Genomic DNA, 72,089 nt, shown 5'->3' with positions numbered 1-72,089 from the left:
CCATCTTACGGAGTTATATGGTGAAGGGACGCGCAACCGTCGCTTTAGCACTGTTTATGAACTTGTGAAGACCAAGATGGTCAAGGGAGCTCCAGTGCATCAACATGTACTGAAGATGATAGGATTCATTGAACAATTGGAGAACCTTGGTACTCCACTTGACCGGGAATTGGCCCAGGACTTCATATTGGCTTCTCTTTCTGATTCATTCGCGCAGTTCGTAATGAACTACAATATGAATAAGATGGATAGTACTCTCTCTGAGTTACTAAATATGTTAGTAACTACCGAGAAGACTATGAAGAAAGAGAACGTTGTAGGACTTCTGCAGTAGTTTACAACAAGCCATCCTCTTCCAAGGCCAAGCCGCAAGGCAAAGGCAAAGGGAAGGAGAAGAAGCCACCCACTCCTAAGCCGAAAGGAGGAGTGAGGAAAAAGAAGGCAAAGGAGCCCAAAGGGACTTGCCACCACTGTGGAAATGAGGGGCATTGGAGGAGGAATTGCAGGTTATACCTTGCAAGTCTTAAGGACAAGCCACAAGGTATGGTTTATGTTCTTATCTTCAATTCTAAATGTTAGATCTTCTAAATATTTATATTTGATATAAAGAGCTAATCACTTGTATAATTGTATATAGGTGGAGAAGCCAAGTAGAAGATGAACAAGCAAAGAAAAATGTGGTGAATGGTTCGGCCACTATGTTTTTTGCTTACTAATTAGGAAGTTTGTTAGGCATTAAAGATTGTCTTTAAACTTTCTTATTTTGTTAAGAACTTATTATGTGGCTTCATATGATGGAAGACCACTATTAGTGCCTAAATGTATAAAGGTATTTAAATTAGTCTCTAAATGTATAGAGCTAATATTTTTTCTATTAAAGATTATGAATGTTTGAAATATCATATTAATGTAATGTGAAGAATGCCTTTTTAAATATACTATTTCCTTAAAGTAGTGTTATGAATTGAAAATTGTCTTGTTGTATCCTAGATAAGATACAATAGTTATATCACTTATTGTAATGTGATAGCCAAACTTTAGATTTATCAATTATGGATAGATCTCACATGTAGGACATAAAAGGATACAATGAATCTTTAGATTTGGTTCCATTTGTCTACTTATGAGTTCTATATGAATTGACAAAAGTCTAGAGAATCCTTTCTTGATGAAAAGGAAGATCACATTATAATGATATAAGTAATAAGAAAAACGTTTCTTATATGGTTATCGCTTGAAACACAATGATCAAGATCACTCTTGATTCAATTAGTAATTTTGAACAACTAATTGGGCATTCTTTAAAAGGTTTTAAAATGTCAATTGTGTTAGTGATTAAACCAAGAAAGAAGTGTCTAAATCTATAAAATGTTTAAAGACTTTAGTCACTTAATAACAAGACATTAACTTAGTGAAGATTGAAACAAATAAGCTTGAAATGTTTTAAAGCTACTACACAATGTCTTCTTCCAATATATTCCACTTTCATACATTTTGAATATATGAAATGATTTCTCATTAAAGTCATGAGAAATAGTGGGAGGTGTGAAAATGGATATAAACTTGAATATGATTGGTTTATAGTTGTCTAAAGAATAATAGTATTCGACTATTATTAAGAGTTTGCAATTTTAATTGTTAAAAGGACTCAAGCTCTTCAAACGTTAAAATTCTATGTTGTGTGACATTCTAAAGAATAGTCTTTGAATGTTGGTTTCGTCAACCTAGCATAAAATGGTTATATGTTGGGAGTTGTCCATCATTCTCTTTTATGAGAACAAGCTAAATAACTAAGCATATGGACAAGTTAATGAAACAAAAGGGAAATAGTTTCAAAATGAGTCACAACATATGGTTTAACAACAAGACAATCCAAATTCAACATCTCATGTAACTATAACGCTCTATGTAGTTTTAATAAAGAATTATATCAACCACCTAGAAGGAATGGTTGAGTTTCTATATCCTTAGTAGGAGTCATGCTTCCACTAAAGACTTGGATAATTCTTATATGACTACATTAAAGGTCTTAGTATGACTAAAACTTGAAGTATGGTGTATGACACCATATAATTTAAATGAATAGACTTAATGCAACAAGTCACACATTTCAAATGGAATTACTTGAGAAGGAATTCTTTTGTGTGTGATTCATTTAAGTTAGTGGGAGCAATATGCATTCAAATCAAGAAAATATAATTGTTATTTTTGAATGAATGCTAAGTTACAACAAGGCCAGTGGGAGTGATGTCATAATTTGAGCAACAAGATGTGAATAAAGTCTATTCGATAGACTTGATAAAACATAGAGGTTACTCGAAAAATGACAAAACATGACATGGTCAATTTTGAAGTATAGACTTGAAATTGGACTTATTGATATAGCAAGGCTATCTCAATAATGTTATATGGGAATTAAATCTCAAATGTTGTAGATTTAAGAAAGCATTTTCCTATGTGATAGGAAATCACTTTCATAACCCTTGTAATGAATGTGTCATAAAATCACAAAAGGGACACATGTATAGACTTGTGAAGTAGATATCCGAAAGTGAAAAACCACAAGGGTTGTCACTATAAGATATTACTATATCTCAGGATCAGAACCAAAGCAATTGAAAGAGTATTATTGCCTTTAAGAAAGAAACATCAGAGTGGGACTCTGGAAGCGTGCATTCACTTAGGTTGTTAACCAAAGTGAAAATAAGCCATTTTAACAAATGGAACTTCATAATGGATGAAGTACTAATCATATGAATGAATTGTTAGTATTGTACTACAATGGTCTCAAGGTTGGAGCAAAGTTTGTATAAGGTATACAAACGAAATATATGTCGATATATAGTTTTAGAAACTGCTTCAAAAGGTGTTTTGAATGGAAGGGGTTCTTTTAGAACCAATGATTGAATCCAAACCATAAGGTCGTTAGTAGGATACTACGACGTAATGGGGCGATAGCTCAAGCCATGGAATCAAGGTCTCATCAAAGTATTCGAACACAAGAAAGAGACATCATCAAATGTTTTGGAAACATTTGATAAGTAAATCCCTTTTAAATGATAAAAGGGATTAATGCATAACCAAGTTAACCTACGAGCATAAACTCTCTCAACAAGATGTATAAGATACACTAGTGATTGACTTTAGTGCAAGTGGGAGATTGTTGGACATATGCCCTGAAAGTCAATCTTTGGAAGAAACCTTTCAGGACAAATGAATCGATGTATGGATGACTCTTATACATCAAATGGCAAAGACACGAATTAGGATTATCTTAATAAACGATATATGTCCTAAATAGTGTATCCATGGACAATGGATCGATTGAAGAAGTAATCTAATGATGTTAGACTACAGAGACCTTCTTCAAATAACCATTATGTCCAAAAGGTTCCTAGTCATTGGATTGTCGGAGGGAAACTGACAATGCTTAGACCGGTACATACTGTGTCCGCTTCAAATGGAAGGATGGAAAGTCTCATCCCATTCGTGTTGTGACACTAAGACAAATATGTAGGTGCTCATTAAGAGAATGAGTTCACTAAACACAATCGAACGAGAGTACTTGCATGGAGGTCTACTCACATGTCAAACAAGTAACTCTAATGGTTGGAATAATGTAAGTAGTCCTTTAACCTGAGGCATCGTCGTTGTCTTGTGGCTAAGTACTTAATCTTTGATTATGTCAAAGTCACCCCATTCGCGGATGTCCACGGCATAATTGGGGTTAAGCCACTTAGTCATGAAGGCAAGTGAATGCGCAACAAGGAATCTCTAATCCTCGGTAAGAGAGGAAGAATACTTTAAGATATGATTCGGGAATCTTCGGCCGAAGTATCGAGCGTAATAAAGGAAAGCGTTCCTATACGACTCAATAGAATCATATAAGAAGGAATAATCACATTAGGGGTTTGACATAATATATCCATACCCTAATAATGTGATTGAGAGTATTGTTTTAGAGAAGGATCGAATTACATTGTAATTCCAACTGAATAGGTTCTCCGAACAACTTCTACATTAGCTTGGGTAGATATGACATATGGTTAGATGTCACTCATAGCTTGTGAGTTCTTCTAGATGATTAAATGTAGTCATCAAAGAAGAAAGGTGAATTAAAATGAAGTTTTAATTCACTAAGTGATTGGATTAAATATAATCAATTGGATTGATGTCAATCACCTCACTGCCTTGCTAATTAGAACTTAAAATGATTGTACACCGATACACTCTTGTAGTGAGTAATTAATGGATGATGGAAATAATTAATCGGATTAATTAAGTGTTGTGATTAATTTAGAAAGTCTAAAGAAATCATAAAAGCGATAAAAGATCGTTTTGGGCTTAAAGAAACGTTCGGGTTTAATTGGGACCATTGGGCCTAAACCCATTGGGCTTTTATTCAAGCATTGGATGACTAGAAATAAATAAAAGACCAAAGCCCAAACCAACACAAAGGGGCCGGCCCTTGCAAGTGGAGAGGGAGAGATATTTAGTCAAATTGTTGACTAGGTTTCTTTTTGTCTATATAAGGAACTTTATAGAACTTTAATCCTTAGGGTTTTTGTGTGTTTTGAACAACAAAGAGGCAAAAGAATATATCTCTCTAAAACCACAAAGGCCGGCCACCTAGAGGGTGTTTTAACTAACAATATTTCACCATTTTGGTTATTCCTCCATCCATCTCACTACACTAGTGGGTGTGGATCTTTAGAGGTCTTCTCATTTGGAGACTAAAGGAGAACCTTGGAGCACTCTTACTAACAAAGTGGAGGAGGCAATGAGGGAGGCTAGGCTCAAGGACTTCAAGGAACAAAGGGCTTGGAGGTGGTCCATCCTTGGTCTCAAGTCTAGATCAAGAGGTATAAGACTAAACCTACACTTTGTTCTTTACTAAAATGTTTTGATGCATTATATATAAACCTATGAACCTTGAAGGGGATTTGCATGACTATAGCTTTGATATTATTTGATAAATTGCTTCCGTTGCTCATGTATATAAATTTTGATTTGTATATGCATGCTAGTCATTTAGAAATCCCATGTGTTAAACTCATAATTTTCCCTTCAAACGAGTCACTACGAGAGTATGCCGGTCGCTTCAGCCATGAGTATTCTCGCTGCGTTGAGGCAGATGACAAGACCACCTTCAAGGCCTTCACGGCAGGCGTATGTGATTGTTTTTTCAAGTACATAATCAATGCCAACACTTGGAAGACTTACTCTGAGGTGATGGCACATGCTTACAACCACGCCTCAGCCGAAGCAATGACATACCAAGGGAACCCCCATATGGTTAACCCCTATCAACAAATGGGAAGTAGAAGTCAAGTTCCACCAAGTGATGAGATATTGGCCATTCAGACATCCATTGCATCATCTCCTGCCTCATTTAGCTACTCGCTAAGTCACCAAACATATCTGTCTCTTGATAAGAGGAAGGATTTTTACTCTCAGCAAGCCCATTACAACAAGAGGGATAAAAGTTCATATCAAGACAACTAGGGGTGAACGTACCATCGACTATTATGACTATGGGGCCAAGCCTCACTCTTTCAAGGTGGAGGACTAGGTACTGAAGGAAATGCTATTATAAGAAGGCATACACATTACAAATGTTTTAACTCTCAACCGTTTGAGATCTTTTGTCACACAAGCCATTCGCCAAATATTTAAAAAAGGGGAATTCAGACAACTTCTTCTGAATCTTTTGCGCTCCTAGCATTGGAAAACTTGGTCTACACTAACTTACCTTTATACTCCAACTCAGAGCTTTAACATGTGTACTTTGACACAAAGTATGTGATACTAAGTGTTACAACCAACATGGTTCACATATCAAAAGCATGGATCCCTTCATGCATAGCAAAACATTCATAAGCATCACTCATATCAATCAACATAAACATTATACATTCCAACACATTCATACATAAACATCATACATTCCAACACATTCATACATAAACATCATACATAAGCCAACTGTGCTTCGAAAGGGTTCAACGTACTTTATGTCTTCGACATTTGCTATAATGTGCCTTGACACCTTACCCTTATTCTCACCAACCAGGTGATGAAAAGTGAAGAAGGATCTCATATTCATGCCACCAAGCAGGTGATGAAATGTACAACTCATACCCTCCTTCATGCCACCAACCAGGTGATGAAATGTACAACCCGTACTCTAATATCATTTGGCAACTTGCCACTCATGCCACCAATTAGGTGAAGAAGGAACTCATCTTCATGCCACCAACCAGGTGATGAAATGTAGAACCCGTACTCTCCTTCATGCCCACCAACCAGGTGACGAAATGTACAACTCGTACTCTAATACCATTTAGCAACTTGCCACTCATGCCACCAACCAGATGAAGAAGGAACTCATCTTCACGCCACCAACCAGGTGATCAAATGTACAACTCGTACTCTAATATCATTTGGCAACTTGCCATTCATGCCACCAACCAGGTGAAAAAAGAACTCATCCTCGTGCCACCAACCAGGTGATGAAATGTGATGAAATGTGATGAAGGAACTCACCTTCGTACCACCAACCAAGTGATGAAAGCAACTCACCATTCATTCCACCTACCAGAAGACAAGTGGTACAACTTGTACATGTGAACTCCTAACATTCACAAATAATCAAAAACCCTCAAGCTTGACAACTCAACTAGGGGAGCACTTATGCCCAACAAGAGTTAGAGTCACTAGCAAAGTCTTATTGCAAGCCAACAACAACTTCAATGCATGACATACGAAGATCAACCTATTCAACCCTCTTGCATCTGCTTCAGGCATTTCCCCTCTGTAACAATGTAAACACTACAACTCGTAGAAAGCTTCACACACTCTTGATTAAGACAGTTTGAAACAAAACCAATTTATGGTGCCAACAAGAGCTTCATCAATGGAGGGCAACAACAATTCTCAAAAGCTTCACACACTTTTGATCAAGACAGTGTGAAGCAAAACCAATTTATGGTGCCAACAAGAGCTTCATCAAAGGAGCTCAACCACAAATCTCAAAAGCTTCACACACTCTTGATCAAGATAGTGTGAAGCAAAACCAATTTATTGTGCCAACAAGAGCTTTATCAATAGAGGGAAACCACAATTCTCAAAAGCTTCACACATTCTTGATCAAGACAGTGTGAAGCAAAATCAATTTATGGTGCCAACAAGAGCTTCATCAAAGGAGTTCAACCACAATTCTCAAAAGCTTCACACACTCTTGATCAAGACAGGGTGAAGCAAAACCAATTTATGGTGCCAATAAGAGCTTCATTAATGGAGGGCAACCACAATTCTCAAAAGTTTCACACACTCTTGATCAAGACAGTGTGAAGCAAAACCAATTTATGGTGCCAACAAAAGCTTCATCAAAGGAGTTCAACCAAAATTCTCAAAAGCTTCACACACTCTTGATCAAGACAGTGTGAAGCAAAACCAATTTATGGTGCCAACAAAAGCTTCATCAATGGAGGGCAACTACAATTCTCAAACCTTCGCAGCAAATTCAATTTATATGGTTCATCCAAACCTTCGACTACTACAAGGTGTGGCTTGCATCACAATCTCTTGCTCAACAGTGTGGAAGCAAAATTTGTATATGTTGTCTCTCCCACATTTTCAAATTTCTAGTTTTCCAAAAAAAAAAAAAAAAAAAAAAGGGGAAATTCAACAAAGCTTCATCAATGGAGGATAACTACAAATTCTCAAAAGCTTCACACTATCTTGATCAAGATAGTGTGAAGCAAAATCAATTCGTGGTACCCAACAAAGTTTCACCACAAAAGCTTCACCAATAAAAGTTTCATCAATGAAGGACAACTACAAATTGTCAAAAGCTTCAAACTATCTTGATCAAGATAGTGTGAAGAAAATCAATTCATGGTACCCAACAAAAGCTTCAACTCCAAAGCTTCATCAATGGAGGACAACTACAAATTCTCAAAAGCTTCACACTATCTTGATCAAGATAGTGTGAAGCAAAATCAATTCATGGTACCCAACCAAAGCTTCAACTCCAAAGCTTCACCTACAAAAGCTTCACCCACAATAGCTTCACCTACAAAAGCTTCACCAACAAAAGCTTCACCAACAAAAGCTTCACCTACAAAAGCCTCACCCATAAAAGCTTCACCAACAAAAGCTTCACCCACAAAAGCTCCACCCACCACAAAAGCTTCACCTACAAAAGCTTCACCCATAAAAGCTTCACCAACAAAAGCTTTACCCACAAAATTTCCCCCACCACAAAAGCTTCACCCATAAAAGCTTCACCCACCACAAAAACTTCACCCACAAAAGTTTCACCTACAAAACTTCAACACAAAAGCTTCACCTACAAAAGCTTCACACTATCTTGATTAAGATAGTGTGAAGCAAAATCAATTCATGGTACCCAACAAAGCTTCAACCTCAAAGCTTCATCTATAAAGCTTTAAAATATATATTTTCAGAAATTCAAAAATTCAAAAATTCAAAAGTTCGAAAATTCAAAAATTCAAAAATTCAAAAAAAAAAAATTTCGAAAAAAATATTTAGAAAAAAAAAATCGGAAAAAAAAATTACCTAGGCCTCCTCTTCTTTGGGCATAACAACTTTCATAATAAATATATATGAAGAAGGAGTTTTGGGCTACCACTTAGAAAGGAAATGCCTCATTCGTCAACTCCCTCGACCAGAGACTTGGGGGACTCCTACCATATGCTACTGCACCTTGATACTCGGAAGTCTCACGATCACTCAGTGACTTGGATTTTTCAAGTCTCCAAACGAGAAGTTTTCCTCACTCAGGAAATTAAGGGAGCACTACCTTAACCTACATGCTTCACTCACAAAGCTTCAACAAAAGGAAAAATTCAAAAAACTTAGTGAAGAAGGTCTTGGTTAATAAAATACGTTGAAATGAAGCAAAGCTTGTTTATTGATATCTCCGATAAGTTAAAAATATGTACATATACATAAATCAAACTAAACAAACAAGATGGAGCCTTCACAAAGGTTGCTTAAGAGAAGTCTCAGCAGTCGGCAGAGCCCCAGAAAGAGGAGGCACCAGAGGGTGATTATTCGGAGCCTCAATACTAGGCAGAACCCCAGAAGGAGAAGCCACCGAAGGTTGATCATTTGGAGTTTCATTACGCGGTACAGCCCCAGAAGATGAAGACAATAAATGTCTTTGAAACAAACCCATAAACCTCTGATGATCAAGTAAAATCTGACCATCAGATTCCTGCAGCTGGTCGAGCTTCTTCTTCATGTTTGTAGAATAGTCATGTACGAGCCTGTGCAACTGTTTATTCTCATGCTTGAGCCTTCTGATCTCCTGTTTGAGACTTATCACTTTAGCCGCTAATGATTCAACTTGGCGGGTTTGAGCAAATAAGCGTTGGGCCATATTAGACATAGAACCTGCAAACTGAACACTGAGAGCCAGAGAATCTTTAACAGCCAACTCATCAGACTGTTTGGAAAGTAGTTTATTATCTTTAAGAGTGAGAAGGTTCCTGGCCACCACCGCAGCGGTCATATCATTCTTCATCATAGAGTCCCTAATGGTAAGAGGACCAGTAGGGAATAAAAAGGATGGGCACCATATGTTGTCTTGAGAAGGCATGGCTGCCTCTTCACCAAAGTTCAAGTCAAAACGACGGTCAGATGGGCCAGACATTTTCAGAAATGATGAAGAAGAAATGAGGTGCAATAAATCTCTGAAGTAAGGGGAAAATTCCTACAAGCAATAACTCTCTGAATGTACTTCTTGCACACAATTGGTGCCCTTATAAAAGAAAAGGCAACAGGGTCGTTGGTTTAAAAATCGAAAAGGCACCACTCTCCGGATTCCGAAGAGACACCACTTTCCACACGCAACATCAACTCCTTGGGTACCACAGATAACTTTCTCAAAGATCTCTGACAAAGTTTAGACACATAAATTTTGAAGGTCCAGCTACCCTACTATTACCCACAAGGGTAAAGGAACAACACCACTGCTTGATAACTAGAATGTGTGTCAACCTACGTGCTCTGTGACAAGGCAGTCTGGCAAAAATGCCCAACCTTTACTCACATTCGAGAAAACACTCCCAACAAGATTGGTTGTTCAAAAATCGAAGAGGCACCGCTATCCGAATCTCGAGAGCCAGACTCCCAACAGGATTACGTGCTCAAAAATCGAAGAGGCACCGCCCTCTGAATCTCGAGAGCCAGACTCCCAACAAGATTACTTTCTCAAAAATCGAAGAAACACTGCTCTCCGAATCTCGAGAGCCAGACTCCCAACAGGATTACGTGCTTAAAAATCAAAGAGGCACCGCCTTCCGAATCTTGAGAGCCAGACTCTCAACAGGATTACTTTCTCAAAAATTGAAGAGACACTACTATCTGAATCTCAAGAGTCAGACTCCCAACCGTATTACTTTCTCAAAAATCAAAGAGGCACCGTTCTCTGAATCTCAAGAGCCAGATCCCCGATAGAATTGTTTGTTCGAAAACTGAAGAGGCATCGTTCTTCGAATTTCGAGAGCCAGATTTCCTTGGATAAAGTTTGTCTGTAATCTTCACATGCAACATTAGCTTTCTAGATACCATAAACCACTTTTTCAAAGTGCTCTGACAAAGTTAAAACACGTGAAACTTGCAGCTCCCACTACATTGATATGACCAAGAAGGGTAAAGGAATAGCACTACTACTTGTTGTTAGGGAGACTTCTATATATGTCGATCTCCACCCTCCACAACCAGCCAAACCTGCAAATAAAAAAATGCTCAACTTTTCTTCACATTCGAGAGGGCACTCTTAGCAGAGTTTCTCGAAATACTCAGCTCATTTTTCTCCCGATAATACCTCTGCAAACAAGCCACACCATAGCAAGAGTATCTCATATCATCAGGGTTAAAAGCAAGAGTATACCATATCATGCTTTTTTCCTATCTTTTCCTTTGGCCTTGTTCTTACCTACAAGATAAGGAGAAAGAGAGCAATCAGTTAGCACTTGGAATCAAGCTTCCAGTCAGGAACTGACTGCCTGGAACCCCTTGCCTGATTACTTATCTGGCATTGCTCTCGAGTACTCATCTTCAACATCTTATGCTTCTAGAGAACATACCACATCTGCCTGAGGAACAAATAGGGCAAGTGAGAAGGATACAAGGAAGCATGTGGAGACAAGCATAACAAAACACGTGCCGATACATCCACTACTTTATCAACAGCAAAAGTATCTCATATCATCAGGTTTGAACGTACTCTAGATTTGATGGACTTGTTTTGACCCTCAAATTCTTGAGTCGGCCTTATACTCTGAAGGAAACCAGAAAACCCTCCAGCCTAGTTCAAGAATAAGCCTATAGATAGTTACTTCTTGAAAAGCAAAAGTATCTCATATCATCTATTCGCCATTTGCTTCTCCTTATCCTTTTGCTGTTTACGACACAAGGAGAAGGAGAACAATCAACCGGAAGTAGAAGTCGAACCTCCGATCCAGGTTGCTTGCATGGAAGTCTGATTTCTTACCTTGTCTGTTACTTCCTTTGGCAAATCTCCTAACTCGGCGACTTGGGGAACTCCTACTATAGGGTTTGTATTGCACTTGACCAAGCCCAAAACTACAAGTAAACTTCAAGTGAAATTGATACATTACTTTGTGCATCTTCATCGGTGCAAGATACCACCCCTAGATGGATGAAAAGTACTTCTAGAAAAGATGCCACATCTACATATGAGACAGATAAGGCAAGTGAAAATGATACCACACTTCGGTACTTAGAAGTTTTGTGATTACTCAATGGCTTGGATCTTGCAAGTCTCCAACCGAGGAACTTCCCTCACTCGGGAACTTAGGGGAGCACTATTTGTACCATACTTGACCAATCCTGAAACTACTGAGCACCAGTCAATGTTATACCGTCAAGGACCCAGAAGAGTTTCCCTCCAACCAAGAGGCCAATCACAGCACGACACGTGTCAACATTAGACGCCAATCATAGCGCGACACGTGTCAACATCAGAAGCTAATCACAACACGACACGTGTCAATGTCATAATGAAACTAGAAACTCTCTTCTATAAATAGAGATCATTCTCTCACAATATTTCCTAATGTCATTTGTACTAAATCATTCACTAGTACTCACTAAAGAAGAGCCTGAACCTATGTACTTGTGTAAACCCTTCACAATTAATAAGAACTCCTCTACTCCGTGGACGTAGCCAATCTGGGTGAACCACGTACATCTTGTATTTGCTTCTCTGTCCCTATCCATTTACATACTTATCCACACTAGTGATCGAAGCAATCTAGCGAAGGTCATAAACTTAACACTTTCTGTTGTACCAAAGTCCCCACTGATTTTGTGCATCAACAAAATTGAAAAAAAAAATACTTATTATTGCCATTAAAAGTATCTCATTGTAAACGACATTTTTATATTTATAAAGGAAAAAAATTAAAGCTTATAAGGAATGGATTATGAAATTTTAAAGTGCTAACAAAAGCAATTTTTAAATATAAAACATTATTACATATAAATAATTTTTTTTAGTACAACAACATATTTTACACTAAGGGGAGGGGAGTTCGATTAAGCCACACAAGGGCAACCTAATTTGGTATCAAATTCGTCATCCACGAGATTCGAATCTAAGACTTCTCACTTAAGTGAAGAGGAATACCACCGGACCATAGTACTAAATGGCTATTACATATAAATATTAGGTGATAAAAATTATGGGGGCCCGTTCAAATTTGACACCATGTGCGACTGCACATTTCACTCCCCCTCTATACGCAAATAACTCATTTGTACTTTGTATGCAACTAGTAGTTGTTTGTATGAACCAAGCCAAGACTAGAAACCTACAGTCTAAAGCTTAAAGAGCTAAAAGCTCAAATGGTTAACAACTTTTACTCCTTGCACTCGATGTCCTAAATTCAATTTTCTCTTCTTCAATATTTGATTGTATTGAAAGAAAAACTTTATAAATGATAGCTAAAAGCATAACGCATGATCAAAATTGAAAATAAATAGAAGTCAACTTTTCTCAACCCATCTTTTTTCTATAAAGATATAACATCTTATTTAGAAGTTCTTCTATTCAAAAACCAAACTAGGGACAATGAGAGAGAATGTGGGATCAATGAATGGGTAAGTGTGGGCCTAGAAACCAAGGGATAAGGTAGGTGTGACTTTTTGTGTCTTGTTGTGTAGTACAAGTGAATGGGGTGCCAGACCTTAGAATTTCTCCCTATCAAGAGCATGGAAAATGATTATATACAACAAAAGAGTAAATTGTAGCAATTGTGCCTTACCTAAAAATTCATTACCATTGGTCCCTCAACTTTAATCCAACTGGAGAAATTGTCTCTAACTTTAACCCAATTGGAGCAATGGTTCTTCAACCTTAATCTAATTGTAGCAATGATTCTTCTAACATAACTCATTTTGACAAAATTTTGACGAAATTGATGAAAATGACCATAGTTACACATTGATGAGTTGAGGGATCTCAATTGTAGCAATGATCATTCTAACATAACTTACTTACACAAAATTCTAACGAATTTGACGAAAAGGACCATAGCTACACATTTTGATGAGTTGAGGGACCAATGGTAATAGATTCTTAATTGAGAGATCATTACTCCAATTTGATTAAAGTTGAAGGACCATTATTACAGTAAACTGGGCCAAAAAGAAAGAATTGAAAAATTACCAAGAGAGAAGTAAAAAAAAACAAGTGTGCCGGCTTGTTTAAAGCACTTCTTTTAAAACCCGCACATCAGCCGCGCCTTAACGTTCTTCTCCCAGGTCAGGTGACTGACGACTGTGGCATTTCATCAAACACCTTACCTGCACTTCCGAACCCCACCCCATCCGCTATGAATATCCAAAGCATGTTATCTTCTTCCTCAAGGTACTTGCGATGCTACATAGAGCAGCAACATCAAACCTACGCGCTCTCACTTCCCTCCCCAACTCCGCTCCAATTCGGCGCTCGAATCACAACCCCCCGTGTTAGGAACCTGCTCAACCTGTACAGTATAACAATGAAGATATGGAGTGGAAGAGGTAGAAGACGAGCAAGAAGCTCGTGTGAATTTCAATTAATAATACTTAAAATATTTGTCTGAGGAGCAATGAGGCCATTGCTCCATTTAAGCAGCCTTTCCACTCAGAAATGCCAACTCAGCATTCCATTACATAACCAACTCACTAAAGGACAAACCCTTTTATTTAATAAACTGAAATTACAACAAAATGAATAAAATGCATATCCTAACATCACTCCCTCCTTAAAATCAACCTTGTCCACAAGGTTTCAGAGCTGAAATGTTGGGAATCTGGCATGAAAATCATCATAATCCTCCCAAGTAGTTGTGCTCTCTTCTTGTCCAACCCACTGTACTAGCAACTGAATACCTGCCTTGTCTTCCTTCTTGTAAATTCTCCTGGCAATTATTGCCAAAGGAGCATCTGATGGATGAGAATCCCGCATCTGAGCTTCATCTGTCAGTGTTGGTAGAGTTGTTATGGGTGAATCCACATTTCCCATGTGCCTCTTAAGGCAGCTGACATGAAAAACAGGATGGATTTTTGTTCCCTCAGGTAGTTTGAGTTTGTAAGCAACATGTCATACTCTCTCCAATACCTCATAAGGACCGTAGTATCGAGGGTGTAGCTTGTGATAAGCATGTAAAGCCAATGTTTGCAACTGATATAGCAGTAACTTGAGATAGACTAAGTCACCAACAAAAAACTCTCTCTCGATCATTTTCTTGTTTGCATGAACTGCCATTCGATTCTGAGACATTGCTAAGTTAGACCTGAGTATGGTAAGCAACTTATCCCTCTCAATCAACTATTGTTCCACCGAGTCCATTTTTACAGTACCTAACTCATAAAAAGTAACATGAGGAGGAGGGTACCCATATACCAATTCAAATGGAGTAAATTTTGAAGAAGTATGATAGGAAGTATTATAGTTCCACTCTGCCCATGGTAACCATTTGACCCAATTCTTAGGTTTGTTTCCCACAAAGCACCTCAGATATGCTTCAACACACCTATTGACCACCTCAGTTTGTCCATCACTCTGAGGGTGGTACCCCGAGCTAATGCAAAGTTGTGATTCTTGCAACTTAAAGAACTCCTTCCAAAAAGAGCTCAGGAACAACGGATCTCTGTCACTCACAATTGTAGATGGCATTCCATGCAGCTTGAATATGTTATCAACAAACAACTGAGCAACAATCACGGCAATATAGGGATGAGCTAAAGCTAAGAAGTGAGCATACTTAGTAAGCCTATCTACTACAACAAAAATGACAATTTTGCCTTTGCAAGATGGTAATCCCACAATGAAATCCATGCTTATATCAGTCCAAATTTTTTGAGGAATTGGCAAAAGTTGAAGTAAACCACGAGGAGATAGAGTTTCATACTTGTTTTGTTGGTAAGTATTACACTCTGAGATATATGTCTTTATGTTGCCCTTCATACCTGGCCAATAAAAACCCTTTTTTAGCCTATGATAGGTCTTCAATACACCTTGGTGCCCTGTTGCAGGTGTTGAATGATGCTCAGTTAAAAGCTTAAGCTTCCAAGTGGAATTGGGGCTGATTACTATCCTGGACTTATACTTGATTAAGCCATTATCAAGATGATAATGGGCTAACTTAGAACCACTGCTATTCCACTTCCCAAGGATGTAACCTCTGCCCTTTTCTGCTTGATCCAAGCATCTTCTTCATTGTATCTTCTTAATTCATCCAACCACCCAAAATAGGGGTAAGAGATAGCTTGACAACTCATGGATGAATGATTTACCCCATTAGAACACTGAGTGTCATGATCTGTGACTTGTCTTCTAGAGAGGGCATCAGCAACTACGTTATCAACACCCTTCTTAAAATGAATTTCATAATCGAATCCCATCAATTTAGAAACCCACTTCTGTTGGAATGTTGTATGAGCCCTTTGGTTTAGAAAATATTTCAAGCTGCAGTGATCAGTCTTGATTATAAAATGCCTACCCTGAAGATAGGACTGCCATTTCTTGACAGCATGTACAATTGCAATGAGTTCTCTCTCATAGGTGGAGAGCTTGATTCTTAGGTCCTAAAGCTCGACTAGTAAATGCAATTGGTTTCCCTTGTTGCTGTAGAACCGCACCAATGCCATTATCAGAGGCATCACATTCCAACTCAAATGGCAGTGTAAAATCAGGCAAAGCAAGGACCTATGGAGAGGTCATAGTATCCTTGAGCTTCTGGAAAGCTACTTCAGCTGCTGGGGTCCACAAAAATCCATCATTCTTAGTCATATGGTAAAGTGGTTGGCAGATTTTGCCAAAACCAGGCACAAATTTCCTGTAATAGCCTGTGAGACCAAGGAAACCTCTTAATTCTTTCACTGTAGTAGGCTTAGGCCAGTCCATGATAGCCTGAATCTTGGAGGGATCAGCCTTTACACCTTTGCTTGATATGACATGGCCCAAATATTCCACTTTACTTTGACCAAAAGAACATTTATGCTTTTTAACATAAAGTTGGTGCTGCTGCAACACTTCAAATGTCATTTTAAGATGTAACAAATGGTCTTCCCAATTCTTACTGTAGACCAATATGTCATCGAAGAACACAAGGATGAAATGCCGCAAGTAGGGTCTGAATATATCATTCATAAGGCTTTGAAATGTCGCAGGGGCATTAATGAGTCCAAAAGGCATCACTAAGAACTCATAGTGACCTTCATGGGTTCTAAAAGCAGTTTTTTCAATGTCTTGAGGATGCATCAAAAGTTGATGATAACCGGACTGTAAATCAAGCTTAGAGAAAAACCGAGCACCATGTAGTTCATCTAAGAGATCGTCAATCAGAGGAATAGGGTACTTATCCTTGATTGTTATGGCATTAAGCTCTCTGTAGTCCATACACATTCTCCAGGTTTCTTCTTTTTTCTTCACAAGAAGAACTGGACAAGAGAAAGGACTGTGGCTTGGTCGGATAAAACCTGCCTTAAGTAGTTCTTGAACTGCTTTCTCAATCTCAGTCTTTTGCAAGGGACCATAATGGTAGGGTCGTATATTAGGGGGCTTAGATCCAGGAATGAGTGGAATTTGATGATTGTGAACCCTACTAGGCGGTAGCTCAATAGGTAAGACAAAAATGGTGTCAAACTGCCCCAACACTTCTTGTAGTTGCTTAAGTTGCAAGGGGTTTAATTCACAAGCTTCAACCATTTTATCTTCAATGGAGTAAAGGAACAAGCCCAAATTAGAGTTGAAAATCTCTTTGTCAAGCTGTTGAAGAGTCCCCTCTTGAATCAGTGGAGCATGTGTGTCACTATGAATGAGTTTATACTGAGAACCATTCTTGGCAAATTCCATAGTTAGTAGCTGGAAATCCCAGAGAACCGGGCTAACTGAGGAAAGCCATTGGACCCCTAATACTATGTCACACCCTCCTAAAGGCAAGGAGTATAGATCCACACCACATTCATAACCCCCAATTGATAAGGCAGCATCAGTGTAGCAACCTGAACTACTAACCTTACCCCCATCCGCAATTATCACTTCAAATGGTTTAGTGGGTTGAGTGTGCCAAGCAAATTTCTTAAGGAGTCTAGAATCCACAAAGTTATGCGTGCTTCCAGAATCTAAGAGAACTGTGACTTGTTGACCATTCACTAAACCGATTACTTTCATTGTTTTCACAGTGGTCCTAGCAAGTGTGCCATAAAATGCACATTCACTAAGTTCCATTTGTAAAAATTCAGGTAGAGGTTCTTCTAACAGTAGGGTGGTGATCTCCTCTTCAGGGTAAGCTAAATCATGCATGAGGAGTTGCTTATTAGCACAATTATGTCCCGTGCGCCACTTTTCGTCACAAAACCAGCACTCACCCTTCTCATTTTTACGCTAAATATCCGCATGAGTTAACCTCTTCACAGTGAAATTAGAAGGTTTAACATTAGGAGTGATGTGTGGTGTAGTAGGGGTGTGTGACACACGAGGCTGTGAAAAAAGGCTTAGTATAGCCACTCTTCAAATCACACAATTTAGCATCAAGTTGTAAGGCAATTGAAATGGCATCATGCTAATCAGAAGGGCGCAGTAGCTTAACATCATATTTAAGTTCACGTTTCAATCCACCCAATAAACAACTCTTTAACAATATAAGCCCTAAATCATGGGTTCTATTTGCCAAACGCCTAAATTCAGTGATGTAATCTTTGAGAGTACCTGATTGTTTCAATTTGAAGAGCGTTTCAGCACTATCTTCAAACTCAGAGGCCCCAAATTCTTTGCAAAATGCGTGTGTGAAATCCCCCCACCGAGGAGTGGTGCGCAAGCAATCGTGCCATCGAAACCACTGGAGTGCCTCTCCTTCCAAGTGAAACGAGACTGTTAAGACCTTCTGAAGCTTAGGAATGGAATAGTAGGTGAAAAACTGTTCCGATTTATAAATCCAAGCAAATAGGTTTTCACCCGGAGTAAATCAGGGAAAATCGATACGAGGTTGCCAATTATGGCGAGGCCAATGAGGATCAAGGTCGCCAGGATCGTGAGGATCAGCGATGAGTGGTTGGGGAGGAGGATCGGTATCAGAAGTGGAACCTCCGCTCCCACGAGCACAAACTTGCTCCCGACAAAATTGTTCGAAGAACATCGCCATTTTTTAATAGATGGAGTCAGAGAGTGCAGCAACAAAAGATTCCAAAGCAGCAACTCGAGCGTCCATGTGAGATAATCGAGTGTTTGGATTGTAGTGGGGCATACAAAGAGGGATCCAGGATTAAAATTGGGTGATACCAATGTTAGGAACCTGCTCAACCTGTACAGTGTAGCAATGAAGATATGGAGTGGAAGAGGTAGAAGACGAGCAAGAAGCTCGTGTGAATTTCAATTAATAATACTCAAAATATTCGTCTGAGGAGGAATGAGGCCATTGCTCCATTTAAGTAGCCTTTCCACTCAGAAATGCCAACTTAGCATTCCATTACATAACCAACTTGCTAAAGGACAAACCATTTTATTTAATAAACTAAAATTACAACAAAAGGAATAAAATGCATTTCCTAACACCCTGCCCTTCTCCACCTCAGTCAATCCACCATTGTTTTCCACCACAACCAGATTCATCAGCAGCTCTCAAACCTCTTCTTCCCCACAGTAAGAAGCTACCCTGAATCAAATTCTTTCCTCCATACAAAGCGCTGCCACATTACTCGAATCCTTATACGAAAACTGCATTTTCCTCATCCCCAAATCGTTCAACCGCGTGCTGGTTGCGGCCACAGCGGAAAGCAGCACCATTTCCTTCCTATCCCAGCTTTTTCAGCTCGCAATCGCATCTTCTCAACCTTTAAATTCTGCTTATTTTCTCACTGTCGCCAAAGCTTTAGCAAAGTCGGATGATTGCGCGGAGCTGCTCAGATTAACCAAGCAGGTAATGGAGATCACCTCTCCCAGCATGACAGTTATAAACAGGATTATCTTTGCTTTCGACGAATGTGGAGAGACTGAGAAGGCGCTTCTGATCTTTTCCCAGATGAAAACTCTTGATTTCGTGACTAATTTGTACACCCACAACACTGTTTTAGAGATTTTAGGATGTGCCGGTCTGGTTGATGAAATGCTGGGTCAGTTCGGGTCTATGAAAGAGGCCGGCATTGCCCCTGATGTGGTTTCTTACAATACGGTGTTGAACAATTTGGGGAAGCTTGGGAAATTCGATGTGTGCTTGTTTTACTACAAGGAAATTGGTGAAAATGGAGTGAAGGCAGATTTGCTTACTTATACTGCAGTGATTGAGAGCCTGGGAAGATCAGGAAATGTTGAGGAGGCATTGAGATTCTTTGATGAGATGAAGGCGAGGCAGATTCGTCCTTTCCTGTATGTTTATCGGTCGCTGATCACAAACCTGAAGAAGATGGGGAAGGTGGACTTGGCATTGAGTTTAACAGATGAGATGAATTTGTGTGATTCGGAGCTTGCTGGTCCAATGGATTTCAAACGTAATAAATGATTGTAAGTAGTTAGAAGGTGGACTTGGCATTGAGTTCATCTTGTTATTTCCACTGATGTAGTTGTATAGTGATTTAAATGTGTTATTCACTTTGTTTGCTTATTTTTGAAATGATTTGTATCAAACATGATTCGAATTCAACAGTTTTCTTCGAGCAAAGTTGTTTTTATTTGCAGACTGATGATCCTCATGTTACTAGTCTTATGGACTTCAAATAATATACACTTGTAAGTAGTTAGAAGCTGAAGTTATCTTTTGGTTTTCGGTTTCAAGATCTCTTGCTTTTGCCAATTCTTATATAGTTGTATACCAATTGGAATGATTTTGTATCAAGATTCAGATTTCGACACTTTTATTCGAGTGAAATCGTTGATATTAGCAGACACATGTTGCTAGGAAGCAAAAAAATAGCTTCATCTATTATTATTGCATAGCAAAGAAACCAGAGACTTACAAACCCAATTAACCAATACAAAATGCATACTTACTCCATAACAAGAGTAATGGCTAACTGAAAATCAGGTGAACTTTAGTACAAAAATTAACAAATTCAGTCGAGGTGAAGTTCCTCGACAATTCCACTTATTCTTCCTCAGCATTTTCTTCTGCAAAACTCAATTCCTGGAAAACCTCTCCAATGGTGCTAAAGTAGGATTTTATCCCATCCAATTCCACTTATTCTTCCTCAGCATCTTCTTCTGCAAAACTCAATTCCTGGCAAACCTCTCCATGGGTGCTAAAGTAGGATTTCATCCCAACCAATTCTGCAACCCTTTTGGCTGGCCCTGAACCCCTCGGAGTATCAATCCCACATCGGACAGTCTTAATTTTTGGAAGCACATCTCCTATCTCAGCAATAACTGAAGGTGACTTGTTATGCTCTGCTGCACCTTGGTACACCACTATCTTACTTGGAATCTCCCAGCTCTTCTTCACCCGACACTCCGATCCTTGACTCCTGGATGTCTCAAGGGCAATGCCATAAGGCTTTCCAACCAAGGAGACCCGTCTCTTGTCACCTCTCTTACTGTCATCCTTATCCTCCTCAGGCCAAGACCGCTTCCAACCATCACTCACTGCTGAATTCCCAATCTGATTGTACCTACTAGGCACAACCCTCCCAGGCTTGAATGGTGTTTTCTTAGCAGGCACAGACTTCTCGGCTCCGTCTTTAAAAAGCTTTTTGGGTCCAATCGATGCAAGAACCTTGTCTTGCTTCTTCACAGGCCTTTTGGACCCTCCAACAGTAGTTGCAGCCTGTTTCGGAGCTTGAACCCTGGACACAGTTTTCCTCGATTTTAGACTCAATTCAAACTCTTGCCCCTCTCTTTCGTAGCCCTTAATTCATCAATGTTCTGAAGCTTCCAAAAGCCCGATTTCCGGCGACTATGCATTACCTGAACAGGGGTGATCTCGAACTTACTCGGCGTCTGAAATCCGGCTCCAACTACAATCTCAGACGGCCCCAAACTCATTCCTCTCCGATTAACCTTCGACCTCACACTCATCATAGACTCAATCTTTTTCAACCCATCCAGATTCTTCACACTTTGTTTCTGCTCCATGAACTTCGCCGCCACAACCCTTCCACGCTTCTCTACCTCCTTCTCGTTTCCTCAGCCTTTTCAAGTTTAAGTGCTCCGAGCCTCGAATTCAATCGACCAATCTCCTTCTCAATCTCTTTAATCTCCGCATCGACCTTCCTCTCATCTCGAACTCTCTCTTATCTTTCTTCAACTTCCTCGAGAGCCTTCTTCTTCGCAACCGCCGAGAAGGGATCAAGATTAGTATTTGTGTCCATCGACTTGAAGGGCACCGAAGATTTGACGCAGACAGGGGTTTTCAGAATCGCGGGGCTCATATTTTCTTTGCTGCAACCCGATTTAAATGACTCGGAAGAGCAATTCAGCGAAATGGGTTTGAGTATATCGGACCAGGAAGCCTTCACGACGAAGGAGCCGCCTTCGGAGTCTTCGTGGTCGAAGGCGGCGTTGTTCCACACCTGAAAGTCTGGTGTGTTAACGGTGTCTTGGTATTCAACTACACTCATTTTCACTCACTGGGTTCGAAGTTCGAACGATTTGAGGGGAAGATGGAAAGATTAGATGATGGGGTTTTGTACTGGAACTACTGATTTGTGATTCTTGGATGAAAGTGTGAGAGAGAGAGAGAGTGGCGATCTTGATTTTTTTTTTTTTTTTTTTTTTTGTATTTTGAGATTTTTGACCGTTGGATGCTAAAAGGCTCATATAGACGCTCCGATTTGAGTTAAAGTTTTTTATTTTAATGAGATTTGAAGTATTTTTCCTCTTGTTTTTTTGGACATATTTTTTTTAGGAAAACTAATGAAAAGGACTTGAAAACTTTGAGTTTTAATGATAAGGACAAAATAAAGGTTAAAGTGAATAGTACCAGGATTGACTTTTTAGTGTAAAAATGTGGTTTTTCGTTAAAGTGAACAGTACCGGGTGCTTTTCGTTAAAGTTCCCATTTTTTTTTACCTTTTACGTTTATATTTTTTTGCGTCAGAGGTTTTATTACGTAGGGCAGTGCCCAATTTCTCAGAAAATATATATATATTTTTTTTTCAAATACTAAATTGGGTTATTTTGGGGAACTTAATTTCTGAAAATTTAAAATTTGAAAATTGAAGAGAATATATAATTCATGGCATCACATGGTCAAATCCTCATTTTTCAACATTATACGGTACTGTTTGGGCCTAAAAATATTGGTTTGGGCCGAGTTTAGATTTGTTCTCGGCCCAGAGGCCGTACTTAGGAGTCGTTGGGAGGCATCCGGCTTATGGGCCACATAACGAAGGTCGGCCGTATGCTATTAGGAATCCATGGGTGATTGAATCCTAACACGAGAATGAGTTTTGGCAGGATAAGAATGTAGAAGTTTGGGATCGAATGCGGCTTGTTAAGGGAGTTGAGTTCAAAGTCCTAGTAGGAGTAGGACTGGTCGAGATAAGGTTAGATCGGGGGAAGGAGTTCTAGTCTGAGTATGGTTGTGATTCGAGCGGAAGCAGGTTGGCTACTATAAATAGAGGGAAGAGGACATCATTAAAGCCTCTCAAATTCAACATACAAACTGCCCTGCGCAAACCCTCGCTTTCGCGAAACCTCTCAACAACCTTGAGATTTTTTGTTTTCCTTTTTCGCCAACACATCTTCAGTTTGGATAAACAGCATTGTGAAGACAACCGGCGAACATCTTCAGTTTATATAAACAACACTGTTATAGTAGAATCAGCCGACCGTGCAGCACCTTCAGTTTGGATAAACAGCATTTCGTCGAGGCCGACTGGTTATCTATCCAAGTCTCGGTTGAGAAGGATTTTCAAATCCTTATTGGCAGAGGTCATCTCATCAGCCTTCTCATCAAAGTGAGGTGTTACAGTTTACTAGGGCTCGACACATTGAACGTCGAGTTGTTTTATGATTGGATACTCACAGGTAGGCTTTAGAGTTCAGCATTCTGACGGTCAAACCACGTTTACCATCAAGACATATATCTATTTTGAGTATATGTGCCCCTATATTCTGGTGTCGATTCGGCGTGCTTATACTCTTACGAATATAATCATCGTGACCGAATCTGAGGCCAACGGTTTGTGAACTTCGCAGAACTAGCAACCTCGTCTTCAGGCTCTAGAACCCGAAGGCCAAAAGTGTTCCTTCCTCAGCCACAGTCGCAAGATCAAGAAGTCAGCCGTGCGCTCAACACAACATCAACACATTTTACTCTTCGGCCTAGCTCGACTGACGAGTTGTCATGCCCTTCATCAACCGAATGACATAGTTAGCTCATTAGTTACTCGGCCTACACGCCACGTAGGCTTGGTGGTTTTTAAGGTCAACAGGTACAGAGAAGTCTCGTTCAGTATCTCGGATATGACATGAGTATCGTAAGGTGGTGTCACCTCTAACCATTTTTTTTCTATTAAGATTAGACATATTTCGTATTTGGTGCTCTTAATCATGTGAGGACTAGATTCATTAAAATTGACAGTTGTGCGACTGCAACCTATTAGTATAAGCAAATCTCAATCATGTCCTCGCCCGCCCACCCAAAGAGGCAAGATCATGCTTCTAATTTTTCATGGTATAAGGTTGTATTTCAATTTTTTTTAAAATGAATTTGGTTATTTTTTATGGAATTAATTTGGTAGTATTGAAAAATTTTCGAAACAATTCCTTCGGGAATACAAGCATTACAGGTGGAATATGACTCTTCTCTTCACCACAGAACTAATAACGGAGAATGATAATCCAAGTTGTTTATGACTATACCAAAAATAATTGACTGACAAATTTCCAACTGATAAAAAAAAAAAAGACACCAGCTTTTTCGCACCAATATATGAATTAGTAGGGCTCCAAGTAGAGAGATAGAGATATGAGGGCGTAATATTTTTGTGCATAGCGCCGAAGTGAAGAAAGCTCAACAAACACACACGAACACTATGCTCATAAATGAGATTGCCGACCATTTCATATAACTTATATGCTTGACTTTTTGTGATGCTCTTTTGGAGCAACCTACCAATCCAGCGATCGATGACACTTTCCAAGAAAAAAAAATCCCTGAGTGTTGGATTTCCAAATGTCATGACTCATCCCTAACCCAATTCTCTAGTCGCAGCCTACTCAGCCCACTTCCAATCTTTCTCTATAAACAAAGAGTCGAAGTCGAAGCCCTAAATCGTTCGCCTAGTCAAAAGACAACTCTTGTGACTGTAAGTTGGAAACTTTCCTGTATCTTATTCTTCCTCCTTTATTATTCTTCTCTTCTTTCTTCTTCCGTAACGTAAGTTCTCTTTATATGTATTTTAACCAATATGTATGTATTTATATGCATAATAGGAGCATATTTATGCGACTTAGTTAGCTTGTTCTTGTGCATTTATGTTGTTATTTCTTAGTCAATTATGTATTTTAAGCTATTTTCTTGTGTTTGTAGGTTCAAATAACAAAGTTAGCAACAAAGTGCTATTTGGAGCATTTTGGAGCATTTTTGGGCAAAGATTGGATAGTGCAAGCATGGAGACATGAGGATGGACGTTTTTCAAGATTTGAAGGCTAGAAATCAGCATGTATGTGTGCAAGTGTATTGACCTGTAACTCCAAACATCCATCCACTACACCCATTACATCCACTCATTACCAAACATCCACCCACTACACCCATTACATCCACTCATTACCAAACATCCATCCACAACACCCACTACATCCACTCATTACCAAACATCCATCCACTACATCTATTACATCCACTCATTACCAAACACTCATCCACTACACCCATTACATCCACTCATTACCAAACATCCATCCACTACACTCATTACATCCACTCATTACCAAACACTCACCCACTACACCCATTACATCCACTCATTACCACAACACTCACCCACTACTCCCATTACATCCACTCATTACCAAACATTCACCCACTACACCCATTACATCCACTCATTACCACAACATACACCACTACCACCTTAATTAGATGGTGGTCCTCTCCCTAGCCTATAAATACATCCACCCTTCACCATAACAAGGGAGGAGAAAAGATCCATCCAAAGACACTACATTCACATCTCACAACTCCATACACTTACACTTTCATTTTGGGAACAAGATAGGTATTGGTAGCAAGAAGAAGAGTTCTATTCAAGACCTATGCAGCCACCACAACAATCTACCCAATTCAATTCAGGTACGTCTTTGGATAATGATATGTTTAATAAGTTACTCACCTCTTTGAACCAGGAAGTAGAAAATGGAAACAAAGAGATGCAAAATCAAGCCAAGAAGACGGGTGAATTGGAGAAGCAAATTGGGCAGATTATAGAGTTCATGGCACAAATTCAAGAGCAAAGTGAACTATCCAACTCAACTATTGAAAATTTGAAGGAAGATTTTGAAATCCATGATGCTATCACTTTGGGAAGTGCTATGGAGGTTAGAGGTGAACCCACGACATCCAAACCAAGCCAAAAAAATGGATGAACAACTGTTGCTCGAAGAAGAAGAGAATAACAAGGCCACGGCAAGGGAAGAACCACCCTTACCGAAGCCCCATATGCCCTATATACCGTCCACTACAACCAAGGTAAGCCTAAATTCAATTTGTCCTGACCCCGTTTCACCAAATGTCCTTATTCCTTGCAGGATCATGCAATCCAAGGAAGAAGCGGGTGAGAAAGGCATCTTCAAAACCTTTCCAAAGCATCAAGACCAAGAAGTGGATGGGGAAAGTCTAGAATTCATCAAAGAAGATACACTTGAGACAAAAATTCCCAAAGAAGTTGGATTTTATGACACGGGACAAGTCATAACTCTCAAAACACCAAATCTGGGCAAGTCCCATATCCCTGTAACCTTCAAAGATGTGGTTTTCGTAATTAAGTTTGTGTTGGAGCAAGCAAGTAAGCCATCTTCTCCAACTTCAATTTTATTATATACTAACTTGCTGATTTTGATGATTCAAGCACCTACACTAGAATTTAAACCATTGCCGGATCATGTCAAGTATCACCATCCATTCAAGGATCAATTCCGTGCTATGGGCCCTATCCAAGTTTAGAAGGAAGTTTCGTTCGGCTGAAAAACGTTAAAGCAAGCGCTTCTTGGGAGGCAACCCATGTATTCAAATAAGGAATTTTTTGAATCGCTGCACAAGCAGTTTTGCGTTTCTAAAAACCTTCCCTTTTCTACAGTTTTATTTTGCCATGATTATCATTTTTATTTGTTGCTTGTTTAATTGTTTTTTATGTGGGTTTATTTTTGAAACACTGACAGATATGCAAGGTATTTTTACATTCATTTTCATGAAAAAAAAGGAACATTAAGCAGAAAAATACAAGAGGGAGCCTTCACAAAGGCTGCTTAGGCGAAGTCTCAGTAGTCGGGGGAGCCTCAGTAGTCGGCGGAGCCCCAAAAGGAGGAGGCATCGGAGGTTGATCATTTGGAGCTTCATTACGCGGTACAGCCCCAGAAGAAGAAAGGCAAATGTTATACCTCTGATGATCAAGTAAAATCTGACCATCAGATTCCTGCATCTGGTCAATCTTCTTCTTTCTGTTTGTAGCATAGTTATATGCAAGCTTGTGCAACTGTTTATTCTCATGCTTGAGCCCTCTAATCTCCTGTTTGAGACTCATCACTTCAGCCGCCAACGATTCAACTTGACGGGTTCAATCAAATAGGCGTTGGGCCATATTAGACACAGAACCTGCACACTGCACACTGAGAGCCAGATAATCCTTAATAGCCAACTCATCAGACCGTTTGGCAAGTAGTTTGTTATCTTTAGGAGTGACAAGGTTTCTGGCCACCACCGCAGTTGTTATATCATTCTTCATCACCGAATCCCCAACGGTAAAGGGACCAGTAGGGCATATGAAGGATGGGCGCCATATGTTGTCTGGAGAAGGCGGGACTGCCTCTTCACCAAGGTTCAAGTCAAAACGACGGTCAGAAGGGCCAGACATTTTCAAAGGTGTTAACGAAAGAAGAGGTTGGATAAGTCAAGATCGTAGAAGTGCAAGAAGGGAATTTTTACAGGCAGAAATTCAAGTGTGCTTTGAACGTCCTGCGTACCTCTATAAAAATCAGCACTCGACGGGATTTCAGAGATCGAAGAGGCGAGCTCAGAAATCAAAGAGGCGCTAGCTTTCTCAAAAGCTGGGCTTGCTTAGAAACCACGGGCCAATCTTCTTTTCCATATTTGTCTGCACTTGTCACATGCAACCTCTGCACTCGACGGGATTTCAGAGATCGAAGAGGCGAGCTCAGAACTCGAAAAGGCAAGCTCAGAAATCGGAGAGGCATCTATTTTTCCAGACATGTCAGTATCTGTCACATGTAGACTCAGCTTTGCGAAAATCACGGGCAGTTTATCGAAGCGCCGATTCCAGATATCGAAGAGGCACTTGCTTTTCCAGACGTGTCAGTGCCTATCACATGCATACTCAGCCTTGCGGAATTTATGGGCAATCTGTCGAAGATCTCTTGTGAAGTAGAAAGTGTTGGAAATATGCCCTGAAAGTCAATCTTTGGAAGAAACCTTTCAGGACAAATGAATGGATGTATAGATGACTCTTATACATCAAATGGAAAAGATACTAATTAGGACTATCTCAATGAACGATATATGTCCTAAATAGTGAACCCATGGACAATGGATCGATTGAAGAAGTAATCTAATGATGTTAGACTACAGAGACCTTCTTCACATAATCATCATGTCCAAAAAGTTCCTGGTCATAGGATTGTCAGAGGGAAACTGACAATGCATAGACCGGTACATACTATGTCTGCTTCAATTGAAAGGATGGAAAGTCTCATCCCATTCGTGTAGTGACACTAAGACAAGTATGTAGGTGCTCATTAAGGGAATGAGTTCACTGAATACAATCGAACAAGAGTACTTGCATGGAGGTCTACTCACATGTCAAGCAAGTAACTCTCATGGTTGGAATAATGTAAGTAGTCATTTGACCTGAGGCATCGTCGTTGTCTTGTGGTTAAGTACTTGATCTTTGATTATGTCAAAGTCACCCCATTCGCGGGTGTCCACGGCATAGTTGGGGTTAAGCCACTTAGTCATGAAGGCAAGTGAATGCGCAACAAGGAATCTCTAATCTTCGTTAAGAGAGGAAGAATACTCTAAGATATGATTCTGGAATCTTCGGCCGAAGTATCGAGCGTAATAAAGGAAAGCGTTCCTATACGACTCAATTGAATCATACAAGAAGGAATAATCACACTACACTAGAGAGAAAAAGAAAATTACTCTCTCTTCAACACCAAAGGCCGGCCACCTTAAGGGTGATTTTAGCTTATCATCTTTTCACCCTTTTGGTCATTCCTCCATCCATCTCACTACACTAGTGGGTGTGGATCTTTAGAGGTCTTCTACTTTGGAGACTAAAGGAGAACCAAAGGAGCACTCATACTAACAAAGTGGAGGAGGCAAGGAGGGAGGCTAGGCTCAAGGAGTTCAAGGAACAAAGGGCTTGGAGGTGGTCCATCCTTGGTCTAAAATCTAGATCAAGAGGTATAGATGTATTCCTAAACTTTGTTCTTTACTTAAATGTTTTGATGTATCATATATGAACCTATGAACCTTGAAGGGGGATTTGCATGACTATAGCTTTGATATTATTTGATAACATGCTTCCGTTGCTTTCGTATATAAATTTTGAATTGTATATGCATGCTAGTCATTAGAAATCCCACATGAATCTCATAGATTTCCCTTCAAGTGGTATCAGAGCCAAAGGTTTATATATGATGTGTCCTTTTGGATTTTATTCATATGGGTTTTAATATTATGTATGACATATTATTGCTTCATTCAAAATATGTTTATCTTTTGTTTTTCAATAGTTGAAAAATGTGAATCAATAGTTGAGAAAGATATGTATGCAAAAGGTGTTTTGTATGCATGAATGAAAAAATGAGTTTAGAACAAATTTTGGGGTTTTGACTCTTAGGGAGGGCACGGCAAAAATGGGATTTTTGGCTAAGTGTTTGTGTTTTTATTTTGAATCACACACTCACACTTTAAAGCTAGAAAGTAGAAATCTTGTCACTTTTGTTTTTGGGTTTGAAAAATCACCAAGAATATACAAATCTTGAAAATATGTTCATGGTTTGGTTTTTGGTGAAAATGGTTTTATTTGGTTTTCATGCATTGTTTTGTGGTTTTGGATGATGTTCATACCATCCATAGCCATATCTAAAACTTATTAAAATCCTAGACTTGACTAGGAGATTTCCATCACCCCTTTTCATCTAAGTCTTTAAAGCCAAAACCAAGTGACAAGCAAAATTTAATTTTTTCTACTTTAACATGGTTTAATGCATTATAGGTGAAACTTCCCATCTCACCTCAATGTGGCCGGCCTCCCCTAGTGGATTTATCCACTTGTGGGGCTATTTTGTAACTTGGAAAAGGATATTTTTACTTTTGAATTATTTACAGATTTACCCCTAACTTTTTCATATTTGCATTTAGGCCCTTACTAACTAGAAAGTTAAAATATTTTATTTTAATTTTGTTAGTTGTTTAAACTCATAATACTATTATGCCCATATGCACTAAATCTAAATGTTTATGTAGCATTCCATTTAATTATTTAATGTGATTAAGTAGTTAGAAAAAATGGGTGACTATGGACTTATGCCTTAAACGATAATTGAGCTATAAGATAAGGCGCTAAAATCAAATTGTTTGAACCTTGGGAATGTGTTTTAATTACTGTTTTAATTGGACCTTGTCACGTTTGACATTAATCTATCTCTCCCTCTTAGTATATGTAGTTTGTAGGAATTTGTACAAATCGGTTTGTAATTCTTATCACTCCTTAATCTCTTTTAGTTAGTTGATTCCCTCTAGTACTAGACTAGAGTTTCTTTAACTATTGGTAAGGAGACATAACTAAAAGAGGGTTTTGACATGAGATTAAAGATTAAATGGGTCCAATGCCCTAATTAGCAATGAATGATTGTCTTTCATTTCTAATGGTTCAATGAAAATGTTTTAATTGGATTGAAAAGCACGTAATTAAATTGACACAACCTCCCCGAGTTTATATTCAACAATGTTGGCTCGTTGTTGCAATAACCTAATAAGTCCATGGTCATCCAAGAGCCTAAGATAACTATAAAGTCCAATTTCAAAGGAATGCAAAAACCTTAGTAGTAGTAGTTACTTCCAATATTTGAAAAATTCGTTTTTGATATTGATTTGTTTTTCTTAAAACAAATAGTGGGAGTATCATACGCTACTAAATTATAAATGAATACAATTAGTAGTTATATATATCTCCAATATTTTGAAAATTGTTTTGATATTGATTTGTTTTATGAAAACGAATAATGGGGATATCATATGCTACTAATTTCATTAACTTTGGACTAGTAGTTATAATAGGACAATTTATTTGAATGTGATTAAATAAATAAAATTGATGAGACCTTAAAATCCCTCAACCAACATACAATATTAAGTTGAAAGCGTAAGAGTGCTTTGAACACTTTTTCGTGGCCTTCCACCATGGTATGCTCCAAGCGTTTATGACTTGTACACCGCCTTCACCCTATCATGGGGGAGTGCAAAGTGCATGCTTATACTCAGGAGGAGTTTATTTAAAACATTTGATGAGATTAAGGTAGGCAACGAATGTGGCCAACATTGTATCATCGTGAGGTCATACTTGAACCCCTAGCTAAACCGGCATGGTGGGAAAGAACTTAACTAAGAGAAATGATGCCAACATCGTATCATCGTGAGGCATTGTTTTCTAGAGGCCAAAAAGATGGGTAATCACAAGAGGTTGTTGTGAATGGGTAAGTGTACCCTCTCATTATTATTTTTGCTAGCCGACATCGTATCATCGTGAGGTGGGCTTGGTAATAGTGAGCCTCCCATAACCCGCTAGGAGCTTTCTTTGAAATCTCCCAGATTCCATCTTGAGGGATATGGAATTTGCCAAAAATGGTGGGTGGTGTCATTCGGTTTAAAGACCCGAATCGTTTGACTTAATCAACAATCAAACTAATTATTTTATTGTTTATGTATTTAGATATGGTTGGAAGCACACTAGCGAAAATACTCGACAAACATTGCCTAGAGGGGCACAATTTCCCATCATGGTATCGTAATGTCAAGATTCTCCTAACATTAGAGAAGATTGTTTACGTACTAGACAAGGCTCCACCTCACATACCTCTCGGCCCTGAGGCCACTGAGGATGAACGTGCTAAGTATGACAAGCACGTTGAGGATGACACACAAGCCAAGTGCTATCTGTTGGTTTCCATGAATGAGGAGCTACAGAGACAGCACGAGGGCATGGACAGTGCATCTTCCATAATACTCCATCTTACGGAGTTATATGGTCAAGGGACGCGCAACCGTCGCTTTAGCACTGTTTGTGAACTTGTGAAGACCAAGATGGTCAAAGGGGCTCCAGTGCATCAACATGTACTGAAGATGATAGGATTCATTGAACAATTGGAGAACCTAGGTACTCCACTTGACGTGGAATTGGCCCAGGACTTCATATTGGCTTCTCTTTCTGATTCATTTTCGCAGTTCGTAATGAACTACAATATGAATAAGATGGATAGTACTCTCTCTGAGTTACTAAACATGTTAGTAACTGCCGAGAAGACTATGAAGAAAGAGAACATTGTAGGGACTGCTGCAGTAGCCTACAACAAGCCATCCTCTTCTAAGGCCAAGCCGCAAGGCAAAGGCAAAGGGAAGGAGAAGAAGTCTCCCACTCCTAAGCCGCAAGGAGGAGTGAGGAAAAAGAAGGCAAAGGAGCCCAAGGGGACTTGCCACCACTGTGGAAGGAGGGGCATTGGAAGAGGAATTACAGGTTATACCTTGCAACTCTTAAAGACAAGCCACAAGGTATGGTTTATGTTCTTATCTTCAATTCTAATTGTTAGATCTTCTAAATATTTATATTTGATATAAAGGGCTAATCACTTGTATAAATGTATATAGGTGGAGGAGCCAAGTAGAAGAGGAACAAGCAAAGAGAAATGTGGAGAATGGTTCGGCCACCATGTTTTTTGCTAACTACTTAGGAAGTTTGTTAGGCATTAAAGATAGTCTTTAAACTTTCTTATTTTGTTAAGAACTTAATGTGGCTTCATATGATGGAAGACCACTATTAGTGCCTAAATATATAAAGGTATTTATATTAGTCTCTAAATGTATAGAGCTAATACTTTTTTGTATTAAACATTATGAATGTTTGAATTATCATATTAATGTAATGTGATGTATACCTTCTAATATATTATTTCCTTAAAACGTAGTGTTATGAATTGAATATTTTCTTGTTGTATCCTAGTTGAGATACAAGATTTATATCACTTATTGTAATGTGATAAACCAAACTTTAGACTTATCAATTATGGATAGATCTCACATGTAGGACATAGAAGGATACAATGAATCTTTAGATTTGGTTCCAATTGTCTACCTATGAGTTCTATATGAATTGACAAAGGTCTAGAGATTCCTTTCTTGAAGAAAAGGAAGATCACATTATAATGATATAAGTAATAAGAAAAACGTTTCTTATATGGTTATCACTTAGAACACAATAATCAAGATCACTCTTGATTCAATTGATAGTTTTGAACAACTAATTGGGCATTCTTTAAATTGTTTTAAAATGTCAATTGTGTTAGTGATTAAACCAAGAAAGAAGTGTCTAAATCTATAAAATGTTTAAAGACTTTAGTCACTTATTAACGAGACATTAACTTAGTGAAGATTGAAACAAACAAGCTTGAAAGGTTTTAAAGCCACTACACAATGTCTTCTACCCGTATACTCCACGTTTATACATTTTGAATGTATGAAGTGATTTCTCATTAAAATCATGAGAAATAGTGGGAGGTGTGAAAAAGGATATAAACTTGAATATGATTGGTTTATAGTTGTCTAAAGAATAATAGTACTTGACTATTATTGAGAGTTTGTGACTTTAATTGTTAAAGGACTCAAGCTCTTCAAATGTTAAAATTCCATGTTGTGTAACATTCTAAAGAATAGTCTATTAATGTTGGTTTCGTCAACCTAGCATAAAATGGTTATATGTTGGGAGTTGTCCATCATTCTCTTTTATGAGAACAAGCTAATAACAAAGCATATGGACAAGTTGATGAAACAAAAGAGAATAGTTTATGAATGTTGGTTTCGTCAACTTAGCATAAAATGGTTATATGTTGGGAGTTGTCCATCATTCTCTTTTATGAGAACAAGCTAATAACAAAGCATTTGGACAAGTTGATGAAACAAAAGGGAATAGTTTTTCAAAATGAGTCACAACATATAGTTTAACAACAAGACAATCCAAATTCAACATCTTATGTAACTATAACGCTCTATGTAGTTTTGATAAAGAATTATATCAACCACCTAGAAGGAATGGTTGAGTTTCTATATCCTTAGTAGGAGCCATGCTTCCACTAAAGACTTGGATAATTCTTATATGACTACATTAAAGGTCTTAGTATGACTAAAACTTGTAGTATGGTGTATGACACCATATGATTTAAATGAATAAACTTGATAAAGCAAGTCACACATTTCAAAAGGAATTACTTGAAAAGAATTCTTTTGTATGATTCGTTTAAATAACTTGTGTTAGCTAGAGTTGTTGATAGTCTCAAAATTGTTGAGACATCATCAATAAGCTAATGGATCTCAATGATTGTCAATGGATCCAAGACAAGTTAGTGGGAGCAATATGCATTCAAATCAAGAAAATATAAGTGTTAAGATTTTTTGAATGAATGCTAAGTTACAACAAGGCCAGTGGGAGTGATGTCATAATTTTGAGCAACAAGATATGAATAAAGTCCATTTGATAGACTTGATAAAACATATATGTTACTCGAAAATTGACAAAACGTGACACGGTCAATTTTAAAGTATAGACTTGAAATTGGACTTATTGATATAGCAAGGCTATCTCAAGGATATTAAATAGGGAAATTAAATCTCAAATGTTGAAGATTTAAGAAAGCATTTTCCTATATGATAGAAAATCACTTTCGTATCCCTTATAATGAATGTGTCACAAAATCACAAAAGGGACACATGTATGGACTGGTGAAGTAGATATCCAAAAGTGAAGAACCACAGGGGTTGTCATTTTAAGATATTACTATATCCTAGGATCAGAACCAAAGCAACTGATAGAGTATTATTGCCTTTAAGAAAGAAACATCAGAGTGGGACTCTGGAAGCGTGCATTCACTTAGGTTATAAACCAAAGTGAAAATAAACCATTTTAACAAATGGAACTTCATATTGGATGAAGTACTAATCATATGAATGAATTGTTAGTATTGTACTACAATGGTCTCAAGGTTGGAGCAAAGTTTGTATAAAGTATACAAACGAAATATATGACGATATATTGTTGTTTTAGAAACTGCTTCAAAAGGTGTTTTTGAATGAAGGGGTTCTTAAAGAACCAATGATTGAATCCAAACCATAAGGTCGTTAGTAGGATACTACGACGTAATGGGGCGATAGCTCAAGCCATGGAATCAAGGTCTCATCAAAGTATTCGAACACAATAAAGAGACATCATCAAATGTTTTGGAAACATTTGATAAGTAAATCCCTTTTAAATAAAAGGGGATTAATACATAACCAAGTTAACCTACAAGCATAAGCTCTCTCAACTAGCATGTATAAGATACACTAGTGATTGACTTTAGTGCAAGTGGGAGATTGTTGGAAATATGCCCTGAAAGTCAATCTTTGGAAGAAACCTTTCAGGACAAATGAATGGATGTATAGATGACTCTTATACATCAAATGGAAAAGATACTAATTAGGACTATCTCAATTAACTATATATGTCCTAAATAGTGAATCCATGGACAATGGATTGATTGAAGAAGTAATCTAATGATGTTAGACTACAGAGACCTTCTTCACATAATCATCATGTCTAAAAGGTTCCTGGTCATAGGATTGTCGGAGGAAAACTGACAATGCATAGACCGGTACATACTATGTCCGCTTCAATTGGAAGGATGGAAAGTCTCATCTCATTCGTGTAGTGACACTAAGACAAGTATGTAGGTGCTCATTAAGGGAATGAGTTCACTGAATACAATCGAACAAGAGTACTTGCATGGAGGTCTACTCACATGTCAAGCAAGTAACTCTCATGGTTGGAATAATGTAAGTAGTCATTTGACCTGAGGCATCGTCGTTGTCTTGTGGTTAAGTACTTGATCTTTGATTATGTCAAAGTCACCCCATTCGCGGGTGTCCACGACATAGTTAGGGTTAAGCCACTTAGTCATGAAGGCAAGTGAATGCGCAACAAGGAATCTCTAATCTTCGTTAAGAGAGGAAGAATACTCTAAGATATGATTCTGGAATCTTCGGCCGAAGTATCGAGCGTAATAAAGGAAAGTGTTCCTATACGACTCAATTGAATCATACAAGAAGGAATAATCACATTAGGGGTTTGACATAATATATCCATACCCTAATGATGTGATTGAGAGGATTGTTTTAGAGAATGATCGAATTACATTGTAATTCCAACTGAATAGGTTCTCCGAACAAATTCTACATTAGCTTGGGTAGCCATGATATATGGTTAGATGTCACTCATGGCTTGTGAGTTCTTCTAGATGATTAAATGTAGTAGTCAAAGAAGAAGGTGAATTAAAAGGAAGTTTTAATTCACTAAGTGATTGGATTAAATATAATCAATTGGATTGGTGCCAATCACCTCACTGCCTTACTAATTAGAACCTAAAATGATTGTACACCGATACACTCTTGTAGTGATACCACTAATGGATGATGGAAATAATTAATTGGATTAATTAAGTGTTGTGATTAATTAGAAAGTCTAATGAAATCATAAAAGCGATATAAGATCGTTTTGGGCTTAAAGAAACGTTCAGGTTTAATCGGGCCCATTGGGCCTAGACCCATTGGGCTTTTATTCAAGCATAGGATGACTTGAAATAATAAAAGCCCATAGCCCAAACCAAACACTAAAGGCCGGCCACTTAAAGGGAAAGGGAGAGAGTGAAAGTCAAGTTGTTGACTAGGTTTCTTTTTGTCTATATAAGGAACTTTGTAGAGATAATTTTCTTTAAGGGTTTTTGTGTGTTCAAAACAACTAAAGAGAAAAAGAAAATTACTCTCTCTTCAACACCAAAGGCCGGCCACCTTAAGGGTGATTTTAGCTTATCATCTTTTCACCCTTTTGGTCATTCCTCCATCCATCTCACTACACTAGTGGGTGTGGATCTTTAGAGGTCTTCTACTTTGGAGACTAAAGGAGAACCAAATGAGCACTCATACTAACAAAGTGGAGGAGGCAAGGAGGGAGGCTAGGCTCAAGGAGTTCAAGGAACAAAGGGCTTGGAGGTGGTCCATCCTTGGTCTAAAATCTAGATCAAGAGGTATAGATCTATTCCTACACTTTGTTCTTTACTTAAATGTTTTGATGTATCATATATAAACCTATGAACCTTGAAGGGGATTTGCATGACTATAGCTTTGATATTATTTGATAACATGCTTCCGTTGCTTTCGTATATAAATTTTGAATTGTATATGCATGCTAGTCATTAGAAATCCCACATGAATCTCATAGATTTCCCTTCGGAAAGCACGTGAAGTTCACTATTAAATCATCCAACGGTTGCTGACAAGAGTGAAAGAATAGTACCGATTATTAATTCCTATAAATGTCACCATTCACCCTCCATTGCAAGGCAGACATACATAACCCTTCTTCTTCTCCGAGAATGCCTTTCCAACAAACCCTGTCGAGTCACTCAGTGTTCCTTATTCCTTGGGGTACCTGATAGGAGCATATTTATGCGACTTAGTTAGCTTGTTCTTGTGCATTTGTGTTGTTATTTCTTAGTTAATTATGCATTTTAAGCTATTTTCGTGTGTTTGTAGGTCATAATAACAAAGTTGGCTAGAAAGTGCATTTTGGAGCATTTTAAAGCATTTTGAGCCAAGATTGGATAGTGCAAGCATGGAGACATGAGGATTGACGTTTTGAAGATTTGAAGGCTAGAAATCAGCATGTGTGTGTGCAAGTGTGTTGACCTAAAACTCCAAACATCCATCCACTACACCCATTACATCCACTCATTACCAAACACTCATCCACCACACCCATTACATCCACTCATTACCAAACACTACTCATTACCAAACACTCATCCACTACACCCATTACATCCACTCATTACCAAACATCCACCCACTACACCCATTACATCCACTCATTACCACAACACTCACCCACTGCACCCATTACATCCACTCATTACCACAACACTCACCCACTACACCCATTACATTCACTCATTACAACTCCATACACTCCTCTCCCTAACCTATAAGTACATTCACCCTTCACCATAATTTGGGGGCCATCATCCAAAGACACTACATTTCACATCTCACAACTTCATTCACAAACACAATTTCCTTGCCGTGACCTCCATCCATTCGTCTAGCCATACTACATATCACCAATCCATACACTTTTATCTCTTAGCCGTGCAAATCCATTCCATCCATATATCCATACACATCCTAGACACTTGTGCTACAATAAGGTGGTGAAAACAAAGGTCCTTGATGTTTCAAGCTTGGAACTTTGGAGCGTTTTAGGTGTACTCCGTTCTTGCTATCAATGTTTACTTTGTTATTTTCTAATTTTGTTGCAATTATGAGTGGCTAAACCCCTATTTAGTTAGGGGGAAGTTTGAAGCCATGAACATGCTTGAGATTTGAATTGATTTCTTCCAATTGTGATTTGATAAGTTGTGATTGCAATTCAATTATCTATTTTATTCATAACTGATTCTTGTATGTTTATTAAGGATACATACTTAGTTTTCATGCATGAATTAGATGCTAGAATATAAATGAGTTTCAACTAATCGTTACAAGTTTATATTCATGAGTAGTGAAGGTTGTCTATCACAATCGCGTTAATTGAATTCTTGGCAATTGTATCATGCATTCATAGTTATAATTGCCTCGTCAACACTTATGATTTTCATTGAACGTAATGATCTCTGATTGTATCTCTATTATGCATTCATATAGGGGACTTTTAGAGAATGATTTGGGTTGTCGCATGCATTCATCCAATTCAATGAGTAAAGGAAAATCTGAGGGTTAATTTGTGCATCACGGTTAATCTGGGGTGTTGAGTATCATAGTTTATTGAAAAGCAATTGGAAATCGATTCATGTACAAGTGTGTCATGTGTGAAGAACGGACCTCTAACTAATCCATCCATCATTTTATTTCTCAAATTCATTTTATAATCTGCCTAGTTTTATAACTTGCTTGTTTATTTCGAATTCGTCAAAACCAAAATCCCCCTTTTACTTTGTTGTTTCAAAGTGTTAAATTTCTATTTCGTTAGTATTTTTGAGTGTTTTGATTCAAACCAAAATACTAAATTCATCCAAAGTTGTGTTAGAGTCAAATTTGCCCAGTAAGTGTTTTTAGGCAATTTTGAGTGTATTTAAGTTGTTTTGCGTCTTTAGAATCTGTTTTGAGTCCCTTGAGTCTATTCAAACGTTTTTAACTTTGTTTTTATGTTTTTGAGTAAGTTTAAAGGTTTTAGCAAGCCTTCATAATCCCCGGTTTACAATGATCCCTACTTGCATTTATACTACAATTTGACAACAAGAGGGTTTAATTTGAGTGCTTAACTTTCATCGCATCAGTACCTCTGCAAACAACACATCCAAAGAAAAAGTATTTCATATCATGAAGGTTGAAAGCAAGAGTATCTCATATCATGCTTTCTCCCTGTCCTTCTCCTTGTCATTGTTTTGGGACAAGGAGAAAGAGAGCAATCAGCCAGCACTTGGTATCAATCTTCCGATCTGGAACCGACTGCTTGGAACCCCTTCCTGATTGCTTACCTAGCCTTGCTCTCGAGTACTCATCTTCATCATCTTATGCTTCCTATTCGTCTACCACATCTGCCTAGGGAATAGATAAGGGAAGTGAAAATGATACCTCAAAGCATGTGGAGACAATGTGCCAATTCATCCTCAACTAGGGACAAGGAGAAAGAAAGCAAGAGGTGGGCACTTGGAAAGATTGAAGAAAGAAACAGACCAATACCTCTACCTCGTGCCTGCCTGCCTGCCATGCGGAAGAAACAAGCAGAGAAGAATGCAGACTGCACAATCAAATCAACCCAGCAGAAGGAGTCTGATTTGAAACCAAGGAAATCCCATAGTCCTCGCTCAGAATTCCAAACCAGATCGAGATCAAAGCTGTGGAAAGTCAACAAGATCATCTATCTCCAAAACCAGATTTGCGTTCTTAAACTCTACTCTATCTGGTTTTTCCTTTGCCATATTTGTCATGTTTATTCGTTGTTTGTTTGCTTGTTTTTGTGTGAGTTTATGCTTGAAACATTGAGGACAATGTTTGATTTAAGTGTGGGGGGTAACCAAGTTGTTTTGCATGAAATTCGTAGGAATTTATCACCCATTACTTCTAGTGTTGTTCCTTACTGTTTTAAGTGTTTTTTTTAAGCTATTTTGGAGTGTTTTAGTGTGTTTTGATATAAAAATCCGAAAATCTCATAAAAATTTGAAATAATTGTTTTGAAAAACCCAAAAAGAGTTATTTTTGTATGTTTCTTTGTGTCTTAGGGTACCTTCCAACACAATGATGAGGATTTGGTTTTTAATTACATGACTATTAAAGAGAGTTATAAACTTGGATAAAAATTTGATTTACTCTTTGGTGTATGCTTGGTTGTGGTTATAATTTATGAATTCACATGCAATCATAAAGAAAAAAAAAATCAGTTTTTGTAACATGCTTGAAAGAAGGAACTCAAATGAATGCTACAACCTTGTGAGACTTGAGCCTAAACGTTTATTTGGAGAGTTAATAATTTGTGCATCATTGTTTTCTAAAGTCGTTGCATGATCTCATTATTCTTTGCTTGGTTGCTATTTAGAATGCGTTTAATCATTTAGTTCCAAATACTAGAACTCATGCCTATTTCATTCAAAGCATGTTATTGATTTGCATAACACATATTCAAGATAAAATTGTTTAGTGAGCCAAGAGCCAAAAAGCCTATCCCGTTCATTATATGTTTAAGTTTAACCCCGTTGAGCCTTGTGTAGCCTATGTTCTTTGTTACCCATACTATCCTCACCTAGCCTAGAATAAGACCATCCATACCCTTGTTCTTGAAGCATGGTAAAGCATAATTTAGAAGGATTTCCTTTTGTTAAACTCTTGCAGAAAAACAAGTGTGGGGGAAGTGATTATTATGTGTGTGTGTGTGTGCCAAAGTCCTTAATAAGGCACGGGTAGAGAAAAGAAAAAAGAGTATGAGAAAGAGCTCTAAAGTATTGTTTGTTAAAAAAGGGTCCAAAACATTGAATTCGGCCCTAAGTGTTGCATGAATCTTCCTTTTGTATGTAAAAGTTGATTCTGCATTCTAAAGAGAATTCCAAGTGTCTATTTCACTGCTTTGTTTTTGTTATTCCTATCGCTTTAAGAACGTTTGTTATTCCTATCATTTCTTTGTTAGCCATTACCCCCAAGCCCTGTTACAACCCTTGACTTCAATCTTGAGTGTTGTGTGTTTCAATTTGCGGAGTTCGAAATTGGTATGAGCATATGGTGTCACTGGTTCTCGCATCTAAGTAGTAGCATACCATTCATGAGATCATATCTAAACATGCTTATTAACTCCAGAAATTGTTTTCTTTGTTATAACTTATGTGAGTACTAGTCATCCATGTTTACATCAATCTTCTCACATATAACTAGTGTAAGGTGTGTAGTCAGAAAATGTGTGTGAAAATAGAGAGTATCTAGTAAGGAATTGAGGGAATTCTCTAAGGCATATTACTACATTCAAAATGTTGTTTTAATTGATTAAATGTGAGCTAGTGGACGGTGACTATGATTAAGTATGCTCGAGGGTAAGGATTGCTTAAATCTATGTAAGTGGTGATCTTTGGCATGTCATGTTTCATTGAAAATCCCTGAGGCAAATGTTGGAAGGTCTAGGTTATGTTTTGTTTGTTTCGTTTGTTTTGTTTTGCTCGAGGACTAGCAAAAGCTAAGCGTGGGAGAATTTGATAGGAGCATATTTATGCGACTTAGTTAGCTTGTTCTTGTGCATTTATGTTGTTATTTTTTAGTCAATTATGTATTTTAAGCTATTTTCGTGTGTTTGTAGGTTCAAATAACAAAGTTAGCAACAAAGTGCTATTTGGAGCATTTTAGAGCATTTTAGAGCATTTTTGGGCCAAGATTGGATAGTGCAAGCATGGAGACATGAGGATGGACGTTTTTGAAGATTTGAAGGCTAGAAATCAGCATGTGTGTGTGCAAGTGTGTTGACCTACAACTCCAAACATCCATCCACTACACCCATTACATCCACTCATTACCAAACATTCATCCACTACACTCACTACATCCACTCATTAGCAAACATCCATCCACTACACTCACTACATCCACTCATTAGCAAACATCCATCCACTACACCTATTACATCCACTCATTACCAAACATCCATCCACTACACCCATTACATCCACTCATTACTCCCATTACATCCACTCATTACCAAACATACACCCACTACACCTATTACATCCACTCATTACCACAACATACACCACTACCACCTTAATTAGATGGTGGTCCTCTCCCTAGCCTATAAATACATCCACCCTTCACCATAACAAGGGAGGAGAAAAGATCAATCCAAAGACACTACATTCACATCTCACAACTCCATACACTTACACTTTCATTCCATGGGTGAGAACACAATCCACCCATCCACCCTTCACCATAACTCACCTATATCCATCCACCACCATAATTTACCACTCATCCATCAAACCACACCTTGTGCCGCAACAAAGAGAAAAAGGACGACCCTTGGACGTGCTTGCCATTCAAGTTGGATTGTTGGAGCGTTTTTAGGTGTTTTCATTCTTTTGTTTTCAATGTCTAAATTTGTTTATCTTTGCTTTGTGAGTATGAGGAACTAAACCCCTTTAGCTAGGGGGGAATTTGAAACCATGTTCATGCTTGCAATATGATGTGATTACCTTCAGTTGCGATTTCATAAGTTGTGAATTCAATTTGTTTAACTGCTTGATTGATAACTTATTCGTGTATGTTTATTAAGAGTGCACACTTAGTTTGCATAAATGAATATGATGCTAGAGTATAAGGGAGTTTCACCTAATAGTTACAAACTTATATTCACAAGTAATGGAGGTCGCTTATAAACGATCGCGTTAAATAAATTCTTGGCAGGAGTTTCATGCTCATCATAATAACGAGTGTCTCGTCAATACTTATAGTTTTCATAATGCTTAATGATCTTTGATTGTATCTTTATTGTGCTGTTCACGTAAAGAACTTTTGAAGAATGCTTGAATTGTTGTATGCGTTTTCCCATCCAATTCAATAACTTAAGGAGAATTTGAAGGTTAATTTAAGCGGACTTAATTAACCTGGGGTTTTGAGTTTCATGATTGATCGAAAGAACAACTGAAAATTGGTTTATGTGCAAGTATGTCATGTGTGGAGAAGAACCTCCTAGCTAACCTTCCATCCATTCAATTTACTCAAATTCGTGCAGATTTCATTAGTTCTTTAATTTACTTGTTTTGTTTTCAAATTCGTCAAAACCAAAACCCCCTTTACTTTAAAGTGTTTTATTAGTCAAAATTTGTTTTGATTTATGTTTTTAGGTGTCCCAAAAGTGTGTTAGAGACCAAATCTACCCAGTTTGTGTTTTTAGGCAGATTTGAGCATTTTTAGCTTGTTTTGAGTCCTTTGAGTTTGTTTTAAGTTCTTTGAGTCTAGTTTAGTGTTTTTAACTTTGTTTATATGTTTTCAAGTTAGTTTAGAGGTTTTAGCAAGCCCTCATAATCCCCAGTTTAGAACGATCCCTACTTGCATTTATACTACAATTTGACAACAAGAGGGTTTAATTTGTGTGTTAAAAAAATTTTCGCATCAATGCATTTATATACATTTTGAACTCAACGATCCGAACTTTTTATTTTTCAAGATGCACTTCATAGATTATCTTTACAAAATATTAGGCACATGTTTGAGGTGTTAATTGAGTTCAAAGAAATTGAGGGACAATATATATGTATATATTGTTGGAATTTAAGATTTTTATTTGAGTTGTTGTTTTGGGTATTTTCTTTGTTAGGGTATTTTCGTTATTTTGTTTATTAGGGTTTGCTTGAGGTTTTACTATTTAAACAGTGCTTTGTATTAGGATTTACTATTTGAAATTCGATCTTTTGTAATTGAATTGAAATTCAGAATTTTCGTCTCAAATTTATGATTCTTTTGTTGAATAAGTTTTGAATTCCTGTCAAATTTCGGATTTTCATCCGAGCTTAATGCTTAGTGATAGTGTTTGTCGTAATTAGCTAGAAAGGATATGATTATTAGTAGTGTTATAAAAATGTAAAAGTTATAGAGAGATAACCTTTATTAGGGACAAGAACGAAGCAGTTGCAGAGTATTATACCAACACAAGTTGTTGCAGAGGAAGTAATGTATATTATTGCTATTAGATATTTTTCTCTTCCTTTTTCTCTCTGCTTTGTTGAACATTCGTAAAGCTCTATTTATAGAGCATCACCATGGAAACAAACAAAAACACTGTTAAACATATGACATGTTTACTGTATGCATGTGGGCATACATATTATATTATTTACAACACTCCCCCTTGGATGCCCACATATCAACATCAGTTGCCTCATTAAAACTTTGCTTGGAAAAACCCTGTGGGAAAAAAAACATAGCGAAGGAAAAAGAGTACAACTTTATCCGGATGGTGTTGAGCATGCTTATGTTGCCTCGTTAAAACCTTGATAGGAAAAACCCAGTAGGAAAAATCCTAAGCGAAGGAAAAAGAGTACAACATACATGTATCATGGATGCTCCCCCTGAATTGGATCTCCCCCTGATTCTGCATTCTTCAAATTTGTAAGCCGACGTAATCCGATTCCCTGCACCAGCTTTTGAAATATGCACTTTGGTAGAGATTTGGTGAACAAGTCTGCTAAATTTTCATTAGAACGGATTTGTCTGACTTCAATAACTTTAGCCTTCTGAAGCTCATGTGCGCTGAAAAATCTTGGAGATATTTGTTTAGTCTTATCACCTTTGATAAATCCTTCCTTCATCTGGGCGACACAGGCTGCATTATCTTCATGGATGACAGTTGAAGTGTCTGTCTTTGAAGGTAGACCACATGAATTTCGGATGTGATGGATCATTAATCTTAACCAAGAACATTCACGACTTGCTTCATGTAGAGCAATTATTTCCGAATGATTGGAAGATGTTGCAACTAGCGTTTGCTTCGTTGATCGCCATGAAATTGCAGTATCTCCATTAGTGAACACATATCCATTTTGTGAGCGGGCTTTATGCGGATCGGAGAGAAAACCAGCATCTGCGTATCCAACAAGGATTTGTTCATTTATGGGCTTGTCTGAGTAGAAGAGACCCATATCTGTTGTCCCACGAAGGTATCGTAGAACATCTTTGACTCCCTTCCAATGACGAATTGTTGGAGCAGAGCTGTACCTGGCTAACAAGTTAACTGAAAAAGCTATATCTGGTTTAGTACATTGTGCTAAATACAATAAAGCACCTATTACGTTCAAATATGGTACTTCTGGACCAAGGACCAGTTCATCATCTTCCTTTGGACGGAATGGATCTTTCTTAATGTCTAAAGAACGAACGACCATTGGGGTGCTAAGTGGATAAGCCTTGTCCATGCCAAATCGCTTCAGTATTTTTTCAATGTAAGCTGATTGATGGACCAAAATTCCACTAACACAATGCTCGATCTGCAGGCCTAGACAATATTTGGTTTTCCCAAGGTCTTTCATTTCAAATTCGCTTTTCAGATATTCAGCAGTTTTATGGAGCTCTTCAGGAGTCCCAACTAAGTTCATATCATCAACATATACTGCCACTATAGCAAATCCAGAGTTGGATTTCTTAATGAACACACAAGGGCATATGACATTGTTGATATATCCTTCTTTAATTAAATACTCACTGAGACGATTATACCACATTCGCCCAGATTGTTTCAGCCCATATAGTGATCGCCTTAATTTGATTGAGAACATACCCCGTGGTTTGTTTTTTGCTTCAGGTAACTTAAGTCCTTCTGGGACTTTCATATATATGTCAGTATCTAATTCTCCATATAGATACGCGGTGATGACATCCATAAGTCGCATGTCAAGTTTTTCTGAAATCACCAAACTTATTAAGTAACGGAACGTAATTGTGTCCATTACAGGAGAGTATGTCTCCTCATAATCAATTCCAGGTCTTTGTGAAAAGCCTTGTGCAACGAGTCGTGCTTTGTATCTAGCAATCTCGTTTTTCTCATTGCGTTTCCTTGCAAATACCCATTTGTAACCTACGGGGTTTACATCAGTTGGGGTTTGGACTACTGGTCCAAAAACACTTCGCCTTTCCAAGGAATTTAATTCTGCCTAGATTGCATCTTTCCACTTAGGCCAATCTTGTCTCAGTTTGCATTCATCAACAGAGCGGGGCTCAATATCATCACTTAATATGATTTCAGTGGCTACTGCGAATGCAAACATATCGTCAATGATTATTTCATTCCGATCCCACAATTCATTAGTACATGCATAATTTATGGAGATTTCTTTGCTTTCATGTACTTCTGTCTCTTCAGGGCCATTTTCTTCTTCTGGAAGTCCAGAGTCATGAATTGTGGATTTGTCATTTACTCTCTCTTCCTGAATGATTTCATTTGGATTCAATTGTGCCCTCGTCTTTCTCTTTCGAGGGGCTGAATCTTTTGAACCTGGTGGTCTACCATGCTTCAGGCGTGCACCAGATGAATCATTCGCTGCCACTTTATTTTGTCCAACAGGGACATCAATTCTGGCAGGTGCATTTGCAGCTGGTATATGCGATTTTGTCACTTTTATAGCGTCATTAAATGCATCTGGCATTTGATTGGCAATGCTTTGAAGATGAACGATCCTTTTCACTTCATTTTCACATTGAATGGTTCGAGGATCAAAATGAGACAAGGTGGGAACAACCCATGTCAGCTCTTTCCGTTCTTCTGAAACGGTCTTTTCTCCCCCTAATGATGGGAAGACTGTCTCATCAAAATGACAATCAGCAAAACAAGCTGTAAACATATCACCTGTCAAGGGTTCCAAATATCTAATAATAGATGGTGAATCAAAACCCACATAAATTCCCAGTCTATGCTGAGGTCCCATTTTAGTGCGTTGCGAGGGTGCAATAGGCACATAAACAGCACAACCAAAACTCGTAAATGTGAAATGTTTGGTTGATGTCCAAACACGAGTTGTATTGAGGAGTATTGGTGGTTGGCTATAGGTCTCAATCGAACCAATGATGCAGCATGTAGAATGGCATGTCCCCATGCAGAAACTGGCAATTTGGTTTTCATAATCAGAGTGCGGGCTATTAACTGAAGCCGCTTGATCAATGCTTCTGCTAAACCATTTTGAGTATGGACATGAGGAACAGGGTGTTCAACATCAATGCCCAATGTCATGCAGTAATCATCAAAGGTTTGAGACGTAAATTCACCAGCGTTATCAAGTCGGATTGATTTAATGGGATAATCTGGGAATTGTGCTCGTAACTTAGTTATTTGAGCAAGAAGTCTCGCAAAAGCTACATTCCGAGTAGACAAGAGACAAACATGTGACCATCTGGTGGATGCATCAACCAAAACCATAAAATATCGAAATAGTCCACAAGATGGTTGAATAGGTCCACAGATATCCCCTTGAATTCTTTGTAGAAATGATGGGGATTCAGCACCAACCTTTAGTTGTGATGGTCTAATTACCAACTTCCCTTGAGAACAAGCCTTGCAAGGGTTATCATTTGAGATAGCAATGTCTCTGCTCAATAATGGATGTCCATTAGAGTTGGTAATGATTCTACGCATCATGGTGGATCCTGGATGACCCAAACGGTCATGCCAAAGCATGTAAACCTTTGAATCAATGAACTTCTGGTTCATGATAGTATGTGATTCAACTGTCCTTATGTATGTATAATATAATCCACTCGAAAAACCACGCAACTTCTCCAATATACGCTTCTGGGTATCATTGGAGGTAATGCATAGATACTCCACATTTTTTGCACTTTTCGTTTCAATGTGGTATCCATTTAGACGTATGTCTTTGAAACTCAACAAATTTCGAGTAGATCGAGTAGCATACAATGCATTTTGTATGGACAATATTGTTCCATTTGGTAACATAATCTGGGCTTTCCCTGAGCCTTCAATCACATCTGAAGGTCCTGATATTGTTGTTACCCCTACTTTTGTAAGCATTAAGCTTGAGAAATACTTTCAATCACGAAGTATTGTATGTGTGGTTGCACTGTCTGCAAGACAAATATCTCTGCCATTTCTCATGTTCTGAGAATAACCACAGTTTTTATCCATGCTTTCTGAGTAAATGGAATCACAGTTAACAAACAATTTATAACAGGAAATTTACATGCCATTTTTATTGAATCTGAAAAACTAATTTTAGACAACAAGTTCAGCATAATAAAAGTACATCAAACATAAACGATTTAGTCGGACCGATATACTTCATTCCCCCTTTCCATAATGAAGTCTGAAACATCTAGGTGAGTTGCGTCAAATTGCCCTAATAAATCAAACACTGGATCAGGTATATCCATTGGTTTAGCCTGGTCGAGAAAATTGGTCTCGACACCCTTCTCCTTGAGGGAGGCTTGATACAACTCCACCAGATGTTTTGGGGTACGACAAGTTCGCACCCAATGCCCATTGCCACCACACCTATGGCAGGCTCCTTCAGAGTTCCTGGGAGCATTGGTCATGTTAGCTTTGCCTTTGTGACGATTCACATGTTTGAAGCTCGGGCCAGAATTATGCCTATGAACCTGGTTGTGAAACTGACCACCATGGTTCTTGCCTTTCCTATTCCATCAATCTCGTTTGTGGCCACGTCCTTGTTTATGATAATTACCACCAGAGGATGTGGCGTTCACTTCGAGGGAAGCAGCATTTACTTCTGGGAATGGTGCAGATCTAATAGGTCAGGAATTATGGTTTTTCATCAGGAGCTCATTGTTCTGTTCAGCTACCAGGAGCACAGATATCAGCTGGTTGTATTCAGTGTAGCCTCGCGCTCTATACTTTTGCTGCAGGAGCACGTTATTGGCATGAAATGTGATGTAAGTCTTTTCCAGCAACATTTCATCAGTAATGGTATCCCCACAGAGCTTCATCTGAGAGGTAATCCTGAACAACGCAGAATTGTACTCCGCCACTGATTTGAAATCCTGAATTCTCAGGTGAGACCACTCATAGCGAGCTTTTGGAAGAATCACCGTTGTCTGGTGATTGTATCTGCTTCGCAAGGCCTCCCAGAGAGCTAACAGATCTTCAACCGTTAAGTATTCACTCTTTAGTGCCTCATCAAGATGGCGGTGAATAAAGATCATAGCCTTCGCCTGATTTTGAGAAGATGAGCTGCTTTCTTCCCTGATGGTATCTCCAAGATTCCCTACTTCCAGATGGATCTTGGTATCAAGTACCCAAGTAAGGTAATTCTTCCCGGTAATGTCCAGGGCAGCATATTCAAGCTTAGCCAAGTTCGTCATTTTCTTTTCTGAAAGAAAATGAGATGTGTAAGAACTTGCAGTAATATGTATTCCTAGAGGAATGTGATGTTAGAACTTCTGGTTCTTACAAATTTTTCATTTTGATCTTCAGGCCAAAATGATAAGCACTCGAAACTTCTGGCTCGAGATTTTCAGGGTGAATGAGAAGGGCGATTGTACCGCACCATTCTCATTGAAAGAATGTAATATGGAATGGGCGATTAGTCCGCACCACTCAAGTAGCAAGAAAATTGAAATACGCAAAGCAGGGTGGGCGATTATACCGCACCACCTAAAATTGCAATGAAATTAAACAACAGGTAAATTTAAATTTGGAGAGCAAGGAGGGCGATTATACCGCACCACCTAAAATTGCAATGAAATTAAACAACAGGTAAATTTAAATTTGGAGAGCAAGGAGGGCGATTATACCGCATCACCTAAAATTTGCAGTAAAAGTAGATCTGCAGTCCAAGATAGGCGATGATACCACACCATCTTGGATCGCAGTAAGATGAAATTTGCAGTTCAAGATGGGCGATTGTACCGCACCATCTTGGATTGCAATAAAATCAATATAAATACTATGTTAGTAATCAATATCCAAACCAAACAAGTAATCAAAGATGTATGTAACCGCTAGTTGGAGAATTACGAGCAGGCATGGAGCAAATAGTTCGTCGCGAGGATATACCGCGCAGTTGAGGCAGATGAAGAAGATGAACAGGAAAAACCTTAGAGGAAACATTTTTTTTTTTCGTTCGGCGGAGAGAAATGAGAGAATGATTTCCTTTATTGTTTAGTGAATGTAAATGAGACATGGTTATACTTAGAGACTCGTGCTGATAACGTGTTATAAAAATGTAAAAGTTATAGATAGATAACCTTTATTAGGGACAGGAACGAAACAGTTGCAGAGTATTATACCAACACAAGCTGTTGCAGAGGAAGTAATGTATATTATTGCTATTAGATATTTTTCTCTTCCTTTTTCTCTCTGCTTTGTTGAACATTCGTAAAGCTCTATTTATAGAGCATCACCATGGAAACAAACAAAAACACTGTTAAACATATGACATGTTTACTGTATGCATGTGGGCATACATATTATACTATTTACAACAAGTAGCAATTTATATATATATTTTTTTTTCCAAAGCTTGATGAAATTTTTTTGTTTAATAAAAATAAAAAAAGTACGGACGTGGCATAGTGTGTAGCGTTGATTTAGCGGAGGGTCCAGATTAAAAGCATTGTACAATCCGGTACTAGGCTAGTAAGGTAGAGGATCCAGGCAGACACTACACCGTTCCGATCAGCAGCACTAGTCCCTCTGCAACCCCAAAACTCCAGCCAACTTCCTGCTTCTTCTTCCAGTGGGCCGTTAGGGGGCTGTTTGGATGCCTGAATAAGGATTTCGGACTAAGTTATCCCGGAATTGGATTCGAAGATGGATTCAGGGAGGCAGGTGTTCACGGTGGATCTTCTGGAACGATATGCTGCCAAGGGGCGCGGAAATATTACCTATATGGCTACTGGAAACGACGTCATTTTGCTCGGAACCAGTAAAGGTTGGATCATTCGACACGATTTCGGCGTCGGCGATTCGTTTGGTACGTTACTCTTATCCAACCCTTTCGTTTGGCACTTTCAATTCTCTGCCAATTCATAAATTTTTCATTTGATGATAATTTAGAATTCAATCTTTTGTAATTCACGTGAAATTCTAGACCTTCATCTCAACTTAGTGACTTTTATTTTTATTTGCAGAGAAAGTCTTGAATTCCTGTCAAATTTTGGATTTTGATCCGAGCTTATATGCTTAGTGATAGTGTTTAGCCTAATTAGCTAGATAGGATATGATTAGTGGCAATTTACTTGATTGATTGAGCTGATTAGAACAGTGTTTTGCTTTAGTTGCTAAGGAGCCCGTTGTTGAATTCGGTTGACTAGATTGGTTTTGCTTTCTATTTTGTGTATGGTATGATGATGGTTGTTGTTTATTTGAGCTATAGATATTGATCTTTCGGTGGGTCGTCCTGGGGAGCAATCCATCCATAGAGTTTTTGTTGATCCTGGAGGGAGCCACTGCATTGCCACCGTTGTTGGGAGTGGGGGTGCTGATACGTTCTATACTCATGCAAAATGGACCAAGCCCCGTCTTTTAACCAAGCTAAAAGGTCTTGTCGTGAATGCCGTTGCCTGGAACAGACAACAGATTACAGAAGGTAATTTGTCAGTCCACTGACTATTTTCCCCGTTGCATTTGGATGGAGGGTTTGTGCATATTGACTCATTTGAGCTATTGTGTGTGATTTTGTTCGTAAAAATCTCAGCTTCAACAAAGGAAGTCATTCTCGGTACCGACAACGGCCAACTTTATGAAATGGCAGTCGACGAGAAGGATAAGAAGGAGAAATACGTAAAGTTTTTGTTCGAATTATTGGAACTTCCAGAGGCTTTCATGAGTTTGCAGGTAATCTTTGATCACCTTCTCTAATAGAGAATTGATTCTGACAGTTATACCAACTTGCAACTCTACATATTATGCTCTTGATCTCATTCTTTGTGAGCAGATGGAAATGGCAACCATTCTCAGTGGGACTAGATACTATGTAATGGCTGTAACTCCTACAAGACTCTATTCTTTTACTGGTATTGGATCACTAGAAGTAAGTTTTCTTCCATGCCTAGTGAAATTGTCATTTCCAGTGACAATATATTTGTTGCCGTTACAATTCCATAACCTGAATATTCTGCGTTTCTAGACTGTTTTTGCTGGTTACTCGGAACAAACAGTGCATTTCATGGAACTTCCTGGTGAAATTCCTAACAGGCAAGTGCTTATGTTGACACTACTAAAATTATTTTCAAAATGGGATAAAAATATTTCCTTTTTTTTCCCTTTTTTTTTTGAAATCATTGTTCCTTTTATTAAATAAACGGTTACCTTTGATTTGCAAAATTGTTGATGTACTGTTTCCTGTCTTTCTCTTTGAGCTTTCTGGTTTCACTTTGTCATCTTTCAGTGAATTGCATTTCTATATCAAGCAAAGAAGAGCAATACATTTTGCATGGCTTTCTGGTGCTGGTATATATCATGGTGGTTTAAATTTTGGAGCACAACATAGGTACAAGATAACTTTCTTCTGTTCTTCCTTCTTTTCTGATGGCATTGTCTGTCTAAAGTCTGATCATTCTGTCTTCTACTGAGTAGTTTTATGGTTGACATTGTGAAACTTGTTAATAGCATTCCTTGATATATTTAATTTTAATGAATGTTAACATGTAACCTTCTCCAAATTTATCTCTTTTGCAGTTCTCCTGATGGAGATGAAAATTTTGTGGAGAACAAGGCTCTTTTGAACTATTCAACTTTGAGTGAGGGTTCTGAAGCGGTGAAACCCAGTTCTATGGCTGTTTCAGAATTTCATTTCTTGCTTCTTATCGGGAATAGGGTTAAGGTATTCACATATTAATTATCTGAATAATTTTTTTCTTCTCAGTGCTGTTATCTCTATGTCCCTGTTGAGTATCATGTTATGAACTGCTGCTGGTGCTAAGCATTAGGTTAAATGCATTAGATATGTGATTCTTTTATTATTCACAGAATACTGCTGAATACTGCACCTGCCCCCTTTTTAGCTTCCATTATGAGTGTAATTGTTTTGTAGGTTGTAAATAGAATAAGTGAGCAAACTATTGAGGAACTTCAGTTTGAGCAAACACCTGAAGCAGTTTCAAGGGGTGTCACTGGATTGTGTAGTGATGCCACTGCTGGGTTGTTCTATGCATATGATCAAAACTCTGTATTTCAGGTTTGTGTCTTCGATTGCCTAAATATTTTCTGAATTTAGTTCATTTTGCATCAGACGGTAAAGTTTTCCATACTGCTGAATTTGAGAACATAATGTAGGTGTCTGTTAATGATGAAGGCCGAGACATGTGGAAAGTTTACCTGGACATGAAGGAGTACGCTGCTGCTTTGGCAAATTGCCGCGACCCACTTCAGAGGGACCAAGTATATTTGGTGCAGGTCGTATCTAATTGATGGTTATACTCATTGTAATTTATTCTCACTATGGCACTTAATTAAAAAATTTGTGAAGATTATTGTGTTGCTGTGTTGTGTATTTGTCTTCTCAATCTTGTATTTACCTGGGTAGTCAGTAACAAAGTAATTTGATTTGCAGGCTGAAGCTGCATTTGCCGCCAAGGATTATCTTAGAGCAGCATCATTCTATGCAAAAGTGAATTCTCTATTTCCTTGATCTGTTTTCCCATATATTTATTGCAATAATGCCTACAGGTGCAACAGGCCATTTGTTGTTTATTAATGATAATATGATTCTTTTCTAGTCTTATTGCTTTGATTTTTCAGTTTTGGTTATATTTATACTAGATTTGAATGTGTACTTCTAATTGTGCGGTCACATTGATGACATTTAGGAATATGCTTCACTTATTGAGATATTGTGTGGTAGCTATTAAACTATAAAGTACACATTGTTTTTGTCATGATGTTTCTCATATTGTAAGGCAATATCTAAGAAATTACCAATTAATATCTTTTCAGTGAACAGCTATATTACTAATATCGTTAAATTGAAATTGGTTGCCCTTTCCATTCAATCACAGTCTGATCATCCAGGTCCCATATTTGATGGATGCTAAGAGTAACTGAATTAGTGATTTAATTTGGTAGAAGCATAATAAAACAATGATTTTCCTGCCACATCTCCATGATTATTTTGATTTATTTATAGTTATTATAACTTGTTACAGCTCATTTATTAAATTATGGGATTGTCTTGCAGATTAATTACATATTGTCGTTCGAGGAGATCAGTTTGAAGTTTATCACTGTAAATGAACAGGTACTTGCAAAATGTTCCTTGCACTGTCTGTGTTTTTGATTTGATATTAAACTCTTATGGTTTTTTTATTTTACTTGGCATGCTTGCAGGATGCCTTAAGAACCTTTCTATTGCGGAAACTTGATAGCCTTGCGGTGGATGACAAATGCCAAGTAACAATGATTTCGACGTGGGCAACTGAACTGTACTTGGATAAGGTCTTACTTAGCTCTTGGATAAAGAACTAGCTTCTTTTTTTTTTTCATACCTCTAATGCTTTATACTAGATAGCTTGTAAATGTTGCATTCTTTTTTCTTAATGCATATCAAAGGGCAAGAAGGATAATTAATGACGATGCATTCTGCTTAAGATAAAATCTGAGAACATCTTCCTTTTGACTCCGTCATCAGTTTATGCACACTTAAAATAGAATAATGTAGACGTTGAAAGTTTCCTTTTACCTGAAATTATGAAGCCGTCACTAATATGTTGTTTTTCATTGTAGATAAATCGTCTACTATTGGAAGATGATACTGCAGTGGATAATCGTAATTCAGAGTACCACTTGATCATTAAAGAGTTTCGTGCATTTCTTAGTGACTCCAAGGTTGTTTTGGATGAGGCAACTACCATGAGACTTTTAGAAAGGTAATTTTCATTGGATTTGCTTTGAAATGTTCATCTCGCACCATTTTTTTTAAATTCTTATACAGCTGTGGAATCCCATATGCTAATATCATGTTGTTTAAATGTATCAGTAGAGAAAATGTCATTTTTAAATATTATCATCTACAATTAGATTATTGTGAAAGATCTGTGCCATTAGGTACTTGGTGGGTCTTTCTCTTTAGATTACATTACAGTTGAAAGAATAATAAAACAAAGGATCCTCTGGCTACATGCTGCAGTTATGGCCGAGTCGAAGAGTTGGTTTTTTTTGCTAGTCTGAAGGAACAGTATGAAATTGTAGTCCACCATTATATTCAGGTGCTTTGTGCTTCCAATTTATTTCTTATTTGGTTTCAGATTCTTGTCATTATCACCTGTTTTGCTACTTCCATGGTTTCTTTTAGTTTTTTTATTTTTATTTTTTTTCTATGTTTTAAAAAAAAAAAAAAGTCCCTCTAGTCATGCTTGATTTACATTGACTGAATGGACATTAGCAAGGAGAGGCAAAGAAAGCATTGGAGGTGCTCCAAAAACCTACTGTTCCTATAGATCTTCAGGTATGGGTTATGTTCTCTGGTTTGGTGTTTGAAAATTTTCCCGAACAGGTTCCAGATGTTCTCAAGTGTTTATGTGTTGTAATATTATTAGTATATATGTGTTTTATTTTATCAAATTATGCAATCCTTCACTTGCAGTACAAGTTTGCACCAGACCTAATCATGCTTGATGCATATGAAGCTGTAGAGTCATGGATGACTACAAACAACCTCAATCCAAGGAAACTCATTCCTGCAATGATGCGTTATTCAAGTGAACCACATGCAAGGTATTATCTCATGTATATACTGGACTAGAATTTGCAGTTATGAATTGAAGATCTGGATAAGGCTCTTTAGATACTAATCAATTTCCCTTAACACAAAAAGATCAATATCCACTATATTTTATTTGTTGCTTTTAGACATAAAACTTGAAATTTCTAATTCATTGTGAGAAGTAGCATATTGCAATGCCTTCTTTGTATACATGTACCCCTCCTCTCGCATGACATATTAGGTTCACATAGTGTATTTTATACTTTGGTCACTGAAGTATCGTTCAGGCACAAAGTTTTCATTGATAGTAGTTTTAATTTACAGTTGCCTAGAACTCAGGATTTCTATTTCCTGCGTGTTAGTTAATGATGCATTTAAAATTTAAAGCTTTACTCTCCTTTCTTACTGCTACTAATTTATTTTATATCACTTGCAGAAATGAAACACACGAAGTCATCAAATATTTGGAATACTGTGTTCATCGTTTGCATAATGAGGATCCTGGTGTTCACAACTTGCTATTATCACTATATGCCAAACAGGTTGATTTCTTGGAGAATTTGATATGATTTTAGTATGATCTTGGGCGTCTGCACATACATACATACTTACATACATACTTACATTATTAATTATTATATACATCTTTTAAAAACTGTGATGTCCCCGTTTCTTAACTCACTTATGCCTACAAGGCTCCCCGCTTTGCGAGGGTTGGGGGGTTCAGAACGTCTATCGTATGCAACTTACCCTTGCTTTGCAAGGAGACTGTTTCCACAACTCAAAAGTAGGAAAAATATTTTGTAGCTAGAAATTTGCAGAAAAAAACACATCCTGAGTTTAAAAGTGAATTATAGGCTTATAGCCATATCTCTTACTTTCCCCTCGGTTTGTTTTAGATGAAATTATATGTATGCGAGAACTTCTTTGCCTTATAGCCATATCTATATATGAATGTGTTTCATTGCTTTCACAATAATTTACAGGAAGACGACAGTGCACTTTTGCGTTTCCTTCAATTCAAATTCGGAAAAGGACGGGAAATTGGCCCAGAGTTCTTCTATGATCCCAAGTATGCTTTACGCCTTTGCCTCAAGGAAAAGCGAATGCGTGCCTGTGTTCATATATATAGTATGATGTCCATGCATGAAGAAGCAGTTGCTCTTGCCCTGCAGGTATAGTTTGAGGCTATGTTTTTGTGATTCAACTATTATTGCCCCAATCCATATATTGTTTTACTTGTAGCAAAAGGATTTCAATTTACATGATATTCTCGTTTTTGGATACCAAGGGTCATCTCTTGTTTATTTATTTGTTAGAACTACCTTTACAACATATGCTGCCATTGGGATAGTTACGATTGAGGTTATCTGAATGTTGTAGTAGTTATAAATTCCGTGTATCTTGTTTCTCCAAGTCAATGGGAATAGGAACAATCACCTCCACCTAATATTCTCTTCTTCAGTGGAACCCAGGACTCTAATTGTTACATAATTCTTTTTACGGTTATGTAATTGTAAGTTGAAATGGTTTTATCCTATTGTTTCATAACTTGTTCTTTTGGTGCCTTAAGGTTGATCCTGAGCTTGCTATGGCTGAGGCTGACAAGGTTGAAGATGATGAGGACCTGAGAAAGAAGCTTTGGCTCATGGTTGCGAAGCATGTTATAGAACAGGAAAAGGGAGCTAAAAGGGAGAACATTCGGAAGGCAATAGCATTTCTTAAAGAAACTGATGGCCTTTTAAAGATAGAGGATATATTACCATTCTTTCCAGACTTTGCCCTCATTGATGACTTCAAGGTAGAATTATCATACCCTTCTGCTTTGTCATGGTTTGTAATGTTTATAATGATTCAAGTCTTTTGCGAAGTTTCAAGCTTTCTTCTTTTCAGCCAGAAGTGATTTTCTCCGATTTTGTTTTTGTTGGCCACTTTACATATGATTTGTGATTTCTTTACTACAATATGATGTGTTTTATGTCTTAATTTACAGTTGACTTGTGAATTTATTTGCATGCATGGAAACATGTTTTATTGTGTTCTGGTTACAGTGAATATGATTATATAGCTTCATTTGTTGCCCCTTTAGGTTGCCTCTTTATCAATTGCTATAGTGGTTGTTTATGTATTAGGTTTCCATTATGAAGTGGTTTTCAGAATTTTTACTTGTGTGGTGCTGTTGGAACTATTAGTTTTCAGCACGTTGGATTTTGAACTGAATCTGTATGTATGTAGGAGGCAATTTGCTCATCATTAGAGGATTACAACAATCAAATTGAAGAACTGAAGCAAGAGATGAATGATGCGACACATGGTGCCGATAACATTAGAAATGACATTAGTGCACTTGCTCAAAGATATGCTGTGATTGATCGTGATGAAGAATGCGGGGTATTGCTCATGTTGATGTTATAGTTTCAAGTTAAATTGGATTGGCTCGTACTTTCATTTCTTTTTCCAATACTTGCTTTTCTTTTTCTTCTTCCATCAGGTTTGTCGGCGTAAGATTTTAACTGTGGGTAGGGAGTATCAGTTGGCTAGAGGCTATGCATCCGTAGGCCAAATGGCTCCATTCTATGTGTTTCCATGCGGACATGCCTTCCATGCCGAATGCCTGATTGCCCACGTCACACGTAGTACAAATGAAGCTCAAGTAAGTTGAAGTATTGTCTTCTGTATTCTTCTCTTTTATCATTATCAGCTTGTAATAACATAGTATTCTGCAAAGGCTTTACAATGTGCGCCCAAGTAGTTGAAGTGTAAGAAATACTTTTGGGCTAGATGATGCTTGTGCCAGTTGAATTAATGTTTTTGTTTGGTATGAAATGTATTTCAGTAACAGGAATTTTCTATAACTTGCCCCATTTTTTTAATGTGTATTGTAGGCAGAGTATATACTGGATCTGCAGAAGCAGCTTACTCTACTTGACGGGGAAGCTAGGAAGGATTCAAATGGTAGCCTTACTGAGGAAACCATAACAAGCATGGCCCCCGTAGATAAGGTCTGCATTTTGATCTTAGTTTGCTCTCTCTTCTTTTGCTTTACATTTATTTTATTTGATTTGTTTTCTATTTCATGGCTGTCAAATGAGTCTATTAGATTGTTAGCCATTTTTGATAAGATTTTCTTTTGATTATCAACTCTTTTCAAATATATGATTTCAACTTAACTTTGCAGTTTCTGGTGATGGTTTTACAATGTATATTCCTTACATTGTATTTTACTTGATCTCTAGTTGATTCATGAAATTAAGATGTACATAGTAAGCTAAACAAAGTATTTCATGTTGGCAGCTGTGGTCGCAGTTGGATGATGCAGTGGCAAGCGAATGCCCATTTTGTGGGGACCTAATGATCCGTGAGATCTCTCTACCTTTCATCCTTCCAGAGGAGCAACAGCAGAATACATCATGGGAGATAAAGTCACATAATCTTGGACACCAGAGGAGCCTGGGTTTATCTTTATGATCATCTTTCTCTGCGTACGGGTGCCATGTGAGTTGTGTACTCCTACAGAGGTGTCTCGTTGCCAGTTGCGGAACTTTGTTATCTTTCTCCTTTTCTTAACAATTTGTTTGGCATCATTACCGTTGTTAACAATTTGTTTGGCATCATTACCGTTGTTACAAAATGGCTCCAAGTTGTTGTCTAAGAAACATTGTTTGCAGTGATTACTTTTCAATGGCTTTGCTTGATGTCTATATATATAACAGAAACACCCCGAGTCTGTACTGTAAGTGAACCATACCGACTATTTTTGGAAAGAGCCTAATCAGTGTAGTAGATTTGCAAATTTGGGTTGGATCAGTTGGCCAAGAGCTGTGCGCCCGCCCCCTTACGCCCCCACCCAAGTTCGACTTGCACTCTCTAGAGTAGTTTGAAAAACTCTTTTACAAAATAAAATACTAGTTCGAAAATAAATAAATAAATTACTCTTTACAAAACAAAATAAATTACTCTTTACAAAATAAAATACTTGTTTGAAAATATATAGGGAATTGTTATTATTCATCATACAATCAATCACTTTAATGTCATGCTTAGTTACAAGCGCACGCTACTAGATTTGACGTCATAATATACTTTTAGTGTAAACAACAATGTTTTATCTCATTCAGTAGAGTTGGTTACATGAATCGTAGAAAATCACAATTTACTAGCAATTTCTTTTTATTTGTTTCTTTGTTTATCAAAAGTGAAAAACTATTTTTTTTTTATTTAAAAAAAAAGGTGGAATCTGAAAAGCACACTGATGCTTGCTTGGGCTCCTTTTATTCATGCATTTAATTTCTCTCGTTGAACTCGAACTCTCCCCTCTTCAGGCTCCCAGATTATTTTGTTGTTCCGGCAATACAAAGCCATTGACCGACAAAGATGGTGTTGCAGTTGATGTTAGGGTTGATTGCAAAGAAGTGAGCAGTCAGCTTGAACTTGGCCATGATTCCATTGCAAGTATCCCCAGCTTCTACCCCATAAACTTTTTGGCATCTTGCAGTTGCTTTCACACCCCCAAACCCAACTACACCATCAAATATTCATACAACAAAAATCAAACACAAAACGAAACATATAAATATACTATATAATTAATCTCACAAAGGTACTGCTACTAACACTCCTAAAACGCCAGCCTGCATTTCTCCCTCATTTTATATTTTACATTAGAGACGGGAGTTTGCATGACTACTTGTTAGAGTGCCAATAAAAACGAGAAGATTTCATTTTATTTTTTATTTTACAAAAAATGATGCTACATAATTCTCATTCATAATTGGACAATTAAAACTCTAATACCATAAAACTTACTGTCGCCGATTTGTTTGCCCTCAGCAAAGGAGATGATGAGAAAAAGGCAGAGCATGAGAACCAAATTAAGGGATTTGTTAGAGATAATCACAGCCATTGTTTCTTTTTTATGTGATTCTAATAGTCTAAGAAAAATAAGTTTGCTTAGTGTGTTGGGTGATGATTTAATGAGAGTGTAAAGCCATATTTATAGGTCGAGATGGTACGCCTAGTTAGAAGCCGGCTTGTCCAAAGTCCATTTTCTAGTGTATTTGCTTTGGTTTCCCTAAGTAATTATATTTTTGTTTAAGCAATTTTTGTAATCGTGAACAACGTGTTGTGTTTTTTTTTTTTAGGAATATTGCGCATTGGGCAGGCTTAGCTGCATCTGCATTATTTGCTGCGTCCTGCTCGCCAATTTGTCTCATTTTCTTGTTGTTTGTTAAAAACTTTGTATTCTCCTAATATCTTTCTTTCTGAAATGACCTACAACAAGAAGGATTTAGGCTTATTTCTAGTTATGCCTTCTGGAATTTGATTTTATCCCACTTATAACTTAAAAGTCGTCACTTTCTTCCCTGAAACTCAAAAATTCGCTTCATTTTGCCTCCCGGAACTCGATTTTAAAATTCATTCCACATTGCTTATGATCTGTTAATTTCTTACGTGGGTTTGATTTGAGTGCGCCAGACTAATCAATTTCATTTTTATTTTTTTTATCTCTTCAATTTCTTTTAAACTTATATTCTTTGATTGTTGAATGTTAACATATAATGGAGATTTATAATTAAACTTATTGCACATATAGTATAGTCTTAATAGGCGTTGGGACCCACATATGTTTTAGGAGGCGACTTATAAGTTTTAGGGAGAAAAGAGAGTCCAAAAATCAAAGTGGACCGAATTTAAGCCTCATAGATTAAAGTAGTGACTTTTGAGTTGTAGGAGTTTTAGACGGCATAGCTAAAATAAGCCAAGGAGTTTTAGGGCATTGGTGTATATTGCCACTGTGGTGTTTTGTGACAACGATAGATATACATTTTTTACATAACATTGCAAGATTGACACATAATGTCACGGTGGCACCTTGTGCTACGTAACTTGGTCTCCTACAACTATACTACCCATCATTCTCATTTTTTTCATGAAAAAGTGGTATCCTAATTTAAAGAACATTGATCATACAGGATGATTGCATGAATTTTTTAAATGATGATTGTAATAGCATTCACATGATACTGATTATCATTGTTTACATGTGACAACACCTAATTTTTTTCGTATGTTTAGTACTTTTTCATCCTATTGCACAGCTTGACAGAATAAAGGATGCGAGATCAAATTCATTTTATTACATTTTTAGAAACTTGTGAGATATTGGAAGAAATTAAAAATAATGTTTTATATGTGAATGGTACGAGGGAAGGTAGAGCAGATGTCATTGAGCAGGTTATAAATGGTGTGTGCCGTCTCGAATGCCCGAACTCTTAGCCAATGAATCAGCAATATTTACAATTACTTTGACGATGATGGTGAGTCTATAGCCAACATAAATTATTGCAAAAACAGCTAAAACCTTTCTGATCACAGAAAACAAGGTTACTCTGCCTAAATGTTAGTTTAACGGTGTATTGTATTCAGATTTATTTAGACTTTTGCAACAAAAAATAATTATGTGATAGACTTTAATTTGTAGATCTCTTAGAGTTTAATTGACTATTATAACTTCATGAAATTTACTACTTTTTAATGATATACTTCTATAGATCTTTTAGGGTGTAACCATAGAATTTTGTAGAGTTCAAAAGAAAGTCATAAAAAGTTTTTATTTAATACAGAGTGAGTTTTTTGACTCTATAAAAGTCTACTGAATTTACTTGAATTTGAGAGTGAAATAAAGTTCATCAAATTCCCTATACAATACACCCCTTTACTTTTAAAATAATATTTGTCACATATTTGAAAAAAGTTCTATTGATTTTGTCAATGGTTTCATTCTGGTAATCTAATTGTAGATAGTTATCATACACTCACAAACCTAGATCAAGTCAATTATGTTACTCAATTTTGATTACCCAGTTTGTAACTAAATTAGATTGTGTAAAGCTTCATGAGGTAATGGTTGTTAAATTATACAAGAATTCCACATCGAAGAATTGACACATTTAAATATGACTTGTGTATTGAATGGTCTTCTTCTTCGTTTCCTTGTGATAGTAGTTAAGGGTTTTTTTTTTTTCCCTTAGTTTTTTTTCCCCATAGAGATTCATACATGGAGGCTCTCATAAACCAAACACAATCATTTCTCTCTTCAGCTTAACCAAACAATAACTCGTAAACACAATCATTTCTATCTTCAACTTAACCATAACTCGTGCACAAAGCAGCTCATGTAACCACAAACAATAACCTATTGATGACTGCCTCAAAATCTAAGACCTACTAAGAACACTTTTGATAACAGTATATCAAGAGCTTAATAGCTCGAGATCCTATGATTGTAATTGGACAAGTGTAAGCATCTTATAGTCCTTGCAATAGCTTAAGGATTAAGCAACATAGTTAGGTATAAATACCTACATAGCTGTCAATGTAAGCAGTTAAGAAAAACAGTTAGTAAAAGAATTCTCTCTCTTCTCTCTCTCTCTCTCTCTCTCTCTCTCTCATTCTTCTTCTTCTTCGATACTCTTTCTTCCTCTGCAAGTAATACATTTCTTCACCATTATTGTTATCTTCACATGGTATCATTCGCCGAAAAAGCTTTGTGCTTGATGATTTGATCTTGGTTCGTTTGCTTCTGCTCTACTGCTCGATTTCGAGTTCTTCTTACCCTCTTCTTTCTTGCTTCTTGGTGCTTGTAATCTTGCACCTCTAGTGTTCAATCTATCACCTCAAAGAATTTTCATCAGATTCTTGCTGATATTCAAGCATGGTGACTGCTACACAATTACATATACTTCAATCTCCTATTACCTCTTTGATTTCATTAGTTTCATCTTTTGTTTCCGTGAAACTTGATGAATCCAACTACCTCACATGGCATTTTCAGATGGAGCTTCTTTTCGAAGGCCATGGAATTATGGGTTTTGTTGATGGTACAAACCCTTGTCCTCCAAGATTTGATGCTCAGCCTTCGAGTGACTCTACTGTGTCCTACATTGATTCTGCTCCGTAAGTGGATAGTGATACATTCTGGATCTAGAAGATGCATGATCGGGCTTTCATGTAACTCATCATTGTCATATTATCTCTGACTGTGATTTCTTGTGCTATTGGAAGCACTAGTGCTCGAGATTTGTGGGTTCACCTTAAGGAATAATTTTTCATTGTCACTCGAGCTACAATCTTTCAGATGCAGTATGAACTGCAGAACATCAAGAAAGGTACAGACTCCATTTCTTTATATCTTCAATGCATTAAAAAAGCTCGCGATTACTTGGTTGTTGCTAGAATTCTATTTAATGATGATGACATTGTGATCTTGACATTTAATGGTCTCTCTTCTGAATATAATACACTGCGAACAATTATTAAGGGTAGGGAGAATGTTATCTCCATGAAGGATCTACGATCACTGTTACTTGCTAAAGAAGCAATGCTAGCCAATGTTCCTGTCACTCCCTTTATGTCTGCAATGGTTGCTAGTAATTGCTCTGGCTCGTCTCAATCTTCTCACTTTGAAGATAATCAACATTATGATATTCCATTTAAAAATGGAAATTCCTCGAATGGAAGGTCATCTTCAAGAGCTGTCTATCAATCTCATGGTTCTGGCTATACACCTAATTACAACAAGAACAAGGGTAAAGGCAAGCATTACTATCACTCTCGATTTGGTAATGCCAAATCTAGTCCCTTTAACAATAATGCTCTTGGCATTCTTGGCTCCTCTCCACCAAGATCCCAAGGTTTCTTTCAGCATCCATGTCAGATATGTGGTAAGCTTGGACATCTAGCAGTTACTTGCCGATTCCAAAATACTGAAAAATCCAATCTCAGAAGGTTGTCAAATTTGTGGGAAGAGGAACCATAGAGCTTCATTATGGTCACTTCAGAAATGCAAACATCCAATCTCAGCAAGTGCAAGCCATGCATGTTGATGCTCCATTGTCAATTCCTAGCGCTCTTTCTCAGCAAATGTGGCTTACAGATTCTGGTGCAACATCACATATGATTGCAGACCTTAATAACTTGTCACTGGCCTTTCGATTTCCCTCCAATGAGACAATTCAAACAGCTGGTGGTGGTGCAGGTTTATCAATTTCTCACATTGGTTCTTCAATGATCCATACACCTATTAAATCATTGAGACTTAATTCAGTTCTATATGCTCCTAGATTAACTCAGAATCTCTTATTTGTGCATAAACTGTGCTTGGATAACAATTGTTGATTAATATATGATGCTTTTTGTTTTTGGATCCAAGACAAAGCCACATGGAGGATTCTATTCAAGGGACTATGCAGTAATGGATTATATCATCTTCCTTTTCCAATTTCACATCATTCTTCACCACTCAAAGTACGAGCTGCTTTTCTTGGAAAACAAGTATCTTCTAGTCTATGGCACAGTAGATTAGGTCACCCATCCAATACTATAGTTTCTGCCATTTTAAGAAAGTGCAATGTGTCTGTTACACCTGATACAAAGTCTATGTTGTGTCACATATGTTTAAAGGGAAAATTTTGTAAATTGCCCTTTATTCCTTCTGTTTCTAAGTCATTGCACCCATTTGATATTGTTCAAAGTGATGTCTGGGGTCCTTTTCCATGTAATTATGTTGAAGGGTTTAAATATTATGTGACATTCATTGATGAGTGCACTAGATATTGTTAGATCTTTCCTATACTTAATAAAAGTGATGTTTGTTCAACTTTCATTGCCTTTTACAACTTTGTGTTGAATCATTTTGCTATTTTTGTCAAAACTTTACAAAGTGATAGGGGAGGGGAATATCTTAGCAAGTCCAACTCTCTTGTCCATATACCCTTGAACAAAATGGTTTGGGTGAAAGGAAGTACCGCCATATTGTTGAGACAGCCATAACTCTTTTGCAAACTGCCTATTTACCTTCCAAATTCTGGTCTTTTGCATGTCAAGTTGTTGTATATCTCACCAATCGAATGCCATCTCCAATATAGAGAGTACCCCCCCCCCAGCCGCTTAAGTCAACCTAGTTTCTTTCTTTCAGAATCTATTTTTCTTGTTTTTATTTCAAACGTGTCGTAAGCCTAATATAGATGCACTGAAACCCCCCCTCAAAAGACGCTTAAGTTGACCTAGTTTCTTTTTTTTCAGAACCTGTTTTTCTTGTTTTCATTTCAAGTGTGTCGTAAGCCTAATATGGATGTACTGAGATTGGGCGACAAAAAGTACTTTCCCTCCACATGTCGGGATCATAATCTCATGATTCGGACTGGCTCAATGAGGCTGCAAATACAAATATGGATCGAAAATATAAATATCATGAAGAAAAAGAGACACCGTTTATACAAAATAAAAATTGATGTTTTCCTAAGGAAGCCATCAAGGGCAAAGAGATTAAAAATTGGTATGAAAACTCCCACAGTCAACTTCTTACTGTCCAACCTGGCATTGGCACATGGACATCGAAAGAAGCAACCACTTGAGATGCTGAACCGACCGACCCTTATTATATTTGTTTGCCGGGCATCTCGCACACAGACTGGTAAGGGAAACTTAATTCCAAGAAATTCATATTCTATAGATATTGGGACCTTTGCATGCAGCCTTTAGAAATAACAAGTTGGGAGAGAATGCTTAGTGTTTTCTTATCTTCTTCTTGCTTGCCGTTAATATATGTTAAGACTGTTAGAGCAATGGTCAAAATGACATACATTTATTTCCATTGATTCTCTCAGCCCAAGGCTTCAACAAGTAGCTTCGCTTCCTCCCCATCTCTGAATAGGGCGGAAGGGATCTCTTCTTGCCGGCCGGGCCCCTTTCTCACAACTTCCAGCGCAAGGCAATGAAATTGTTCCATCACATACTCCTTTAGGTAATCTGAAACATTCACATATGCAGTCAACGCAAGAGCAGCAGCCTTCAATAAAACCTCTTTGCCTGCCGTAGCCTCAGCAATAATCAAGCAATCTAAAGTGACTTAGCAATATGTGAAGTAGTCTAATTATTGCAAGGCCCATTCTTTCTCTGATGCAGGATTAATATTTGGAACACGCCCCCTCACATGTGGCTGATTTTCAAGTCTAGCACGTGGACAACACAATTCGAGTAGCGTGGAGCACATGTGGTCGTTGGGCTTCACATGTGAAATCCTGTTCCTGGATTTCACTGTTATAATCTACATATTTGTATTATTGAGATTTTATATTATTTTTTGGGAATTTATATTAATTTATTTGAATTTAGATTTTAATTAAACTAGTTACAAAGTTTGAAGTTTGGAAATAAGTTATTTAAAATTCGTAGACTGTTCGAGGTCACAATTTATATTTTCGAACTGAGTTTGATCTCACGAACGCATAGGTGTAAACCGTTCGTAAAACGAAGTTATAACAAATAAGATATGAATGAGCAAAGTTAAGGGCGAAATGGTCATTTGATCATAATCTGGAATGCTCCATAAAATCTAGAAGAGCCACATGGATGGCTGTGATGGAGAAAGGAAAGAGATGGATGGCTGGGATTGAAAGAAAAGAAGAGAAATGAGGGATTAGGGGTGGCCAATGAGGAGATAGAGAAAAAGAAAAGACCAATGGGAAAGGAGAAAATGAGGGGAAATGAGGGAAGAGGGAACCTGTAATACCCTGAAAATTTAAATATATGAATTAAATATTCATAATTATGAATATGTTGTAAAAATAAAAAATAAATCAATTTATGGTTATGGAAATAGAATTGGGAAATTTTAAAGTTTTGTTTCCGGACATTATTATAATTTACGTGGTAAAATCTATCGATAAGTGGAAATGACAAAAGTGCCCCTATTTGGTTAATGTAATTATACGAGGACTTATTTTATCCTCATAAATTTTATTTTATTTCTTGATATATTTAAATAGAGGACGGCCCTAAGAGTGTGTAGGCAAAAACCGTTAGTGAAACAGAATTATAACGAGTAAGATATGAACAAGCAAAGTTAGAGGGCTAAGTGGTAATTTTGGGAGGGAGTATTCTAGAAGCCAAAGGCTTCTCTTCTTTTTCTTTCCATAGTTGGCGCAGATGCAGCAAGGGGGGCTGATGTGTTCTTCTTCCCCTTAATTCTTATTCACTCCAAAAATGATAACTTTCTCATAGGGCAACGAAATCACGCACGGTCAAAGGCTATGTATTCATAGTGAAGCCTTCTTCAATTGATACCAAAACCATATGCTAGAACTAAGCGTGCTCATATATTGAAGCCTATAAGTTTCGACGGTTTTCGTGGGTTTTTAGCCGATTTTGGCCAATATCGCCGAAGATGGGTCTCGACCCAAGAGAGAAAAATACTCATTTCATCATGCACTTGCAGGATATGTAAGTGGATCTTTCGAATTCCAAGTTTCATTTTCAAACAAGTTTGAGATTGAAGTATTTAACTCGCAATTTTAAGGTTCTTGTTGAGGATTCCTGGTCGTACCCAGTGCACAAGGCTCCCGCTTTACGCAGGGTCTGGGAGAGGTGAATGTCGGCTAGCCTTACCCCCATTTATGGAGAGGCTGCTCCCAATTGTTGAGGATTCATGGTGATGAAGTTATTTTAAGAGTGTAGTAACGAAGTAGTAGATTGATGAACAACTTTGGAGGAGTTTGGAGGTGAGAACCCAAGAAACCCTATCATATTTTCTTTTTGGTTCTAATAGATGGATTAATTTATGTTAAGTTCTTGGTGTAAGTTGGATCAATTTGTGTGGATTTTAAACTTGTAACTAAAGTAGCAAAGAATTGGTTTAAGTTGATGAGTAGGCTTGCTGTGGGCCTCACCTTGGATTTTGGGTGATCTTTAGTTAATTTTATTCATGTTGGACTTGATGGAGGAATTATAAGAAAGTGGTGGAATCTGGTTATGTGTATATAATTCTTTGTTGAGTATTATGTAAATGTGTGACCTAAGTAGGGTTTGTTCAATTTCTCTTACGGTTGGTGCGATTGGCTTGATCCCTCTAAAGGATACGTAGGCAATCTAACGAGAAATTAGATGCATCCATAAAATAAACGAGGTTAAATAATTGAGAATTAATCTTTAAAATGGAAATTGATCTAAGATAAGAAAATGGTGTTAAATTAAGAATAGTGTGTAAAAGTAGTAAATTAAAAAAGAGTTTAATTGGGCTTATCATCGGAACTATTTCCTGAAAATAAATATTTCGAGGGCGGGGAGTTACAGAACTAGAGCCCCTCCCTTAACTTGTGACCCAACCCAGTTTCTAGGTGAAATTCCGACGACAAATCGTCAATTTTTCCGGCGAATTGCACCGGGACACTACCTATAAATTCCTCCCTGGCCTCTCCTCTTCCATTTACACCAAAAACCCAGTCAAATTGACCCCGATTAATGAAGAATAGAACTCACTGGTTTCGTGGGTGTCCTGATGGAGAATCGTCGATTCTGCAAGTTCCGATCACCACCAAACCACTCATCTTGAGACCAGGAACAAAGCCCAACCAAGTTTGGGGGCGTCGGAGCATCAATGGAGCCAAATCAACAATAACCCAAATCGAGGGTTTCTAACGGTTCGAAGGATTTTCCAACCACTTCCCTGCCGAATTAGGCTTTGGCCTAGGATTGTACATTTTTTTAAAATTTGGTGAATTTTAGTGTTGGTCTGAATTTAGGATTTCCGTTTGTCGGAAACCGCCACCTGCGGCCGTGCTTGGCCAGTAGGATGACGTTGCCTTTTTAAGTTAAATTCAATGTTCTGATTTCAAATTTGATAACCGTTCGATCTAGTTCGATAGTTTGAACCTAGTATTGAATATTACACCACTTGACCATTTTATGATTCAACGATCCGACCGTTGGATCGTCATCAAACCTTACTACGTTATAGTATGTAATATTTAAGGACCATAGGAACTGACAAATTGGGAATCCGATGTATGGATCTTCCTAAATTGAATTTCTAAGTTTGTAAAACCAAACGATGATAGCAACCAAATTCTAGCAATTGGCGGAGATGCAACCGTTGGATCGTAATGAAGTTTCAGTATGTTATTTTAGAAGTAAATGTGGACTTTGGGAAGTTATGGATCAGAAATCTAATAAGCGGATCTTCCAGTTTAGATTTCTAGGGTTATGGACCCTACTCTCGACCTTAATCAACGGTTGGCTTTTAAGTCAACTAGCCCGAGTTCTTCTAGCGTGTTGTTGATCTTAGAGTGTTGTTGAGATTCCATGGAGCTTATTGGGATCAACATGATGAAGTGTCTTCCTCGATTGACGTGCATCTCGGTTTACGTATTGATGGCATCACATTGTGTTATGCTTGTTTATTTTATGTGATTTGACTTGTGTATTGAACTTGTTGTGAAATGTGGTTGATTTGTATGTTTGGCCTGATGTGATGAAATGTGAGGGCTAGTAGTGGACCATAAATCCATTGTCATGGGGTTTGTTGCTTCAAGATTTGTTTCACATATCGTATCATTATTTCATTTATCATTTTTGTTGAGCCGTTCTAATTGTGTACCTTATGCTTTGTTCTATTTCTTGCTTCATTGAGCTTTTGTATTTTGAGTACTTGTTTCATGTCTTCTTCTTCAAGCGTTGCTATATTTCTTGGACTTATGCTCGGTTTCGTTAAGTGATCCGAAATTGGGTTTCTGTTGGGGTTCCGTTGAGTGGTCCGGTTCCCTGCTCCGTCTGGATTCCATTGAGTGGTCTAGAATCATATCCAGCTTGGATTTCATTGAGTGGTTCGATATGCATTGTACTCTGCGATTCTGTTGAGAGGTTTGGAATCCCTTCTACTCCGTGATTCCGTTAAGTGGTCCGGAATCCTGATAGGCTCGTATTTGTATATATTTTGCATCAAATTCACTTGTCTTTTCTTAGTTAGTTCCTTATATTTTTGATCTATTTACTTTGTTTTTGTGTTTTGTAGGATTTGTCAAGCAAAGAAAATAAAAATAGCACAAGTGGGATTTTAAGAAACAAATTTGTCAAAACTGCATGTGCAGATCAGCTGACTTTGGAAGCAAGTTGCAAATAGCACAGAATGAATTAGAGAAGCTTAAATGTTTGGAAAGCTACAGATGTCTATTTTCTGGAGCATTTCGAAGATTGTTAATATGATTTGTCTAGAAGAAGTTATGGCCATTTTAACACTAAAAGGTTACCAAGAGGTTGAGCAGTTTGTAACTGCACTGAAAGCAATAAACCCAATAAATCTAGCAGCCAAAATTGATGCAGCCAAGAACAAGCTAGCTGACACCTGTTCAAATATCAGAGGAAATGGAATTAAAGATGAGGATTAAGAGGGAGTGATTGGCATAAAGGCTACCCAATGAGTTATAATTGTTTTACCATTTCCTCTCACTTATTGTCATCACTAAATGGCTATTAGTGGGTGAGTTAAGGAGAAGAAAATGATGCAGCAAGACTTGGTTTAAAAGCAGCGTTGGGGAAGGAAGGAAAGAGGAGGAGGCCTCAGTCGATTTCTTTCAGTTCTATGTTCTCAAACTCATGTGTATCTTTTGTTTTAATTAAAGGATTATGTGTAACTAAATTTTTAGTAGTTAGGGGCTGTTTTGAAGCCCCGAATATTGCAAGTTTGTTATGATATTTCATTTGAATTACTTTTATGAAAGGATGAAAATAGATTCACTACTTGTCTCAATGATGAATTCTTTATTTGTTTTCTATGGATGCATACTTAGTAAGCATATCTAGGATTATAATGCTATGAATATGTGTGTGTCTGCCCTTGTCGAATGAGAACCTACATATGTTTTAGAGTAGTACTTGTTAATTGCGATTAACATGTGAACCAATTTTTAGGATAAGTAAGACAACGCTAGTACTTACGATGTCTTATGATGACTCAAACTATTTTCGTTCTTAATGATTTCTACTTGTTAAATCTATGAACACATTATTCTAGATTGCATGCTAGGTGATAGGGATTTTTACCACTTGCAAAAGTAGTGATAAAAACACTTCAAAATACTTGCAAGAGAACAAGGTAGTTATAGTATAAATGGCTTAAACAAGGTCGTTTTCTGCATGGATTGTTTGAATAATTTATGTAAATACCAAATCTTAATTAATTATTTAAAAACAAAGTTTAGAAAAAGGTGATTTAATGACCTAAAATATAAAAGCAAATTTAATTAAAAATAATTAAATAAATTGACAAAGTAAAGAAAACAAAAGAAAATAGTTTTGAAAACCAATTTGTAAAAACCTAGGGTTCCGCTGTCCCCTTAACAACCCTATGTAAATTTATCAATTACTTATGAATTACACATGCAACTTTGAAGGTTAGGTTTTCCTAATGCATATTCTACTCGTGGTATTCAAGCTATAACGCATATCAAACATGCAATCTGTCTGTGGTATTCAGATCAAATATAAACATGCATGACTCATTATGCTTTGTGAAAACCCTTTGAAAAACCATGCAACCCCT

General features: G+C 37.5%; 3 protein-coding genes and 1 pseudogene across 3 annotated transcripts; 2 read left to right on the top strand and 2 right to left on the bottom strand.

The window, feature by feature from the left end:
• Positions 1-19,134: 19,134 nt before the first annotated feature.
• Positions 19,135-20,217, top strand: LOC126599348 (pentatricopeptide repeat-containing protein At1g11900-like). Its single transcript, XM_050265713.1, has one exon. It carries the CDS (start codon positions 19,467-19,469, stop codon positions 20,040-20,042), a length of 576 nt encoding a protein of 191 aa, XP_050121670.1. The 5' UTR covers positions 19,135-19,466; the 3' UTR covers positions 20,043-20,217.
• A 218-nt stretch (positions 20,218-20,435) lies between these two features.
• Positions 20,436-22,235, bottom strand: LOC126599345 (uncharacterized; annotated as a pseudogene).
• A 28,440-nt stretch (positions 22,236-50,675) lies between these two features.
• LOC126599343 (vacuolar sorting protein 18-like) lies at positions 50,676-59,396 on the top strand. Its single transcript, XM_050265711.1, has 23 exons — positions 50,676-50,986; positions 51,389-51,601; positions 51,710-51,849; positions 51,950-52,045; positions 52,142-52,209; positions 52,403-52,504; positions 52,693-52,837; positions 53,048-53,191; positions 53,290-53,409; positions 53,567-53,623; positions 54,191-54,250; positions 54,340-54,447; positions 54,736-54,878; positions 55,139-55,217; positions 55,394-55,456; positions 55,595-55,725; positions 56,151-56,256; positions 56,701-56,889; positions 57,288-57,515; positions 57,950-58,105; positions 58,206-58,367; positions 58,600-58,716; positions 59,009-59,396. The coding sequence occupies exons 1-23, from the start codon at positions 50,824-50,826 to the stop codon at positions 59,180-59,182; spliced, it is 2,964 nt and encodes a 987-aa protein (XP_050121668.1). The 5' UTR covers positions 50,676-50,823; the 3' UTR covers positions 59,183-59,396.
• A 296-nt stretch (positions 59,397-59,692) lies between these two features.
• On the bottom strand, positions 59,693-60,664 carry LOC126599350 (uncharacterized). Its single transcript, XM_050265714.1, has 2 exons — positions 60,521-60,664; positions 59,693-60,233 (listed from the first exon to the last, which is right to left on the bottom strand). Exons 1-2 carry the CDS (start codon positions 60,615-60,617, stop codon positions 60,046-60,048), a joined length of 285 nt encoding a protein of 94 aa, XP_050121671.1. The 5' UTR covers positions 60,618-60,664; the 3' UTR covers positions 59,693-60,045.
• Between the last annotated feature and the right edge of the window lie 11,425 nt (positions 60,665-72,089).

Source organism: Malus sylvestris, chromosome 14, assembly GCF_916048215.2.
Source record: "Malus sylvestris chromosome 14, drMalSylv7.2, whole genome shotgun sequence".
NCBI lineage: Eukaryota > Viridiplantae > Streptophyta > Magnoliopsida > Rosales > Rosaceae > Malus > Malus sylvestris.
This window is presented reverse-complemented; position numbering and strand designations above follow the sequence as displayed.

What these genes read in the sequence shown, in the direction of transcription:
- LOC126599348 (XM_050265713.1), top strand. Translation starts at nt 19,467, where the DNA reads ATGGAGATCACCTCTCCCAGCATGACAGTTATAAACAGGATTATCTTT.
- LOC126599350 (XM_050265714.1), bottom strand. Translation starts at nt 60,617, where the DNA reads ATGGCTGTGATTATCTCTAACAAATCCCTTAATTTGGTTCTCATGCTC. An exon ending in GGGCAAACAAATCGGCGACA is followed by an intron (nt 60,234 to 60,520) that starts GTAAGTTTTATG and finishes TTGATGGTGTAG; the next exon opens with TTGGGTTTGGGGGTGTGAAA.
- LOC126599343 (XM_050265711.1), top strand. Translation starts at nt 50,824, where the DNA reads ATGGATTCAGGGAGGCAGGTGTTCACGGTGGATCTTCTGGAACGATAT. An exon ending in ATCAAAACTCTGTATTTCAG is followed by an intron (nt 53,192 to 53,289) that starts GTTTGTGTCTTC and finishes AACATAATGTAG; the next exon opens with GTGTCTGTTAATGATGAAGG. An exon ending in CTGTTCCTATAGATCTTCAG is followed by an intron (nt 55,457 to 55,594) that starts GTATGGGTTATG and finishes CTTCACTTGCAG; the next exon opens with TACAAGTTTGCACCAGACCT.